At 34.8% G+C, this 72,089-nt stretch overlaps 2 protein-coding genes, 2 long non-coding RNA genes and 1 pseudogene across 4 annotated transcripts; 2 read left to right on the top strand and 3 right to left on the bottom strand.

Moving 5' to 3' along the window:
• Window positions 1-16,600: 16,600 nt before the first annotated feature.
• Window positions 16,601-19,602, bottom strand: LOC133180499 (uncharacterized). Its single transcript, XM_061315009.1, has 2 exons — window positions 19,544-19,602; window positions 16,601-17,234 (listed from the first exon to the last, which is right to left on the bottom strand). The coding sequence occupies exons 1-2, from the start codon at window positions 19,596-19,598 to the stop codon at window positions 16,900-16,902; spliced, it is 390 nt and encodes a 129-aa protein (XP_061170993.1). The 5' UTR covers window positions 19,599-19,602; the 3' UTR covers window positions 16,601-16,899.
• Window positions 19,603-23,272: 3,670 nt separating this feature from the next.
• On the top strand, window positions 23,273-28,758 carry LOC133180498 (uncharacterized). The gene is made up of 3 exons (XR_009720338.1): window positions 23,273-23,333; window positions 26,978-27,081; window positions 28,710-28,758. It is a non-coding gene; the product is annotated as an uncharacterized LOC133180498 (long non-coding RNA).
• Window positions 28,759-32,480: 3,722 nt separating this feature from the next.
• LOC133180497 (uncharacterized) lies at window positions 32,481-36,373 on the bottom strand. The gene is made up of 3 exons (XR_009720337.1): window positions 36,313-36,373; window positions 34,573-34,676; window positions 32,481-32,832 (listed from the first exon to the last, which is right to left on the bottom strand). It is a non-coding gene; the product is annotated as an uncharacterized LOC133180497 (long non-coding RNA).
• A 3,670-nt stretch (window positions 36,374-40,043) lies between these two features.
• On the bottom strand, window positions 40,044-40,862 carry LOC133180496 (uncharacterized; annotated as a pseudogene).
• Window positions 40,863-47,753: 6,891 nt separating this feature from the next.
• On the top strand, window positions 47,754-60,247 carry LOC133180331 (CD209 antigen-like protein C). Its single transcript, XM_061314878.1, has 6 exons — window positions 47,754-47,792; window positions 48,135-48,180; window positions 48,285-48,428; window positions 48,905-48,984; window positions 59,322-59,409; window positions 59,988-60,247. The coding sequence occupies exons 1-6, from the start codon at window positions 47,754-47,756 to the stop codon at window positions 60,245-60,247; spliced, it is 657 nt and encodes a 218-aa protein (XP_061170862.1).
• Window positions 60,248-72,089: the final 11,842 nt, after the last annotated feature.

Below are 72,089 nucleotides of genomic sequence, written 5' to 3'. Positions count from 1 at the left end.
CAGAGGCATAATTCCAGGGCTCTTCCTAAATAATTTTCAAAGCGTCTTAAAGGACACGGTGTCTTTGTAACACAACTTTAAGATGATTTTTTTAATCAGTTAATTTTCGTTCTCTTCAATTTCTATACGCTCATAGCTGTCTTTGTACACCTTCAAGGGAGGTTCTATTGATATACGTCGCATCATGAGTGAAGTGTATTAAGTAAATGTTTCCGAAGCTCTGAAAAAGAAATTTATCGCCCAATCAACATAAAGAGGAATTATTACAGGCTTTTGAAATGTTAATGTACCTTAAGGACTCAAACCAATATACATACTAAAGAAAATCTCTGCTTAAGAAATTAGACTTAGATGTTATATCCTATATACTGTTCACGGTAGCTCAGTCGGTAGAGCGCTCGCTCCGTGATCGGGAGGTCGTGAGTTCGAATCTCGGCCTCGACTGACCTAAGTCGATAAAAATGGGTAGCAACTGTTCCTTCGCCATGCGCTCGGCACTTCAAAGTGAAAGTTGCGGGTCCTTCGGATTAGACCTTTAAAATCGAGGCCCCATGTCATGGCAGGCGTTGGCACGATAAAGATCCCTCACTGCTCAATGGCCCTGAGTGCCGAGTAAAGGTACAAATTGGAAGCCCTTCACCGGTATATGGTGACGAGTATATATGAGTGTAAAATTCTCGAATGGGACGTAAAACAACATTCAATCAATCACATCCAATACTCTTATTACTCAATAGTGTTTTTTAACGTACTGAATAGGTTAATTTGAATAAATTAACGAATGTTAAAATCTTTGTTTATTTTTTTCCTCCCTCCCGGTAGGTTTTGAACTTTAGAGGTGACATTAAACGTAGAATTAACTTTGAAATGCCTTAGAGCCATTGAGCGTTGAGGGATCATTTTCGTGCCAGTACCTTCTGTGAAACGGGACCTCGGTTTATATGGTCTCATCCGAAGGACCGGCGTCCACGTCCCTTAGTGGGATTCCAACCTGGGACGTAAGAGATCAACTCCTTTCCCTGCGACTCTAGTGCCAATGCTCTAACCACTGCGCCGCGCAGGCGACTCAACAAATGTATACAAAAAAGATGACATGCTCTGCTTAACGAGTTTGTATCATTTAATCATATTATAAAAACAATAATTGCTGTTTTTTTAGGCAATGAGATTATTTAACAACCCTGCGAAGTACACTTTTCACCTCGCTCTTTGGGCTCGTGGAATACTGTACTCTTCAGGTAGCTTCATCATCTTTACCTCAAAATGGCAATAATGGTATAATATTAATATCTGTTTAAAAATACTAAGAGGCATGGTGAACAGGTAATATGTATAGGTTCCTGTAAGAAGTCGTCAAAAGTTTGTCGCATTAAAAGAAGTCATCAAACAAAGATCCATGTCATTAAAAACCATAAATCAGGTGTCATAACAGTATTTCACTTGATGTTCACGTCAAATCATGGCTGACGCAAAATAATTCCTGAATCTTCCCTTCCGATTCGGGCATTTTAACACGAGACTGGAGCTGAATTTTTTTTTTTATGAGATGGAAAAACAATATGTAAACTTCCTGTATTGACTAGATTCATTATAATTTAGGATGTGCTTATTTTTCTATATACTGTACTTGAGTGGGGAGTGATTAGGTCCTGGACTTGATTTTCAAGCACCTGCTCGACTTCGACCGAAACAAACTTGCGTGCCTTGCTGGATGGCTATGTATTTTTTGGTACTAAAATCTTTATAAAGAATTGTTTTACAAGATCTGAGAAGGAAACTTCTCAAAAGTTTGTTTTCAATTAATACCACCTACTCATAGTTGCCCAATTTTGGTAAGAGTATATAGCAAAATTTAATACTGCTGTGCAACTTGCACTAACAACTCCCTGAATATTTAACCGGACCATTATTTTTTTAATTTAAAAACCTGAACAGTAGTTTATTTTCTGCAAAACGACTCAGAATTAAGCAGTATGAGTATTTTGAGAAATTCACGCAGTCGCCATTTTGACCTAATTAACACCACTTTCATGATGGTCAGCATATGTTTTTTTCGGATTCAGCTCGAAATAGGTTTATGAACTATGCTGCACCAAATATAATTATTTGCCGTTAAACTTATTTTAAACACCAGAACCAGACTACAAGTACTCTACACATTTAAATGCCTAGGTAAATACATGCTATTTGAATATTTCGGATATACGTACTTGCAACACCGAAAATTTGGCTCGGGTACCCCCCCCCCCTCCCCCCCGATTCTTTATCACGGCATTTTCCCATAAAACAAGCCAATGCCCCTTTTCTCCTCGAGTTTATACTTTTACATTCATGTACATATTTTAATTCAATGCAATAAAATAAAATTCACCAAAATAAATATAGATTAACTCATTTACCGTATCAAATTAATTCGAATCTAAAGTGGCAAAAAGAAAGTAAGATAAAAACTCTACTTTCACTAGAGTTTGGATATCTTATGACCTTATTTTTTATTTTTGACCATCAGACGGAGTGTGAGTCAAGGTGTTCTCACTTGGTTGTGATTGACAGCGAAGAAGAATCAGAGTGGCTTGCAGTGACATTCCTTAACCCTTTAACTACCAGAGATTTTGCATTTTTTCTGCAAAACAGCTTAAAAAATTCAAATTGAAATTTTAACATTTTCTAGTCATTTTTGCATAAAGCAACCTATATATTCTCTGAAAGATAAAATCTTAAGGTTTTTAATTATGCAGAGTAAAATGACGTCGTGGTTGCCATTGCAACGCATGAGACCCATAATTGCCAAAATATGTGTTTTTCAAATTTTTCATCCCAAAAATGCAAGCAAATTTACATATAATGTTTCCATAAAAGAGGATTTAGTGATACTACTAAAACAAAGCATGCAGTCAATTAGTTTTTAGTTATACTGGTCAATTTTATTTCATAGGAAGAGTTTATACAATCACACAATGTCCTTAATCCTTAAGACTTTGGCTTTACAGCTGTCTGATTGTCGTAATTATAAGCAATTTTCAAATCGCTTTCCCTCCTACAGTTTTTGCCTGACTTCAATTAAATTTGGTACACATGTTGAGTATACATTGATACACAATTCTTTATTTTAGTATTTTTATTTCAATGAAGAGTGTTGCCATGGTTACAAAAATAGTAATTTTAGAATGGGATTTCTTAATAAAACACGGGTATACTATATTCAGCAATTTCCAAATCGCTTTCCCCCCTACAGTTTTTGTCTGACTTCAATAAAATTTGGTACACATGTAAAGTACACTAAGATACACAATTTTTTATTTTAGTATTTTTATTTCAATGAAGAGTGTTGCCATGGTTACAAAAAAAAAATTGAGAAGGAGACTTTCTAACAAAACATGGATACATGTATACATATTCAACGTCATGGTACACATTAAAATTACAAACATCAACGTTACAAAAATTGACATCTATAAAACGTTGGTCGAAGTGAGAGGAGGAGGGATTTTGCTGAACATTGTCTCTTATTCGTTTGTTAAATGTTGATTTGATGTTCTCGGAATCATGCCAGAAAATATTTCGTCTTAAATACACGTTTTTTTTCTTCTTTTTGGAAAACCAATGTGTTTTAGAAGAAACAATGCCCAGTCGTTTTTTACATCAAATGGGCCCCCATTTACTACAGTGTAAGTAGAGTTTTATCATTGAATAAAATTACTTGCCTAGTTCCAGCGACCTGCATCTGAGAAATCACAACACCCTGATATGTACTCGAACATACAATATCACTAGTTCATCATTAAGTTTTAAAAGATGACCATGGGGAGAGTATGACAAAGAACTACGCACACTAACTCTCGATTCCAGCCTACATTTTACACGCCTTAATTCAATAAAAATGACAATTTTGTCATTATTTTTTTTAATGCAAACAAGAGTTCACTAGTTATTGACTTATATTACAAATGTTTTGTCATATTGTAACTTTTGAATATACCGAGTGGAGGTAAATACCACAAATTACAATATGACAACTTGTCATATTGTAATTTTTAGCTAATCTAAACCGAAGGCTCAAGTGAGCTTTTACCGTTCAAGGTAGCTCAGTCGGTAGAGCGCTCGCTCCATGATCGGGAGGTCGTGAGTTCGAATCTTGGCCGCGACTGACCTAAGTCGATAAAAAAAAAATGGGTAGCAACTGTTCCTTCGCCGGGCTCTCGGCACTTTGAAGTGAAAGTTGCGGGTCCTTCAGATGATACCTTAAAAACCGAGGCCCTGTGTCACGGTAGGCGTTGGCACGATAAAGATCCCTCACTGCTGTGCCCTGAGTGCCGAGTAAATGTCAAAATTTGCAGCCCTTCACCGGTATATGGAGACGTCTCTATATGAGTGAAAAATTCTCAAATGGGACGTAAAACAACATACATACAATCAATCAATTAATCATCAAGTGAGCTTTTCTGATCAAAGAGTGTCCGGCGTCCGTCTGTCGTCTGTAATCCGTAAACTTGTCACATTTTAGACCTCTTCTCAAGAACCATCGGCCCAAGTTCAAGCAAACTTGCTACAAAGCATCCTTGAGTAAAGAGAATTTAAGTTTGTTCACAGGAAGTGTCACGTCGTCTTTCAAAGGGAAATAATTAAGAATTTATGAAAATCTGGTGGCATCTTTTAAAAATCTTCTTCTCAAGAACCACTGGACAAGAAAAAATGAAACTTACGTGAAAGCTTCATTACATACTGTAAATTCAAGTTTTTTTTATATCATGACCCCCGGGGGTAGGACAGGGCCGCAAGAGGGGGTGGAAATTTTACATAGAAATATATAGGTGTAATGGTTAAGGGACATATTCGAGTAAAACGCACCGAAGACCTCTAATAATGGTATGACCTAACAACCTTTGGAATGGACTAGCCAAACCAAAGGGTATATAAGGCAAAGCTTTGAGAAAGTCAGGCATTCAGAAGCTAGCAGAAGAAGTTGGATGCTGAATCAGCAAAGAAGTTTAGGTATTCCATCCCTAATACCAACAGATTCAATGAAATTGAATACACAACAGATGTGTTTTGTACTCACTATATTTTGACGTAATTACCATTTATTACTATTAGCATCTAAGGGTGGGATATGTCCTAATTTATGACCCTGAATTTTGGTAAGGGTTATCTCCCTCTGTTTATAATCAATGAATAAAATCAATTATTTAAAAAAATTATCTGGTTAAAAAAAAATCGTTTTCAATTGTCATTCTATTTCTAATGTTTTAATGCATCTTTCCACCACAGTATTTATTAATATTCGTATTATTTGAACATTTACTTTTAAAAGAAGTCGCTTGTCCCCATAGACTTCAATATAATTTTTGTTAATTAATTACTTCTTAGTTAATTACATTTTTAAAACTATCTTATGATAAATCCTTTTCTACTGTGAAATGCTTTTACATTGGAAATATCTTTAAGATCTTCCTCTCAAGAACAACTTAACAATTATTAGTCATATTTATACAGAAGCAACCTTAGGTATTGTGGAATCAAGTTTGTTCAAATCATGGGTACACAACAGGGGGTCAGTTAGGTTTTGCATAAGAAAAGAAAATATAGGAATCATCTTGAAAAAATCTTTTGCTCAAGAACAGCAAAGCTATGATTAGTCATATTATTATAAAATAAAAACATCCTCAGGATGTGTTGATTCAAATTTGTTCAAATTTATGGTGGGTAGTGTGGGGCCACAATGAGAAATCAGAGTTTTACATAGGAAAACATAGGATTGATTGATAGTACATGTATGTTGTTTTACGTCCCGTTCAAGAATTTTTCACTCATATAGAGACTTCACCATATACCGGTAAAGGCCTTCAAATTTAGACCTTAACTCGGCTGAGTGCCGAGAGCCATTGAGCAGTGAGGGATCTTCATCGTGCCTACGCCTGTCGTGACACAGGGCCTCGGTTATTAAGGTATCATCTGAAGGACCCGCAACTTTCACTTCAAAGTGCTGAGCACTTGGCGAAGGAACAGTTGCTACCTATTTTTTATCGACTTAGGTCAGTCGCAGCCGGGGCTCGAACCTCTTACCTTCCAATCACGGAGCGGAAGCTCTACAGTATAAGCTACCGTGACGGTGGAAAACATAGGAAAAAAATCTTTAAAATTCTCCTGTTTAAAGAAGCAAAGTCATGATTAGTAATATTGATATGGAAGCATCCTGAGGTAATTTAAATTAAAGTTTGCCCCCCCTTTCCCCGTTCAATACTGAACTGATTTCTGCTTCTTCCTAGCCAATAAGCTCAGGTGAGCGACATGGCCCATGGGCCTCTTGTTGTTTACTACCACCCGGTAAATTCAAAAATTACAATATTACATAATTATTAACAGTGTAAAATTGTTAATTAGTCTTAATTGCAATTCTTTTTATAAGGGGGCTAAAAGATGTATATCCATTGAAATCAGGCTTTAGAACATCACCAGATTTTAAAATAGTACTCAGATTTTAAAATACTCATGGACATGGATAAATGATCCTTCATTTTTTCCATATGTTTAACTCATGTTAATTTATCTTTAACCCCCCCCCCCCCCGGCCCGTGAAACAACAAGCGCTTTGGTATACATTTGTTGAATAACTCATAATCGCTGTAAAAGGGAAAAAGGGGGTGTTTTAAAAATATTTTCCGTTGATTTCTATAGTGAAAAACACAAGTTTTACCAAAATTATAGAGCTTAGGCATAGTTTCCGAATACTTCTGATTGTACTTTCATTAACATTTCTCCACGGCTTTTGAAAAATAGTAAAATGGTGGTTTTTATATCCAATAGCGCATTTTACTATTTTTGCGAGCTGTTCTGGCAAATATTTTACGTATTTGTCCCGTTCTATTTTTGTTGTAGCAGTAGATTCAACTTTTCAACTTCCTCAATACACATACTTGCAATCCCGGCTAATCTGTAAAGGATTAGGCAATGAGGGAGAATTTGTTTGTTTATCCCAAGTTTTCCATTTTATCCAGTTTGATATAGATTTGTTCTTAGCTCTGTGATGACTGAAAAAATGAATTTAACACGAACGAAGAAACCCCAGTTTCCTGTGTGTTTATTCAGAGGTTATTTCTGTAAATATAGCAATCTGATTAAAATCAGCTGTTTGTTTGGCTACGTTTACGACGTACTACATTGTACTTTTGATATATTTTTTTCACTGTGACAGTTTTTTTTTAATCTTTTAATCATAGAAAAAAAAAGACTAACTGCGTTATCTATCCTGTCGCTTTCATAAAAATGCACTTTTCCTTTCAAAGTACACCAAGTACTAGAATTTTTTTTTTTTTACATTTTTTTTCACTCTTAATAATAAATCTGAAGATTAGGAAAATGGTAAAGGTAAATATTTAATTATTTGATTGATTATTCCTACTACATGTAGGACTGACACAAAATTCAACAGGGATTTCTGATACAATGGGTGCACGCAATCGGGGCGTTGGGCCAAAGACTATTACTATACATGTATATAATATGTGTCTCCTAAAGCTATGGAAAAATCCTTTTATTACATGTTTATGGCTCAAAACGTGTCGTACATTAACTCTTCTTTACAAATAATTCATTTTTTAAAAAAATAAATCTTTTCCAAATATCAAAAGAACCAGTTTGTTTTACACTGAGCTCATGAACGATTTCATTGTGCATGTTAAAGGTCAAATGACGTCATAGTGCATTTTGTGTGTTTTACTGGTAAAAGTTCCAATATTCAACGACAAATATCTCTGTAACGGATGCAAGTACCTTATAATGTCCGGAATAAAAAATGTAGGGAAAATTCCCAGCTTTCAGGTTATGGCATTCATTTTTAATTTATTGTGTTTGTTATTAAGAAAAAGCTAACAGAAGATAGCACAAAATCAGTCATTTATGCGTATTTTTATCAACTTCCTGCAATGATATGCAATATTCAATTCAAGTTTATGATAATTTCTCAACATCGCACAGAAAAACTTTGAGTAGAAAAATTGTTTAGTTTCTTCTCTAGTTTCAGAAAATATCAATTGTTTTGATGTAACCCGAATATTTAGAAAACGCCAACAGTTAAATATCTGTGATGCTGAAAATGCGTCCAAATGCGTCTCTGGGGGTTAAAGGGTTAAGAAGGGTAAGCCTCTGAAAGAAGAGTATGTCTGTTAGTATAGAAAATAGTTTACAGTAATCCAATATAAATCATGCTAAGCAATGTCTCATAGCACAACAACAATTTGACGATAGGGGCATAGATGAGACAATCAACTTTAAAAGGGACATGATTTTTACAAATATAACAATGTCCCAATTTCTTCAAATTGAATTTGTAATGCCTGTACTATATTTTTTATACATTCAATGTATATATAATCAACACAGAATTTTAGAACTACCAATACACAACTATTTTTCATGCTTTATTTAAGAAATGAGCTTAAATTTTAAAAATACACGAGAACATGCACTACGACCCTTCGCGCCGGCATATTTCTTGAAACGCGCTTCATGATCAATATCTTGAATGAAGCGTTGAAGTTCATGTGTCTAATGATTTTTCAAAATAAGTGAGGATATTTGTATATGTAAAAGTCAAGGTTATGAAAAATTCATGCTATTTGATTCGGTCTTTTCTATGCCTCGGCGGAGAACCTATTTTGTGGCCTTGCGAAATAAAAGTGGTCTACAAAGTCTTAAATGATATGCAATGAATCATTTTAGGCACCTGTTCCTTGAACGTATTTTCCAACTGCAGCGCCTGGACGAGCGGAAATGATCTTAAACTTGAGGGCCAATACGGTTGGAACAAGTCAAACGTGACCATGAACTTTACTTATTGGCATCCAAACGAACCGAGCGTCGGTTATCCCGAAAAAGCTGAAAAGAGAGATTGCGTTGATCTACTGAGAACCGGCAAATGGAACGATAGATCATGTGCCTTTCTTAATTCATTTATATGTGAAAAATCCCATGTCTTCTAGGTGCAATGTTTATGGTTACATTCCACTTTTCTGATTTTGTCAGGGATAAATTTTACAAACATTTACCAAGGGTAAGGATTTTCTAAATTATCTTTTTTTCATATTACTTTTATCAGACTATTTAAAATGAGCTTTATTTCGTCAGAATATTGAGGCAATATTTTGAGTTGGTATAAATGTATCTTTTATTGAATAAATAATTTCATTGGATATATGTTCAACAATAATTTACTCAGTTTGTTAATAGAATATGCGATTTATGCGTATGTTTATGTTGTCTGTTAAAGCTGACCTTCAAGAGAAAAAAATTGAAGAAAAATATTTCTGAAAAATAGAAATAGTAGTAGTAACCTTGAGTAGGAAATTTCTGTAGTAAATTATAAAGAATTCTCTTTCTCTTTTAGTTTTTATTTTTAAGTAAACAGAGCTCGTGATAGAGAACTAAAAATGTAACTAGCTGAATTACTCCTGATAGAATATTTTAATAGAAAATTGAAAAGCAAACTACGTTTTATCAGTTATCCTTCCTTTTTTCATTAAACTGGTCGTCAAATTATGCACTAAGGGTCCGATAATGGTCCATCAACCTTTGATTTTTCCCCCTACAAGACTCCATGGTTTTGATTCAGAGACTTCTGACGACTATGCTACAAAATTTTTAAGAAGTGGTGCAAGTCTAATATTAATTCTCAGAAACTCCCGAAGAGTTTAGAAATATTTAAAATCACAATATAATATCAAAACGTGTGACTTTGTAGCACTAAATTACACCTTTTCCTCACAATGAATTAAGGTTGTCCGCGTGGCGCAGTGGGTACAATGTTTGCTCTCGAGTCGCGGAGTACGGAGTTCGAATCCCACTGTGGGACGTGGAGACCGGTCCTTCGGATGAGACCGTATAAACCGAGGTCCCGTCCCGCAGTAGATGCTGGCACAAAAAAGATCACTCAATGCTCAATGGCCACACGTGCCGAGTGTAAGTCAGTATTTGCATCTCTCCACCGGCAAGTGGTGGCTTCTCCATATGAGTGAGAATTTCTCGAGAGGGATGTTAAACAACAAACAAACAAACAAAAAATGACTGATCCATCACTCAAACAGACACCGCAACCATTCCAGTCTTTTGCAAAGCGACACTGACAGGACTTTGGGAAGTTACCAACTATGAATAACTTCGAAACGTCAAAACAACTTCTTATTTATTTGCTGCTGCACAAATACCTCAGGAGGGCTTTGAAAGAGCATCAAATATTTTAACGAAGAGAACCAACATTGTTTTTAAAGCGTGGACCAGATCATTTATTGATAAATCAACATCATCCTTCCCTCCTCTATCGCGGGAATGCAAACACTCCATATGAGTGGAAAATTCTGGAGATGGACGTTAAACAACACACAAACAAACAAACAAAACATATCTAAAATGTTTGCTCTATGCACTCAACTTTACCAAAAATGTAGGTAAGAAATATCAACATAAACATGTTCTGACTAATTCGTTGCATGTCATGAAGACTTCTTTCATTCTAAAAGGTAAATGGTGGTACATGTACGTAGTAAACATTTGACGTACAGGAAAATATTTCAAATCCCATTCATCTTGTTCTTTATCTATATAAAATCAGACTATTTTAAGTGTAAGCCTGTACTGGATCAATGAAATCGATTTAAAGGCATTATTTCAATGACAGCAGATAAATTATATATATATATATATTCTTTTTTTTTTTAAAATCTTTGACGCTTTATTACGAATTGAAAGTGATCTGATGCATATGACAATTGAAAGATGGTCAAATAAAAATTAATGATATTTATGTGAATGCTTCAAAACATCAAGGGGCAGAAAAAAAAATAGAATCAAAGATTTTTTGAAGTTAGGATTGTCACTATGATCGATTCCTTTGGTCAAAAGACAATGATAATAAAATTTCTAAAATAAAGATCCACTTGTAGCTTCGTTTTTCTGTTCCAAGCTATTCAGAACATCAATTAATTAATTATAATTGAAAGGCTCTAAAAGACATCTACCATGCATAAAATAAGTTTCTGCTATTTATCCATTCCTTTTGAAGTAATAATGGTCATTATATCTCTACGATATTATCCTGTATTTTCCTAAATTACGTTCATCTTGTTTGTCAAAATTGTTTATTCTTAATTTATCATATGTTTTGTTAAAAAAATCCGAAAATAAAACATTTTTACTTCTGTCCCCTTTTCTGTTAAATTGACTTTTGTGCACATTTTTTAAATATAAAAGATCATAACTTCCCAATTTTCTTCACATTTCTTCTCAATTTGTATAACACATGTACATTTTGCATTCAATACCACCATGTGAAATTGACTGATTTACTCTAAATTCATTTTGGACATGTTTTACATGTTATATTTCAATTTTCTGGTTTTAATTTGAAGTACAATATTATTAAATTATTTGATTTTTTAAAGTAGCATTTTACAAGTCTTTCACATTCCTCATTTATTTACTGCATGACATTTATTGGAGAAATAAGGGTCAGAGTGCTAATGCCCAAGGACTTTTTTGATCGCTTATACATTTATAATGTACTTATTAAATTATCGGTGTTCTTTATGTCCCTGCCATCAAAGCATTTTATTAATCTGTACCTGTAACACTTTTACTTATTGTCAACACCTGTCATTTTGAACTCATTGGTCGCTCACTGTGGCCCCACCCTACCACCCGTGGGTCATGATTTGAACAAACGTGAATCTACACTACCTCACAATGATTCCAGATAAGTTTCATATTTTTAAACACAGTGGTTCTTGAGAAGAAGATTTTTAAATGATGCCATTAATTTTTGCACGAAATCATAATTATCTCTCCTTGGAAGAAGGCGTGGCCCTTCATTTGAACATACTTAAATCCCCTTTACCCAATGATAAGTGGAAAGTTTAGTTGAAATTACTGAAGTAACCCAGTGGTTCTTAAGAAGAAGATGAAGATGAAGATGTGAAAACTTTACGACAACAGACAGCGGACAAAGGATGATATGCCATACGGCCCCCGGTAAGTTGGCAAAAAATAAAATATCTAAATTTTACTCTAATTTTCGCATCCACTTAATCACTAATATGTGTACCGTCATGGAATAGTACTTTTACCGAAAATGGAAACAATTCGGAAGATCTTTATTTTGAGTAGGGGTACCATGTTTACATCCAATTCCCATTGAATTTTGGCCCCGCCCCACTCTTTGAAGCCCTTAAAATATACGAGCGAAAGTAGGTACATTTTTCTCCTTTGGATGCTCGCTGTATTTTATTGAAATCTACCTATATGTGAAAGGAGAAAATTGTACCTAATTGCGCTCAAATGTTGTGTTTAAAACATTGTAAAATCTGGTTGATCTTCCCCATTAGGAACAGATCGACGAAACTTTTTTTTCCGACGTAAGAATAGATTCATATGCTAATCGAGGCACCGGCGTGACTTTCTAACCGATCAATCAGCTAAATGAGTTGCATTACGCGTGAGTACTACAAAAATTCAAGAAAATTTAATGCTTGGTGAAATGGCAAAATTGTTTTTCTTGTTTTCCGATAAACATTTTTTTTTATTCATTTGAGTCACAGATTAGACACGAATCTACAATTTCCCTGCTCATAATTACAAAAAAAATTTTTATTAATATACATTGTATAATTTCATAGTTTTGTAAAGCGTCGTTGGGCATTGGCTACAAATATTCCCAAAGAATCAGTGAATACACGTTTCATTGTGAATTTCTCGACCCAAAACTGTTAACACTGAGGTTCATACGTATTATCATGTATAAAAAGCCTTTGCTGACCATTAAAAGGTTGAAATGTAGTAGAGATAATGTGTGAATTGATCTAAGCCACGTGTCTTTGATAAAATGTAAACATGTAGTAAACCTAGCTGTTTTGTCGTTCAGTCATCGGGTTGGGTAAGCGACTATGTGCGAAATAATAACAATAGCCATATAAGGTAGATTCCTTGGACATACATACCTCTATTGTACTAAGAGCCGCCTATTCTCTTTTCATAAAAGATCCTATTGTCACAAACCAAGTCGAATTTTGCTCTCATGGGATCTAAAAAATCATAGATAATGCAGTAATCCCCATAATTAAAATGTGTTGGAACTGTTGAAACTATTCAAAAAGCGTCGTATTTATTCACTTTTGTTTGAAAACTATCAAAATCGTTGTAGAATAAGTATAATTCGTCGTAGAAAAAGGGGCCGCAGAAAGAAGTTTTGGCACATCATCCTTTCAACCAGCAAAAGCTCACTTGAGCCTTCGGCTTAGGGAGCTAAAAATGAAATATCTTTTCAGCATACTGACCTCTTAAAAATGTGAGAAAATAATTTAAATACTTGTCTGAAGATGGAATAATATTGTGAGTATCTAACAATGTATAAAAGTATTTTGATCTCTCTAACTATACAGTCATAACATATGAAAAATGTCATGTCCCTTGTAATTAAAAAATCATTTTAATCTTAAGGACATTACCTACCATGGAAATAATGTACATTTGTTTCTGGCACAACCAATCCACAAGAGACCTTTCAGTACTTAGCAGCATGCATTAGCTCTCCATTTGTAATATTGTTGACAAATTATTAAACGGCTTTAAAGTTTAGAATTTATTGTAAGTCCAAAAATATTAATTTCACAAAATGTAATTTAGAACAAACTGAATTTTAACAATGGATTTTCGTAGATTGACTCACATACAAGCTTATACTCAATTAATCTTTGACAACTCCGCCCAGTTTCGTACTGTCCAGCCAATTAACTTAAGGATAAGAAAGTTGCATGAACAGGGTGAATCCGTACGACATTAATTTACAAGTCTGAAATTAGGTAGAGCTAAGCATAACAAATTCAAAGAACACAATCCTAAGATCTAACCATAAAGTTGATAACACGTATGAGTAAATGACATTGATATCGTGAGACAGGAAAGAGATGTCAAGAATTAGATATTGCTACCATGTGCAAAAATGCCCTTTCTAAACATCAAATAGAAACAATTAACTTTCATTTACAGATGTCAAACAAGACCGAAAATTAATGGAACAAATATATAGAAATAGATTGATAATTAATGATTTGTCATTTATTAACCCTCATAATACATAATCAATACACATTCTTTGTTTCTACAAAAAATATATTATGAAAAGGTAATTTTTTGAGAGCTAAGTTCTAACTTGACTTTAGGGGACAGCAATTTTAAAAGAGGACAGGGAGCAAATTATTTGAAGTTAGATTAATTATTCCCCTGCCAGTGAAGGACAGATTATATAATTTCCATAATAATCAGGGACAGATTATTCATGTTTATCCTTAGTGAAGTTTGACACCCCCCATCACCACTACAAACGGAAAAAATGACTCCTCAACTCTTTTTTTATTGAGGTAAAGGTGGTAGTGGCATTAGAAAAGGAAAGATTATTAAACTTTTTTCCCAGCTGAGAACAGACTAAATCTTTTCAACATTTTTGAGGATAGATAATTTTTTTTCAACCCCCCCCCCCCCATCCCTGCAAGAAACGAAAAATGATCAACCCTTTATTTAACCGCCCTTATCCTATAACATTTTTTTGTGATGAAATTTTTAAATTTTAATTTATTATATACTGACACTGATGCACAGTGTTAGTAGATGAAACAAATTAAGAGATGCCCTCTCTCTCTCTATGCACTCCATCCCTCCCTCAGATGATTCGTCTGAAATGTTAAACGACTGTTGATCAACACCTTAAATGACAGAAAACAATTATACACAACAAATAAGACACATTTTCATTACCTTGTAGTCGGAGTCGAGTATACACCATCCCGCAATCTTGTTTTATTGTTTTCTTTAATATCTTGGCGGAATTCTTGTTGCCTTTTAAACTGGTTCCCATACGTTGCAAGTGCACTGAATAAGTCCCACGTTTATTGATTTGTTTATAAGAGCTAATATCAGGAATATGTTCCGTTCATTTGACAACCTTTATTCTAAAATATTGAATATACTTTAGCACATTAGAAAGATATTTTCCATGTCAGTATTCTATAATCCTCTCCATGCAAGTAATATGGAAAATCTTCTCTGACACCAAATGAACGATCTACTTTAAACAGTAACCCAAATATTCGGTTGAATAGGCAATCATTTCAAATCAAATTAAGCGGATCTACATCGTTTTTTTTACAGAAATAGGCAATCAGTGATCAGTTGATTCGATACCTTTTCATTTAGATTTAAGGTTTTGCCAAAGATCAACTTGTCCAAACATTTATTTTTACAATACAATTTTTTTTAAATATTTGTTTTCAAGTGATACTTTCTATCTGTTAATCAATGATATATTTATATAAACTGTGAACGTTTTAACTTAATACCTTACATAGTTATGGAGCTATTGTAAAAATAAATTTGGACATCTTGACCTTTGGCAAAATCTTAAGATGATTCTTGCTTTGACAACTGCTCGAGCTCCGGGGCGGACATGCACTGCAGGTTTGTTCTATGTTTACTGCTTTCGAGCTGTTTTCAGCATACATTATGAAACATTGAAACTGATGAAAATCAGGAAAAACTATGAATGTGCTAAAATTGTTATTCTGTGGTGTGTTTTTTAGGGGAAATTGCTGTTACCATGAAGATAAAAAAAAATAAAAAATATGCCCTAGTTTGCAAAGCAGAGTCAAAATTTTATTTCATTCTAAAATTTCTTTTGAGTTTTCAAGGATACCTTTTTATGTGATTTTTGACTTCAGCATATTACATTATTTTCCCTTTTTATCCATAAAAACATTCATTTTTGTTGCTAGGCAACGGATAGTAATTTTTAAAATTTATACGCTTCTGAATTCAATTCTAAAAGAAAAAAAATCTTCTGCTATTATATTATATTCACACACATGATGTCTGTATTAGGTTAATCATTTGAAAAATTAGACATTGAATAATTCCAAAATCCAAGAAAATGCTGAGTCATAAAAAAGAAAACATCTATAAATACCCATACCTATCATACATATATCTTTAAATCTAATTTCTATATTTTTGATGGTGAAAACACTTAAAATATTTCTCTTGAGAATAACAGCAATAAAAAAAAGAAATTCTTTTAGTATTCACATTTAATTTGAGCCTGACAGATAAGCGAATTTTCGCTCCATCGAAGCTGAAAATTGGCCGGTTGCTAGGGACATTTCTTTACCCATATTTCTATGGTAACCATGAACGAAAACATTTTTCATTTTGCATACATGGTTCATAGTGCAAGTGAAAACTATGTGTGGAAAATCATCAAATTCTGAGAACCCTAATATATCACCTACATGGCTATTTTGCATGATTTTAGCACAGACCTGTACTTAATACTTCAAATTACAAGGAAACATTACTTTAGAACTATTTTGAGATTTATAGACTTAATATTCCTTACATCAAATGGTGTAAATTGTGGGGGAATATATGTGAATAAACAGGTGAATATAAAAGTAATATAGAGAAATCGTATGCAAGATTGGGAGAAAATTAAACATGACAATTTTAAATTCAAAGTAATATACTTTTTTTTATTTTTATTTATTTTAGTAAAGCTATAATTAAATTTAACTACTATATGTATATCACACTATAGTTCATTACAGTATTTTTTGTGATTGAAAATTGACAGAAATATTTTATGTCAAAAAAGAAAATGTTAACATAGATACATGACATTGAACATGATCGCTAAATAGTGGCAATAGTACGGAAATGCTAACAAATGGATATTCAAAACTGACAGAGTACAAAAAAGCAGGAAGGAGGAAAGGGGAAAGAGTTTAAATTGTATATGTGCATTTAGATTAGTTTTGTTTTTCTAAAGCATTTTTTTTCTAATTATGCTTTTGAAATAACAATTATTATTCAGTCGCATATTGATGATGCAAACAAATCTAAATAAGGTTCAATAAAAGTGTATACCATTCCAGGGTTATGGAATTCAAGAAAATTGTGGAGGAAGTCGTCGACATATCCCTCTTTTGTCACAATTAATCCCTTCGTTTTAGCCAGTATATTGTAGAATTTCTCCACCAAGGAGCCTGCAGCTAACCCTCCACTTGTGATTCCAACTGTTGGTAGTACAACAGATTTGACAAATGTGGCAATTGTAGCCATAAGTCCTCCTCTAATCACCCAGCGACACATTCTTGAAAATATGGATGTCCTCTTCTCTTCTAGTTCTATCGTGTACGCATATGCTATTTAAATGAAATATTTAGGGAAAAGACATTAATTTAAGACCGTGTAAAATATTATTCATATAAAGTCTGGTTTTAACATATCGTTAGTTCGGATGTTGACTGACGTTCTTTAAATTCATATCGATTTATCTAACAATTACTCTGTTAACCTTAACCCCATTAAGATGAAGGGTCAAGGCGAATGAATTTAACTTTGATATAACTGTTCGTTATCTTAAATTATATACTAAAGAAAAATAATAGATTGTTTAAAGGAAAACATGATTTTACCGCATCATATATTTCATATTTGCTTCTGTCTCTCTTCCAACGGAACAAAATAAGTTAAGGTCACAATTTTGTCCTTATTAATGGTTTTGCAGCAAGACAAGAAGTGTCAGAGAAAAAAAACCATGCCCTCCGTGTGGCAAAATCAATAACGGCCATCTACTTTCTAGGGGGAAGCAATGTACCAAGTTTGATATTTATCAAGCAAATTGTTCTCCAGGTATTGAGCAGACAATATCTTCCTATGTCTAGAGCAGTTTGGTGTTTGACTTTGTGACCTCAATCTCTGCAGTGGCATCCACTCCTCGGGGGAAACCAGTGTACAAAGTTTCATATGTGTCAAGCAAAGTGTTCTCAAGATATTGGACTGTCAATATCTTCCTATGTCCACCTTGACCCTTGATCTTGTTACCACAAAATCAAAAGGAGTCATCAACTTCTTAGAGGGAAACAGTGTACCAAGTCTTGTTTCTTTAGTAAAGGTTCTCAAAATATTGAGGTCAAAATATTGTTATGTCCAGTTTGACCCTTGACCTTACTACCTCAAAATCTACAGTGCTCATCTACTCCCCAACGGAAACAAATGTAAGAATTTTGGTGTCTTACTAGCAAAGGGTTCTCAAGACATCTAATGGACAGTATCTTCCTGTGTCAAGTTCGACCTTTGACTTCAAAATCCATAGGGGTCATTTACTCCTGAAGGAGAACAAAGAACCAAGTTTATGAATCTCAAGCAAATTGTTCTCAAGATATTTAACGGACAAGCTCTTCACGATGTTTAAAGTAATTGACCCTTGACCTTTAATCTCACCTAAAATCAATATGGATCATCTACTCTTCAGGGGGCATCAGTGTGCAAAGTCTGATAAAATCTGCCAATCAATGGGTTTTGAAGATATTAAGCGATCAACACTTGGTCTACTGACCGAACAACCGACGGCTTCAAAGCAATATGCCCCCTTTTTCAAGGGGGGAGGGGGTTACCTTGACAATCTTCTACTGTTTACAGTTATGCAAAGTTTGTAATTTAACAAAAATAAACAAAATGTTCTGTGTTTCTATTGTTATACGGTTATAGGTCATTGTTTTAATACTAATGCGACAACTGATTTCCCGGTTCACCTGATCAAAACAGAGGGCTCATGGCGGGTGTGACCGGTCGACAGGGATGCTTACTCCTCCTTAGGACTTGATCCCAAACTTTGTTCTCATAGGGATTCACATTTTTTGCTCTGTTCACAATTTGAATTGTTTAAAATATTTATGAGATCGCTAAATGTTCGTTAACTTCACCTTTTTTTGACAAAGATGTAGAATACAAAGTTGTCATTAACTCTTATTAAAGTCTGTAAACTAGAAAAAACAAGATGTGTTTGTGAAACACTATGCACCCGGCGGCAACAAAGTTCGAAAAAGATATTTTTAGCTTATAGGTCACAGTCAAGGTCATTGACCTTGTCATTTGAAAGAACTTAATTAGTGGAGTATGCATATCAAATATGAAGTCTCTATCTCTCATGGTTCAAAAGTTATGGCGAAGGTTAAGGTTGACGACAGACAGCCAGACATACAGACAGACAGGACAAAAACAATATGCGCCCCCGATCTATCGATCCGGGCGCATAAAAATGATACATCCCTATTAAGGCACATGTTGCTAATTTAATTTTAGAAAACAGGGTTGAAACAAATGTCAATCTTACAGAGTCTACCTTACTCTTTTTTTACTGTATTGTGATAAGAACACCAAATCCTTAAATGTCTTGATCTAAAGGATATTTTATGAAAAAAGACCATTTAAACACAATTTAACATTCACAAAAACAGTAAATTGTTTTACGTGCGTTTTAGATCTAAATGTAATATGAACATGGGGTTCTTTTAAAGATAGAGAATATCTTCTGCTTCTGTCAGAATCACGAGGAGACATTTTGCACTTTCAAAAGAGTAATCTACAAATTTCCACCTTCACTGTTCCTCAGATATTTATTTCCAATCTTAATGTGATCAATACTCCTACAGATTCATGTTTTACATACCTTGTAAAGCTGGGATGGAAAAAATTAGTATCAATATTAATGCTTTGACACCCATTACGATGACTCTGAAAAAAAAAAATAAAGCGTCCAGCTTAAAGGTAATTTACATACCTGTAAACATGTATTTAACATTGATAAGATCTAATATTTTGCCTTAATTCCTCTTTCATTTTCTTATTGAAAGAATTTTGTCAGCTGGTTATACGTTTCATCCAGTGGGTACGATTTTTAAAAATGCTTTAGTCTTGACGCATTGATATTGATTTTTGTTAGGTAAAGATTTCCGACGATGTGTCAGCTGGTTATACGTTTTATGCAGTGGGAACGATTTTTAAAAATGCTTTCCGACGATGTGTTAAAATAAGAATTTTAGAACATTTCTGCATTGTATTAATGTTAACAAAATTAACTGATTATTATTTACTAACTTTGGTTTTAAAATCGGAGATGTTTAAAGTGAATAATTATTTGAAGGATTGTAGTTTTGGGTCCCTTGCGAGATTGACACGTCACTATATGCCGGTGAAGCGTTTCCAGTGCCGACCTTTACTCGAAACTCAGGGTCATTGAGCAGTGAGGGATCTTTATCGTGCCAACACCTGTCGTGGAACAGGGCCTGGGTTTTTAAGGTTTCATCCGAATGATTTGCAAGCTTTACGAAAGCCTGCCAAAGGAACAGTTGTTACCCATTTTTTCACTGCCCACGACATTCCGATCACGAACCCACTGAGCTACCTTGAGGTTTATTCTTCATTAAACATTCACCAATTATGGTTCAGTACAACAGTCGATAAAGATAAAAATTTAATGCCAAAGGAAAAAAAATTAGTAATTAATACACAGCAAGGCTGAAATTATCAGATTTGAAGGTATTCAAAATACATTAAAAGGGAAAAGAAAAATGAGCAAACAATATATTTTACCTTTTTATTTTGCCTTAAGATATCCAATGAAACTATCTCTCTGATCGACCTATATATTTGAACCAATCAATAGAATGATAAAAACAAAACGTGCCAAGTTTTTATTGGGCAATATATTTAACTTGTCTGTACGGATATTGCGGTAAAGTTATATTTAAAACCTGGAAAAAATAAATAAGAAAAATAATTTACCGCAACAGAATTTTCATCTGAATGTTAAATTTGATGCGACAAAACCCAAACTATTATGATCAAACAAATGAATTATACTCAGAAAAATGCCTTATTCTATTATGATTGTAATGCTGATGCTTCAGAGTCTTTGAATATGTTCTTCTAAAGAATCACATGGACTATGTTGCTCTTGTGTTGTAGTGATAGTGTATTCAGATACAGACCCTTCTTTTGATTTTTCAGGGGTGCATCCGCAAACGACTTAGACATGTCTTGTAAGGTTCTTTTGTTAGACTCGCCCATTTTTAAGCACCACACAATATGACAGATATCAACACACCTCTTTTAATTAAATCTAAACATGAAAAATAAATAGTAACTTGATTAGCAAGGTTTAAAACTTGGATTTCAGCCATAGGATTACACGCCACACGTCCAGGTCGACACAGTGAGCAATGTTCATAGCGATAATACCAGCACAAAAAAATGTAAACAAATAACTCATATATTTCAGCTTTGCTCCCGAATTTTCAAGCACAACACACCTTTGTATGTTTTTTATGTTTTCATAATCCATTCAACACTCTTTCTCTGCTGAATTAACTAAAGAATCACATTTAGTCGGAGTTAGTAATAAACCGTGTTTACACGAACAAGGACCACAACTCATCCCAAGACTAGTATATTAAAATTTAAAACTCTAATTCGATTTAGAAATTTTAATGGTTAAGTGTTACACAGACCCATATCTAAAAACACCAGTCTGTTGAATCATTAAATGGCAGAGGAAACAAATTGATCAATACACTAATTTTTAAAAGGAGTTTTATGATGCAAGATCACTATGATATTCTTTCTCTCTCAAACTTTTTTTTTTCAATGAGTGAGACATGAGCATTTTAATATCTTAACTGTATTTCATCCCAATAGAATGGATCTCACATTAAAACAAGATTGTCCTGTCATTTCTGGGAGGGGGGGGGGGTAACAAACAGTTGGAAGTGGCGAATGCTGTGGATTTGGCAAATAGCAGATATGTAGCACCTTTGGCATTTTTCTAAAATGTCATGACCTACTTCCTAACTGGAAGTAAGAGCAGGAATGATCTCACCTAAATATAGAGAAATTAAGAATATATTCAGTGATTGTTTAAGAGGAATCTATTATTTTATTATGAACTTGTAAGGTCTGCGTGTGGTTCATATTTCACCATAATTAATTATCTGAAGAAGGCAGAACCCCTCCAAGCGCCATCATATGTAGACATTGTAACTTTTATCGACAACAATAAGTTGAACCCATATTTTCAGTTTTAGTCAAATTTCTCTAAACTGGTTCCCATCAGGGAGATTATAAGAATAATTTAAAATGTTTTTACTAAAAGCGCAAAAATTGACGTAAAATTAATGGTTTTGCTGAATTATTAATATTAAACTTTTAAATATATTAAACAGGATATTGGAAGGAAACGACATGTAGAAAGCGACTACTCCAAGAGCAGTGTTACAACGAAAGTCGTACACATAGTTGGCAACAATACCATAAATTTGAAAAAAAAATTCCATGTTTATCCCCAGCTACATGGTGGAGTCCTACAATTTCAAAAGAGGACGTTCAAGCAATAACCAACGATGCTGAAAAGAAACAAACAATTTTTGATCGATATAGCTTTGGATTTTTGTTAAGTCATTTGATTTCGTACTGAAGTTTTAATATACAATTATATAAAACATAACATAATTGATATCAATTTTAAAGGAACGATTTTGTCAACAAATTAATCAAGAAATTATTGGATGAGGATCATTATGAACCAGACTCAGCGGCTGAAAGGTAATTTGTGCAGAAATGCAAAATGATTACTTTCTGTAACTACCCTTATAATTTGTTTCGTCTTTTAATAAATCAGGTACACTTTTGTAAAGAGAAAAACCTATCATGGAGGACCGTGCACATACGAATCCGTCGAAAAGGTAAGGATTTTGATAATGTCTAAGGAAGATAATGTTATGTATGGAAAGCCGTAGGGTACCCCCACATTATTATTATTTTTTCCTATATAAGTATACCAAAAATAATTATCTCATACAAAAATAAAAATCTTGGTTTTTCTTTACAACATTATTATTTTCCTGCAACAATTATAATCTTGTCTGCCAAACGTGTACACATTATTTTTATTCTGCCCCAACATTATAATAATTATTCTCACTTTACAATTATAATCTTTTCAGTTAGTACGGAGACATTATTTTTATACACCTCCAAATTATAATCTTGTCAGTCGATGTCTACACACATTATTTTTATTTCGCCTCAAAATTATAATAATTATTCTTTCTTAATAATTATAATCTTGTCTGTCCATGTGTACACATTATTTTTATTTCGCCTCAAAATTATAACAATTATATTCCACATCGATCATACAATAATTATAATGTTCAACAATAATAATCTCGACCAGAAAAGATGCAACATTATTATTATTTAGACGCTTGACAAAATCAAACGTTTGTATGATTCTGATGCACAGCACAATTATAATCTTGACATTCACCAATTTCGAGAAAGATTATTATTTGGACGCTTGACAAAGGAAACGTTTGTCTGCCGAAGACAATCACGTGACTCAAGGCCATGTGCTAATATCAACGGTGCGGCAGTGCCAGTGAAAGTCAGGCAGTATGCCGGTAAGTAAAGATGATTTTGTGATATTATTGTACAAGTAAGTGATTTACATTCATTCGATAAAGGAAATGTCTCAGAAATCAGCTGTCAGCATATTGTAATTGAACTACAGCTTCCGAAGAAACTAGTTCGAATTATCTCTGTACCTTTGTATAGGGGATGGAGATTACATGGTGATTTTATGTTCCATATATAGGTAAAGTGGCAATAAATTATATGATATATCTTTACTAACAGATATATCTTTACTATCAGTATATGCTCGTATTTTAAAGTTTTAGCTTGAATTTTCTCTGCAGTAAATCATTTACATTGAGTCTTACTGTCAGTTGAAAATCTGACTATTGATGACTTGTCTTGATTTGCTGATTTTATGTAGTTATCTATGATTGGACCAAAACATTTCTCTTAATATGGCACCAAACACCTATGTTTGTGTGTTTGTTGTTTAACGTCCCTCTCGAGAATTTTTCACTCATATGGACCTATACTCGGCACTCAGAGTCATTGAGCAGTGAGGGATCTTTTTCATGCCAGCACCTACTGCAACACAGGTTTTATACGGTCTCATCCGAAAGACCGGTCTCCACCTCCCGCAGTGGGATTCGAACCCGTGATGTAAGGATCAACTCCTTACTCGATTCTAAAGCAAATGCTTTAACCACTGTGCCAAGCAGGCGACCCTATGTTTGTTAACATGAGCCTATGTTTGTTAACATGAGCAAGAGCTATGTTATTGTTAATTTTTACATTTTACACGGTGTATTCAATTAGCTACCAGTTAACTGCACAAATCACTAAACACAATTAGGCAACACTCGTGTGTTGGATTTGGTTTTAGCTCACCTGAGCCAAATGAACATTTTGTCTGTCTGTAAACTTTTCACATTTTTGACTTCTTTTCAAGAACTACTGGGCCAATTTCAACCAAACTTGCCATAAAGTATCCATGGGTAAAGGGGAATCAAGTTTGTTCAAATGAAAGAAAAAGTGAGCAAGCTCACATACCCCACGCTTCCCCAAAACTCGACAATGCAACACGTAATGAATGGCACAGTGCATTTTAAATACACAGTATAATTCAAAAAAGGGGCATTACTTGCAAAAAATCATCACATCAAAACTTCTTGCATATAAGGACATTCAAATCTTTGTATGTTACAAATTTAACTGGGCTGAAGTTTCTAGATAAATAATGGAATCAAAATTTCTTGGTAATATACAAATCTATACATTATTCTGAAATACCTACAAAGTTTCAGGAAATTCAGTGCCGGAATTATGCCGACAAACTGTTATTTAAATTCCTCAGTGATTTCGATTTGTTAATGAGTGTAAGTCCATGTCCAACACATGACAGTTTACACATTTAAATAATTGATGGAAACAAAATTATGATGTAGTCATATGAATCTGTTTATATACTGTACTTATGAAATTATTTAAGGCAAAGCACACCAATTTGAAGGGGGGGGGGGGGGGGGGGGAGAGAACTATCGAAGATGGTGTGTGTGTGAGTGTGTGTTTGTGTTAAACCATTAATATTTTGATCTCAAAATCAATAGGGGTCTTTTAAGGTCATAAAATATTTCACATAGAATTTCATTATAAAAAGCTGATTCCAGTGGAGTTTCTTATTACCTAGCTGGAAAGTTTCTTCAATAAAAGGCAAAACTCTTAAGGCAAAAATAATGGAATCGGAATTTCCTGGTAATATGCACATCTACACACTGTGTACTAAATATCTGCAAAGTTTGTCCAAATTCTGTGCAGCGGTTTAAGAGGAGTTGTGCTGACAAACTGTTCATCTCTATATTCAAGATATGGCCAAAAACCTAAGGTGAAAAGTGCTGAAATTCCCAGAAAAATAATGGAATCGGAATTTCCTGGTAATATGCACATCTACACATTGTGTCCTAAATATCTGCAAAGTTTGACCAAATTCTGTGCAGCGGTTTAAGAGGAGTTGTGCTGACAAACTGTTCATCTTTATATTGAAGATATGGCCAAAAATCTAAGTTGAAAAGTGCCGAAATTCCAAGAAAATATAAAGGAATCGGAATTTCCTGGTAATATGCACATCTATACATTGTGTGCTAAATATCTGCAAAGTTTGACTAAATTCTATGCAGCGGTTTAATAGGAGTTGTGCTGACAAACTGTTCACCTCTATATTCAAGATATGGCCAAAAACCTAAGTTGAAAAGTGCCGAAATTCCCAGAAAAATAAGGAATCGGAATTTCCTGGTAATATGCACATCTACACACTGTGTACTAAATATCTGCAAAGTTTGACCAAATTCTGTGCAGCGGTTTAAGAGGAGTTGCGCTGACAAACTGTTCATCTCTATATTCAAGATATGGCCAAAAATCTAAGTTGAAAAGTGCTGAAATTCCCAGAAAAATAATGGAATCGGAATTTCCTGGTAATATGCACATCTACACATTGTGTCCTAAATATCTGCAAAGTTTGACCAAATTCTGTGCAGCGGTTTAAGAGGAGTTGTGCTGACAAACTGTTCATCTTTATATTGAAGATATGGCCAAAAATCTAAGTTGAAAAGTGCCGAAATTCCAAGAAAATATAAAGGAATCGGAATTTCCTGGTAATATGCACATCTATACATTGTGTGCTAAATATCTGCAAAGTCTGACCGAATTCTGTGCATTGGTTTATGAGGAGTTGCGCTGACAAACTGTTCATCTCCATATTCAAGATATGGCCAAAAATCTAAGTTGAAAAGTGCCGAAATTCCGAGAAAAAATAAAGGAATCGGAATTTCCTGGTAATATGCACATCTACACATTGTGTCCTAAATATCTGCAAAGTTTGATGAAATTCTGTGCAGCGGTTTATGAGGAGTTGCGCTGACAAAAAAACAGGACTGACGGACTGACTGACTGACTGACTGACTGACACACTGACTGACTGACTGACGGACGGGTCAAAAACATTATACCTCACGCAACTTGTTGCGTGGGGTATAATGAAGGGCCATGCCTTCTTCTAAAGGGAGGTAATTACAAATGAGTGAAAAATTAATGGCATCTTTTAAAAACTTCTCAAGAACCACTGGGCCAGGAAAGATGAAACCTGTGTGGAAAGATCTTCAGGTAGTGTTGATTCAAATTTGTTTAAATCATGACCCCAGGGGTTAGGGCGGGGCAACAATGGATGATCAAATATTTACAAAAGATTATACATAGGAAAAACCTTTTTAAAAAAATTCTTTTCAAAATCAGCAAAGCAATGATTGGTGATATTTATATGGAAGCATCCTTAGGTAGTATAGATTCAGATTTGTTCAAGTCATGACTCCTGGGGGTAGAGTGGGGCCTTAAGGAAAGTACCCACTTACAGGGGAAAAAATCTATGAAAATCTTCTAAAGCCATGATAAATGAAAGAAATATGGAAGCATCCTCAGGTAGTGTAGTTTCAGATATGTCCCAATCATGCCAAAAACACTGCTCAATGACCTTTTGAACAAAAAAAAAATCACTTCTGTTTTTCCAGCCACTGCCATTAAAAGAGTCAATTGACAAATTCTAAATATGAGAAATTCTACTTTTTTGTTCAATTATCAGTCACCATGAGAAAAAGAAATTATGCTGTAGTTTTTGAATTATTTGCACATTTAATTTTAGGAGCAACAGAGTCTTGATTTTTAGAGGCAGGTTTTAAAGAAAGAAATCAGTGTTGTAAAGAAAGAAAAAGATTTTCCACTCAAAGAATTATGGATGACACAGAGGTAAAAAGGACAATAATGGTTAGATAGAATTAAGAAATTATTTATTACATTGGCAGATTTACCGAGGGGGGTGGGGGGGGGGGTAAGAAAATGTAATGGGTACTTGCAAATTTTTACATGGAGATTTTTTTTAATTTATCCTGCAGAAAATATAAATTTTAGGTTGTACATAATCTAGTAGGTGTTATATTTAGATTAACACTTTTTTGATATGTTTAAAACAGACATCTACTTAATAATTAATTATTTACAATTTAGCTCACCTTAGTCTAAGGCTCAAGTGAATTTTTTCTGATCAAAGAGTGTCTGGCATCTGTCTATCATACATAAATGTTGTGTGTCATCCATAAATTTTCAACTTTTCAAATTTTTTGTCCAGAAATCAACCCAATTTATCACAAGGCAGTACTGTATTGGGTGGAGAGGATTTAAATTCATTCAAATGAAGGGCCAAGGGGAGATAATTAAGAAAAAGTTTGGTGAATGTCATTTGAAAATCTTCTTCTCAAGAACCACTGGGTCAGGAAATAAAATATGTGTGGAACAATCCTCAGGTAGTATCGATTCATATTTGTTTAAATCATGACCCCTGCGGTTAGGATGGGGCCACAATGGACAAAGTTTTACACAAGAATACAAAGGAAAGATAACCAAAAATCTTCTAAGGCCATGATTAGGACAAGATAAAATAAATAGTATGTTTCATATTCCAAACCGAGAAAAAATAGTAGGTAGGCAAAACATTTTATTTTATTTTAACATTTTATTAGTTAAAATTCAACTTTGACAATAAACAAAATGAGAAAAACAAAGAGACTAAGTTCATTTCTTTTTCCCAAAAGGGTGGCTTACTAATGGTATTTCTGTTTAATGTGTATAGGATATGCAATTTCCCAAACACCGAAGTGATCAAGATTTGGATTTCTAATAGTGAAAATGGAATTGTTTACTTCCAGAAAGATATCAGCGGATAAATTTTTCAGGGTCGGCTCATATATTTTAGGGTCGGTCAGGGAACGGGAAACACACAATTTATTTATCTAGGCCTTAGTCAAAGAAATAGAAAACATCATCAGTTAGTGTAGATTTAAGTTTGTTCAAATCATGCCTGCTTCTCCTCCCCTTAGGATTAGTTCGGACCCAGTATGAATTTTAACTTTTCAATACTGAATGCCAAAGATCTAGAGCTCAAGTGAGCAATGTGGCCCATGGGATTTTCATTTGACCTTAGTCATTTCTATGCAAAATAGCCTAGTGTATGTTCATTATGATTGTTTTTTTTTTGTTTTTTTTTTTTGCCATACTTTGCCAATAAAAATACGGTATAAAATTGTCAAAAGAAGTTTAAAGATTTTTTAAAAATTTACAGGCAAGTTACAAAGGATATAGTGAGAACAATGGGGAGGGTTTTTTTTTCCATAAAGTGAAATAACTCTTGCAAATGGACAATTTTTTTATTTATGTAAGAAATGCCAGTTCTGTTCACACTAGGAATAACCAGTTTGCTGTCACATTGAAAGCCTTCCACTTGTCATACTTATCATGAAAAAAATCCATCCTACCCAGTCCCCTTGATTATGCATAATAATTATAAACACTCTAATTGTGTTTTGAATGTTATTTTTCAGGGTTCAGGAACCATAAATTTGATGTTGGGAGTCTTAACTTCACCCTGATAGACTTTGAGCACGTCATAAGTTTAAGACCTAAGGACAAAAATCTTGCAATGGGAAGATAACACAGCCTTGATAAAAATCAGAGAAATTTCGATAGAAAAGTGTGCTGGTCTGGACAAAAAAATTGCAATGTGAATAACTTTGAAGAAAGAAGAGTCTTGGTGAATTTCAGAGAATTCTTGATGAAAGAATGCATGTGTTGTTCCTGATTAATTTGTACATGAAATTTGTCCTTTTGACATCATTTGACACATTTGAAGTGATGCATTTTTGATAAATTTCTAGTTGAAATATGTCCATTTGATACTCCATTTAAAATGTCACATCCATGTCTCAGATTACCGCTGATGAACTGGGATCTGCATGTTTTAAAAAAAAAAAATTGAATTTCTGCATTTATATTGATTGAATTTATTAGCTCACCTGAGCCGGAGGCTCAAGTGAGCTTTTCTGATCAAAATTTGTCCGTTGTCTCTCGTTGTCATTGTAAACTTTCATAAATATGAAATAGCGAAAATTTAATGGCACCATTGAAAAATCTTCTTCTCTAGAACCAATGGGCCAGGAAAGATGAAACTCATGTGGAATCATTGTCAGGTAGGGTAGATTCAAGTTTGTTCTAATCATGACCTCCTGGGTGTATGGTGGGGCCACAATGAAAGTTCAAACTATTAGGAAAAAAAGGTCACAGTCAAAAAAATATGTAAGCATCCTTAGTTAGTGTAGATTCAATTTTGTTCAAATCATACTCCCCCCTTTTAGGGGTAGGTCAGGACCACTTGTGCATTTAAGCTTTTCAATACTAAACTGATTTTTGCTTTTTTCCTAGCCACAGTACTCAGGTGAGCGAGGTGGCCCCTGGGCCTCTTGTTAAATATGTATACCAAAGTAATCGAGGCATTTGCTATTTGAATATTTTGCAAATAGTTTCTTTGCCATTTTCCTGAAAGTAATTTGCACATTTATTTAAAGTTATCTGGTAATGATTTGTTATTGACCTACCCATTTGATGACAAGAGGTACATTATTATATTGTAATATTTACTCATTGTCGAAAAATCAAGACCAAAAATTGCCACTCAGGGTGGGGTGGGAGATAGAATGTAATAAAATTATATGAAAATGGATAATAAATTGTGATGATTTTTTTTATGGTGTTGTCTTGGATTTGAATGACAAACATGCACGGGAAGGCATGTTGGAAAAGCTGGATTGACTTTTTGGAGCTCTGTCATATACATGTTATAATCGTTGACCCAAATACTGTTCACAACATTGAAAATACATGTTCAAAATATGGGAGCTCCTATATGGTCTATATAGGAGCTCCTATATTTTGAACATGATTCAGGTCTACATTAATGAAAATAGAGGAGAGATCTTAGAAAATCAAAATTCCCACTTAGCCATAAATGAATAAAAAAACAAGATTTGTTTATGAAACAATGATGCTCCCCAATAGCAGCTTATGGTGAAGGTCAAAGTTTCTCAAATGCAAGTGAAAGTCCAAGGTCAAGGTATGAAAAATGTTGTTACCCAAAGAGGGTCTTGTCTGAAGGAATATGCCTGAAAAATTTGAAAATCCTAGCACTAACTGTTGAAAAGTTATGGTGAAGGTTTTTTTTCAAAAGTAAGTCAATTATCAAGGTCAAAATAATGGTGTCTTGTCACAAGGGAAGGTCTTGTCACAAGAAATACACGTGAAATATGAAAGCCCTAACACCAACAGTGACTGTTCAGAAGTTATGGGCAAGCTAAGGTAAAAATTTGGTAAAATTTTGAAAAACTGGGTCAAACTCCAAGAGATCAAATAATAGTAGTGTTTATTTATTATAGTGACATGTGTTTAACAAAATAGATAATCGCTTTTTACAAACACCTGGCACAATGGACCTATTTGTCACCTTTAAGATATACTATAATATACTTGTATAATGTTTACCCAAAGAAAGGTCTTGTCACAAGGAATACACATGCGAACTACATGTATGAAAGCCATACCTCCAACCAATCAAACATTATCGACAAGGTTAAAGTTTTTTTTAGAACAAACAGACAGACAGACAAGGCATAAACTATATGCCCCTGAATCTTTGATTATGGGTGTAAAAAAATACTAATGCAAAAGGTCTACTATATTATACAGATTTGTTCACATTGTACCTTAACCAAATTTTGGCCATAATATTGGTTCAAAGTAAAAGAAGGTAAAAATTAGGAAAGTCTATGCAATTTTTTTTCCACATCAATATCAGAAAAAAGGAGTTAAAATTCTTTAGAGTTACATAAAATTAGATCTTATATGATTATATGCAAAATCCTGTATATGTGTCTGATAATACATAAATTATATGTACGCATTTTAATATAAAAATGACAGTTATGTAGTACCTCCATATGCTAGACCTATAGATGGAATTAACACTCAAATCAAGTATTGAAAAAACTTACATCTAGGTAGATTTCCAAACAAGAGGCCCAAGGGCCTTAACGATCATCTGAGTACAACAATTTAGAGGATCCATAAACTGATAAACGAAGCTTTGTTGCCCAAAAGCAAGAGAAATAGTATGATTAGTATCAACGAAATAATTGGTCTAGTATCTATCTAACCCCCCCCCCCCCCCCCCCCATTTATCACTATTATCATGCACACTATTAACAAAATGACTTTTTTTCAACCCCATATTGGCCTCTCTTGGCCTTTAAAGAACATTTAAAAAGATAAGTTATTTTTGTCCCATTTTTATTCATCTATAATTTCCAAGTCATTAAAACTATGAAAGTACTTTTTGTATTATACAATATATATTCTTGCATAATTCTCTTATTCTATTAAGCTTTCAAAAACATTATTTACATTGATTAATTATCAAAAGAGAATGGCAAAGGGGAATAACTTTGCTCAGCAGAATACAAGTTAATTGAGCCCTGGCCAGGACCAGAACACTTGACTAAATGGTCAACGTCTTCAAAATTCTGGTAAAAATACCCTTGCATATTAAAACTTTTACTCTGTTTGCCTTGAACATCCCCAGAAGCATAGAAGATTTTCAAAGAAATGCATTTTCACAATAATATTATTAAATAAATAGAGCCCCAACCTTACACCAGATCATCTAAGCCATTGGCCATAAACTCACAATTCTGGAAGAAGCACCCTTGCTCATCATAACTATACACTTGTTTCTTTACTTTATAACTAGTAGTAGCAAAAATATTTTGAAAGAAATTATGCATTTTACTACATAATCAATAGAGCTCCCCCCCCCCCCAATCACCAGAACCCCTGACCCAGGGGCCATGAATTTCACAATTTTGGTAGAGAGCTAAATGCTTATTACAATCGTGCCAACAGTTTGACTGCTTGATGTCCAGGAGTAAAGAAGAAGATTTTTAAAGATTGCATTAATTTTAGTGGTTTTAGCCCCATCCCTCAGGCCCCAGGGGGGCAGGGACCATGAAATTCACAATTTTTGTTTCCCTCACCCATAGATGCTATATGCCAAATTTGGTTGAAATTGGTTAAGCGGTTTCAGAGAAGAAGCTAAAAATGTTCAAATGTTAATACAATGCACGACACACACCGCACAACGACGGACGAAAACAGATAGCAATAGGTCACCTGAGTGACTCAGGTGACCTAAAAATATAAGCACAAAACAAGACTCAAGTACTTAATTTATTATATTTTTTTGGCATAAACTTTTTTTTCCTTAAATCAATCCACACAAGAGAGAAATGAAATATCTCTAAATTCCATTAACTTTATATCAGTGTCCTGTTTGTGTGGGATTTTTATCTGCTATTACATCTGTACATATTCTGTATTGCTAATCTTGAAATGCTTAAAGACTGATATCATGGACTCTGCTCTCTCAAATTAGATAAACCACCAAGTCAAAAGCTTATAGGCTCAGTGTTACGGAACTAATAGTACAGAATCAAGTGATGACAAAAGGTCTAACAGTCTATTAATCCATCTGAATCTAAACAGATCTTTCTCCTTCTTCAGATCCTTTTCTTTCAAACAAAACCTTTTCAAAGTTGGTTATGATGTCATCAATAGGAAGTACTGAAATATAACAAAATTAATATTTCACCTGATTGTTGATGAATTAAATAACACATTACAAGAGCCTCATGGGCCACAGTGCTCACCTAAGTCACCTTGGTCCTACACATGTAGTGTTCTGGTTCTGAAGATTTTTTTTTTAAAAAATGTCCCTTTTTTCCCAATGAAAAATGACCCAATATTGTGGCCTCACCTTAGCCTAACTGTTAATAATTAAATTAACTTTAACCCCAATAACATGTCCTGCTGTCCTTCTGTCACACTTCGAACTTCATATGCTGATACATATAAATTATTAATGAGAGCTACTCAACTGCATGAACATTTTTTGACCTTGACCTCACTGTTCTTAAAATTTTCTTTAGTTCAGTTTTAAGAGCTATTTAAGATATTTTTTTCAAACCTTATATATGTGCTGATACATATTGATGGGATCTATTCAATGTCATTATCATTATTTTACTTGACCTTTTCTTTGACCTTGCAGACCTCACTTTCCTTAAATAAGTGAGTAGCTCAGTTTCAAATAAACTATTCAAGAGATTTTAATTAATCTTCATATGCTTATACATATTGATAAGAGCTATTCAGTTGCATGAACATTTTAAATCTTGACTTTTTTCAAATTTGTGTTAAGCTCAGTTTTAAAGAAATAATCATATTTTTATCAAACTTTATACACTGAACATTTTGAAGAGTGTTTTTGAACTGCAACAACAATTGTTGACCATGACTTTCCCTTTGACCTTGATATCACTTTTTTCTTAAATAAGCACATAATTCACTTTCAACAAAACTATTCAAAATACTTTTATGTAAGCTCTGATACATAATTTGTTGAGAATTCATCAACTTTGTTCATTTTTTTTTTTACCTTGACTGTCCCAATGACCTTTTCTTAACTTTTATTGTATATGTTTATAAAACTCAGTTTTACAAAAAAAAAAAATAAATAAAATAAAAAAAAAAAATTAAAAAAACCAAACAAACAAACAAACAAAAAACTATTAAAGATATCATCATCAAACTTCTTAACAAATTTTCATGTTGCATTACTAATATACTCTGGGTGGGGATTCATGTCCTATGGACAAATTTCTAGTTAGTAGTATATTCCCATGCAGATTTTTAATCCCATATTGTGGCTCCATCCTCTCAAAGGGGGTGTTAATTGAACATGAAACTACACTATGTCAGGGAACTTTCACACAAGTTTCAACTTTTCTGCCCAGTGGTTCTTGAGTAGAAGATTTTCAAATGACACCACCAAACTTTAACTTTTTCTTAATTATCTCCCCTTGGCCCTTCATTTGAATAAATTTAAATCCTCTCCATCCAATACAGTACTGCACTGTGATAAATTCGGTTGATTTCTGGACAAAAAATTTGAAAAGTTAAAAATTTGGAGATGACATACAACATTTATACATGACAGACAGATGCCAGACACTCTTTGATCAGAAAAATTCACTTGAGCCTTAGACTAAGGTGAGCTAAATTGTAAATAATTAATTATTAAGTAGATGTCTGTTTTAAACATATCAAAAAGTGTTAATCTAAATATAACACCTACTAGATTATGTACAACCTAAAATTTATATTTTCTGCAGGATAAATTAAAAAAAATCTCAATGTAAAAATTTGCAAGTACCCATTACATTTTCTTACCCCCCCCCCCCCCTCGGTAAATCTGCCAATGTAATAAATAATTTAAATTCTAACCATTATTGTCCTTTTTACCTCTGTGTCATCCATAATTCTTTGAGTGGAAAATCTTTTTCTTTCTTTACAACACTGATTTCTTTCTTTAAAACCTGCCTCTAAAAATCAAGACTCTGTTGCTCCTAAAATTAAATGTGCAAATAATTCAAAAACTATAGCATAATTTCTTTTTCTCATGGTGACTGATAATTGAACAAAAAAGTAGAATTTCTCATATTTAGAATTTGTCAATTGACTCTTTTAATGGCAGTGGCTGGAAAAACAGAAGTGATTTTTTTTTTGTTCAAAAGGTCATTGAGCAGTGTTTTTGGCATGATTGGGACATATCTGAAACTACACTACCTGAGGATGCTTCCATATTTCTTTCATTTATCATGGCTTTAGAAGATTTTCATAGATTTTTTCCCCTATAAGTGGGTACTTTCCTTAAGGCCCCACTCTACCCCCAGGAGTCATGACTTGAACAAATCTGAATCTATACTACCTAAGGATGCTTCCATATAAATATCACCAATCATTGCTTTGCTGATCTTGAAAAGAATTTTTTTAAAAAGATTTTTCCTATGTATAATCTTTTGTAAATATTTGATCATCCATTGTTGCCCCGCCCTAACCCCTGGGGCCATGATTTAAACAAATTTGAATCAACACTACCTGAAGATCTTTCCACACAGGTTTCATCTTTCCTGGCCCAGTGGTTCTTGAGAAGTTTTTAAAAGATGCCATTAATTTTTCACTCATTTGTAATTACCTCCCTTTAGAAGAAGGCATGGCCCTTCATTTGAACAAACTTGATTCCCCTTTACCCATGGATACTTTATGGCAAGTTTGGTTGAAATTGGCCCAGTAGTTCTTGAAAAGAAGTCAAAAATGTGAAAAGTTTACAGACAGACAAAATGTTCATTTGGCTCAGGTGAGCTAAAACCAAATCCAACACACGAGTGTTGCCTAATTGTGTTTAGTGATTTGTGCAGTTAACTGGTAGCTAATTGAATACACCGTGTAAAATGTAAAAATTAACAATAACATAGCTCTTGCTCATGTTAACAAACATAGGCTCATGTTAACAAACATAGGGTCGCCTGCTTGGCACAGTGGTTAAAGCATTTGCTTTAGAATCGCGGAGTAAGGAGTTGATCCTTACATCACGGGTTCGAATCCCACTGCGGGAGGTGGAGACCGGTCTTTCGGATGAGACCGTATAAAACCTGTGTTGCAGTAGGTGCTGGCATGAAAAAGATCCCTCACTGCTCAATGACTCTGAGTGCCGAGTATAGGTCCATATGAGTGAAAAATTCTCGAGAGGGACGTTAAACAACAAACACACAAACATAGGTGTTTGGTGCCATATTAAGAGAAATGTTTTGGTCCAATCAGATAACTACATAAAATCAGCAAATCAAGACAAGTCATCAATAGTCAGATTTTCAACTGACAGTAAGACTCAATGTAAATGATTTACTGCAGAGAAAATTCAAGCTAAAACTTTAAAATACGAGCATATACTGATAGTAAAGATATATTTGTTAGTAAAGATATATCATATAATTTATTGCCACTTTACCTATATATGGAACATAAAATCACCATGTAATCTCCATCCCCTATACAAAGGTACAGAGATAATTCGAACTAGTTTCTTCGGAAGCTGTAGTTCAATTACAATATGCTGACAGCTGATTTCTGAGACATTTCCTTTATCGAATGAATGTAAATCACTTACTTGTACAATAATATCACAAAATCATCTTTACTTACCGGCATACTGCCTGACTTTCACTGGCACTGCCGCACCGTTGATATTAGCACATGGCCTTGAGTCACGTGATTGTCTTCGGCAGACAAACGTTTCCTTTGTCAAGCGTCCAAATAATAATCTTTCTCGAAATTGGTGAATGTCAAGATTATAATTGTGCTGTGCATCAGAATCATACAAACGTTTGATTTTGTCAAGCGTCTAAATAATAATAATGTTGCATCTTTTCTGGTCGAGATTATTATTGTTGAACATTATAATTATTGTATGATCGATGTGGAATATAATTGTTATAATTTTGAGGCGAAATAAAAATAATGTGTACACATGGACAGACAAGATTATAATTATTAAGAAAGAATAATTATTATAATTTTGAGGCGAAATAAAAATAATGTGTGTAGACATCGACTGACAAGATTATAATTTGGAGGTGTATAAAAATAATGTCTCCGTACTAACTGAAAAGATTATAACTGTAAAGTGAGAATAATTATTATAATGTTGGGGCAGAATAAAAATAATGTGTACACGTTTGGCAGACAAGATTATAATTGTTGCAGGAAAATAATAATGTTGTAAAGAAAAACCAAGATTTTTATTTTTGTATGAGATAATTATTTTTGGTATACTTATATAGGAAAAAATAATAATAATGTGGGGGTACCCTACGGCTTTCCATAGTTATGATATATAATTTTTTTCTTCCACAATATTTATTTTCAGGTCTTTGATGACATTCTAAGAGCCACTACACAGGAAGGTGATAGATGTTGGGCTTTTGTTTTTGTTTGTTTGTTTGTTGTTGTTTTTTTGCCTTTTTTTTTAATAAATATTTTTTTATTACCCCAGTACATATATGTGTGTCCTTATAGCCAAGGTTGGGGAGCCTTGGAATCTATAAGTTAATTTAACATAGTATTTTTTTTTTACAAATACCTTAATGTAACATGAGGTTATTTTTATTTTTTACATACATTCATCTTTCATACTCCATTCATTCAGTTGCATGCATATACATATATCATTGTCTGATAATACTTCAGATAAACAACAGTAAAGAATTCATTGTTTTGTAACAACTAATGTTGTAGGAGAAATAGACTTAAGTATCAGTATTATTATCTATGGAAAGCCATGCCCATCTACTATTAAATTTTTCTAATTCACAATTTTTTGTATAAATGAATTTTCCACATTTATAATAATATAATATTTCAGATTTAATTCCCATTAGGGATGGTAGTTCTTTTTTACTCCTTTTTCTATAAATATGTCTTTTTGCTATACATATTATTACATTAAAAATGTTGAAATATTTGTAAAAACTACCAAGTAAAACATCAGTTTTGTTCAATGTGATATCTAAATGAAATTCTTCTTTTATCCATATTAATATATTATCCCATATTTCACTTACATAAATGCATTCCCAAAATAATTGGCCTAAAGTTTCTACATTACATTTACAAAATGTACAAAGTTCGGAGTCTGCAATTCCAATTTTATATAGAAATGTGTTAGTTGCAAGAATTCTATGTACAATTCTATAATGAAACCACCTCAACTGGACATCTTCAGTTATTTTAAAAAACAAAATATTTTGCTTTTTCCACCAAATATCATTTACATTCAAGTCAAGTTCATTTTCCCATTTGAATTCCCATTTTGGCTTTTTCCATTTCTGGTCAGTAAAGATATCATAAAAATCTCTTGAACCTTGCATATGTTTCTTAATTTTTTGTAAAAATTCTGGATAATAAGGTCTATTTTGAACAATATATTCTTTGTTATAATCTAAATGTAACCTTTTTATGCATTCTATTATTCCTAAAAACTGTGTAAAAGGAGGTTTTAAATCGTATTGTTGATAAAAATGTTCATAGTTTATCATTGTACCGTCACTATTAAAAAAATCTAATAAACGCTGCACACCATTGACAAACCATTGTTTGTAGTAAACATGTTTGTTATTAATACATATAGCATCATGGAGTTTTATAATTCCATATATAATCATAAAAAATTGTTTCAATTTCCTTTATCTTTTCCCTGGGAGGATCTGGAAGACTAATCAGTATATGTGTAATCTTTGGAAGAATCAAAGTTTTAATTACAGTAATACGCCCTGCTGTAGATAACATTCTTCTAGACCATGACTTAATTAGTGATTGCATTTCATTAATTTTTGGATTAAAATTCAACTCGTACATATCTTTATTATCCAAATTCACACAGTATGTAATACCTAAAACTGTAAATGGGTCTTGGGACCATTGAAGATTTTCAATATCTGTAAGAAATTCATTTGATTCATTTGATAAGGATCCTATTTTCACACATTTAGTTTTTTCATAATTTGGCTTTAACCCTGATTATTTTGCTTACTCATCTACTAGTGACAATGCTGACTTTAGTGAATCCTTGGTACCTTTTAATAATAACACAGTGTCATCTGCATATTGCAATAATTTATATTCTTTATCATTTACAACTATTCCTTTGATTGATACACTATTTCTTATCATTATGCCCATTTCTCTGCACAAAGAAGAAAAAGATATGGAGAAATAGGGTCACCCTGTCCGCATCCCCTGCCAATGTTAAAGAATTCTGAGAAAAAGCCATTTTGAATAACACATAATTTTGCCTCTTTAAATAAGGTTCTTACAGCATTCTGAAATTTTTCACCAAAATTAAAGAAGGTTAAAACTTTGAAAATAAATTTCCATGAGAATGAGTCAAATGCCTTTTCGAAATCAAGTAAGCTTTTGTTGGTTTTGACGCTCTACCCAATACGCTGGTGTTTTAGAGAACGTACATCTCGAACATGCCCATCTACAGCATGAGTTGCCGACAGAGCGCGGCTAGGATAAGACTGTCCGTAAAGTGAACTTTAGTGACTTCTCCGATCTACCGATCTACCTAGAAATGACGTCATAATAGCATATGGCGTTAAATCACTGCATACGCTCACACTTTACACAAACTACACAAAAAGGTGCACTAAGGATCACCAATAGATGGCAATTCATCAAAATTTGCATTTTCTTTAAACATGTTTTCAATTTCTTTTCCTCTCTCATGGACTGGGCTAACCTAGTAGCAGTATGTGATGCATCTAACAACGTTTTATTTCTACTTGATTGATTTGTAGAGCTTTCTGTAGCCCATCCAACATGGTTCATAAGATCATGAAAATTATGTGCAGCATTGGAAAAACACATATGTACAGCACACCCTCCTCTTAAACTATGTTTCGTCTCACCTTTATAGATGTCTAGAGTAATCAAATAACCTTTTAGTCTTTCATATATAGAGGAGTAAGACACTGGATCATTAATAACCCTTCCTGATTCGGTCACCATTCTAAAAAGATATCCTGAAAACATATCTATCCCTAATTGTTTTGCCTCTTCAAATTATATTTCAAGCTCTAACTGGACAAATAATTTCATTTGGGCAGCGTTTTAATACAAATGTATTTGTCTTTCCATTACCCCTAAGAGTTTACCCAAATGTATGAATCGAGTCGCCCGCGTGGCGCAGTGGTTAGAACGTCTGCTCTAGAGTCGCATAGTAAGGAGTTGATCCTTACGTCGCGGGTTCGAATCCCACTATGGGACGTGGAGACCGGTCCCTCGGATGAAACCGTGAAAACCGAGGTCCCGTGTCGCAATATGCTGGTACGGAAAAGATCCCTTAATGATATCTGAACCCCCCCCCCCCCCAACTACACCAACGATGCTAAATTTACAGATCCCTGATGCTTGAGGGCTTGTCTAGACTATTCTTAAGAAACACTCGACTCTTCGTGCTGTTTTTTTTTCTAGCTACATTTGCTAACTCATCCAATAATAATAAAATCATCGCTTCATTTGGCGATTTCTGGAGGGCAAGTTCCCGTACCTTCTCTTTGAGGCTGTCTACACTTTCTATAGCTTTTTCAAGGTTAGCAATTCTAAAGAGAATCTCATCTGCTGGAGTCTTTGTTTTACTAGTTTTCTTTTCAGTCTCCTGCTGATTAGTTGCTGTAGAAGCCGTCTGGTTATCACCTTCATTTTCAACTCTTTCTGATTGCAAAAAATAGTCACCGGAAATAAGACTTTTAACATAATATCAGAAACCGTATCATTTCTGAAATAATAGAAATATAAAACCCAATGGGTAACCTTCATTTCTCCGGAATGCAAATTACCCATAATACAACACGTTATGAACAGTCGACCTCGTAGTATGAAAAAATGCCTACCGTCGTCTCATTTAGGCTCCCCTGGTAGCCCCATATCATTAGCATACACAATTGCATGGTGTAGGAGACAGCCGAGATTGTTTAGCACTTTTCCTGCCATCTCTAAACAATCAGCGGCTCTCCCCCTGTGATTTGCTGGAACTGTGTTATTAGTTCTCCAGTGTCCAGGTCTTCTGACCTTGCTTCTGTGGCCATCCTAGCCGCGGAACCTCATACCTCATTAAGTCTTGTTCTCTTTATCAATGGGAGAATAATCTTCCCCTTCAAAGAATGTTTCGTTTTCAGCGTCGTAACAGCGTGTGGTATCTGAAATAATATGAATACAACTTTTACAACTTCACGTCTGAACTTTATAATTCAGTTTTTTATACACAAGCAACAAACCCGCCTCACGGAACACACTTTTGTTTTCCAAACTTATTATTACATAATTATTCATTTATCGTCTATACAACCCCGCATCAAGGGAATACAAAATCATAATTCTGTTAAAATTGCATGTTTTCTCTAATCCTACCTCATGGGACACTTGAACAACTCATGTTCTGTCATAACATATTCTCCCCTAGTCCGAAATATATGACGTTTTCCTGGCTTTTTTATGATTTTGATATTTTACGTGCCCGGAAAACGTCAGAACCGGCGCCATTACGAAAACTGGAATTTTTGCCTTCTCCAACCAGAGTTTATTTTCGATACTTGCAAACCGAAATAAATGCCGAACTCACAATTTATCGATAGCACAATGCTTCTAGTACTCACCAATATCGATGAAAAGAAAACATCACTCCGCATTTCGATACAGTACTTGCAACATTTTAAAATGCACGAAATGAAAACAAGTCTCGATATATGTTTTCATCGGATTGTATATTTTATAAACGAACCATAAAAACGATGTTGGTGAGTACTAAAAGTATTGTACTATCGATGAGTTGTGAGTTTGACATTTAGTTCGGTTCGCAAGTATCGCAAATCAACCCGAGAATGCCGCCTCCCGTTGGAGGCGGCGAATTCCCGAGAATACAAACAATTTCAAATCTTTTCAACTCATGAAAAGTTGGATATCTCAAATCTATATTCAAAAACTCTAATTAATTGAACACATGTTCAAAATCTTCATAAACCATGATATTTATCTTCCTTGGCGTTCTTCTTTCTCTTCTTTATTTTCTTTGCAATCGAACGTATCTCTAAAGGCAATGATCAAATTACAGAATCTCTCCGCTAGGGGTCACTCAGGATGGAAACATGGCGGCAGTAAGCATGTGTTTGGGATGATAGTGGCAGTATGCATGGGAATTTTGCAAATATTTTACATTGTGCTTTATTAGCAACAACGTAATGTAAGTATGCGTTTGAAAATAAAAGATGGATTCGATGAAAAAAGTTTTCTCACCCATAATTAAAATGATGTTTGTAAGGATTAGTGCAACAATGTGTATTGATGTACATAGTATTGATGCTTCATACGGGTATAATAAATAAACTGTATAGCACAATGTATATGCATATTCATGTGTATTATATCGATATAATTCATTTGTAGGCTGAGGGAAGATCGATGTAGGATACCGATCCTACAATGTCGTTGGAAACTACTAAACGGACCTGAGGATTTTAGGAAAAATCTTAGAATGTCCCGGAGACTTTTGGGGGGTAATTCTAAGATACGTTGAAGACATGCCTAGCTTAAAGGTGGATTTACATCATGGGGGAAGAGAACCACTCACAGTAGAGAAACAACTACTTATAACACTTTGGTATCTCGGCTCACAGGACACAGTTGACAGAATTGCAGATAGATTTGGTGTTTCTGAGTCAACTGTTCTGAAGATGCGAATGTAAATGGAACACTTGAGCACTTGGTGCAAAAAGTTTTTAAGTGACCAGATCAAAATGAAATATCTAACTATTTTGAAAGGAAGAATGGTTTTCCTGGAATTATTGGATGTCTTGATGGGACCCACATTCCAATTTGTGCCCCTAAAGAAAGTACCGTTTCTTACGTAAATCGCAAAGGATTTCACAGTTTCCAATTACAAGGTGTTTGTATAGAAAACATGACCTTTACGCATTGCTTTGTTGGCTTTCCAGGAATCTGCCATGATGCCAGAATACTGCGAAACTCTGCTCTTTGGGACACTGGTTTAACTAAATGTGGTCAAGGCCATATTGTTGCAGATGGAGCCTATCCCTTTCAAAGATGGTTACTGACTCCCTATAGAGACAATGGTCACTTAATTCCGGATGAAAAACACTTCAATCGTTTACCTGCTAACAGGGTTACAATTGAAAGATCCTTTGGTCTGTTAAAAGGAAGATTTAAGAGGCTGCAGTATTTAGTCACTGCTGAAGTGGAAACTGCATTGAAAATTGTTATTGCATGCTGTGTATTTCACAACATTTGTATTCTGAATTCCGATTCAATTGAAGAATTCATGAAGTTATCTGTTATTGCAAAACTCGATTTTGTTTGTACAGAGAAATGCAAATCAAAACGAAGGGGTTGTAAAACGTGCTTTAATTACTCGCAATATACCACGGTAAAAGTATGACCTTCAATACTGCTTCTTGTTGAAGCATGCAAATCTTTATGACAATAAATTCAATGTATTCATTTTAAGTTGTTGGATTTCTTCAAATAATAAAAAGCACCAATAATTAATTCAACTTTAATTTTTCAAAACAAAAAATCAACAAGTTTGACATTTCGAACAAGCATCGTATGCCAAGAAGCAGCCGCAATTTACAGCTTTCTAATGACATAATATTAAACAACGTATTTGTGTCAAAACCAGTACACGTCTTATTAAGAAGATTTGATGTTTCGTTGGGCGGAAAACAATATCAAGGACCTGAGACATTGCAATTAAAATAATGATATATTATATGTGGTAGTCGCCACATCTTTTTAACCATCATTTTACCATCTATGAATGTGATTCTTCGTAAATGGTTTGCATTTCAGAATATGAAATAATTTGAAACAAAATGTAACCATGAAGGGAGGAAAAACTATTTTTTTTAAAAACGCTGTTAATTTATATAATTTTTGAAATCTGAAATTCACTTAGTGTTATCTCAAGATATGGTTTGCTTCTTAAGCTATATGATATAACATTTATCTATAATGTGTGTTGACGTTCAATGCTAAAGCCAAAAATTGATTTATCTCATTCAATACTTGGTTCAGGTGTATCATGAATTGACTCTAGATCAGCATTCTTTGCAGGAACTGCGTTAAACACAATGTAAATCCAGTGTGTTTTGGCTTATAGAGAGCTACAATTTAATTTATAGTATCAGTGTACTAGAAAGGATTTTCTATCTTTTCCTTCTTGATACATAATTCCCAACACATTTAAGATGTTCTGAATTTCAAATAAGAAGACGAAGGACATTTCTTTGAATGGCGTATCTATCAAATTTTAGTTTTATAGTTTTAATTTCAGTTTTTATGCAAGCAGCAAGCGATAAAAATTTTGCGCATTACTCTAAGGTCGACCTGTATAAAAACCCAAATTCCTATCAGTCATATTCCTACACTGGAGGAATTAGTCTCTCTAAATGTGGAGTTTTATGTGCAGCGGATCAGTGCTGTATGGAGTTACTCTACAATCATTACAACAGACAATGTGTACAATTATACTTCTCTCCCGAGGGAGGTAAAGGGCACCTGTCTCTTCTCCAGGTAAATTCAGGGTTTGGGCACTACCGTAAAAGTAAGTACATATTGCGTATATATATGTATGTATATAAAATATTCTATCATTATTCATTAATTCTACTGATTTTATGATTCATGTGTTATTGACAATTTCATATTTTTTTGTCTGTTAACTGATCATGTTAGGTCCTAATGAGTCATCTGACAAATTAATCATTAGCACTTACATTACGCCACGACCTTCACACGCTAGCACCCAAAATTGGACTTGAAAAGGTTTTGATGTATCTATTGTTTTAAGCGTACACAATAAGGTGGATTTCTTAAAGTTTTGAATAAAATAGAGATATATTTTGTTTAGTTCCAGAGGCGGGAGTGTAACTGTTGATCATGAAATTTTTGTGATACCTGTGCAATCCATTTCACTTTGAATTCAGAGCCTTATTTTTGTGTTTTCAATGTTCTTTTAACATTGGGGTCCTTCGGATGAGACCTTAAAAACCGAGGCCCCGTGTCACGGCAGGCGTTGGCACGATAAAGATCCCACACTGCTCAATGGCCCTGAGTGCCGAGTAAAGGTCAAAATTTGAAGCCCTTCACTGGTATATGGTGACGTCTCTATATGAGTGAAAAATTCTCGAATGGGACGTAAAACAATATACAATCAATCTTTTAACATTGCAATCACTCACATTGTCTTTTTGAACAAAAGTTTTGCCTACCAGTGCATGTGGGACTATATTTGGCATTTAAAAAAAATACAATTTTCCCCTGAATTTTTTGTTGTTTAAAATCTTTAATACGTTTGATTTCCATTAGTGAACTCTTCAAAATTAGAGGCGCGTTTGGTCGCCTGACTGGGACGGCATGGCGTTGCGGATAATACAAAACATGTCAATCTCAATCCAATTTTAAATGTTAAATGTATTTGTCATTCCAATTAAAGAATAAAAGAACTAAAAGACATATGTAAGAGAGCGAGAACCCTAAATTTATCATCCGAGGCATGTGTTTTGTATTAGATGTACCATACCATAAATAGATACATAAGATCAACAATAGATATAAATTGATATCGGTGTCATTCCTACTCTTGATGTATATAAAGTCCACAACAATAAAATATTTCATTTGCATTTTGTTAGGATTTGTTCATCGACATTCAACATATTGTTTACATGTTTATGTTACGTTTGTCCCAGAAATCCCTCGAGATTTGTACATTTTCCGACTTTTTTTTTTTTTTTTTTTACAAAAGAGCGCATTAAGAAGTATAACTCTTCCATAGTGGAAATAGAACGTATTATACATATATACGAGAAAATAAATTTTTCATTAGAAAAAAGGCTCGAGGAGAACGCGAAAATAAAGCCCTTGCATATAAAATCCTAGTTTTTATTGACTGCAGTTTTATAAAAACTAGGATACATCAAACTCCACAGCTAAATTATCTCATGTTATTCCCCAAAAACGTGTACTGTAAACCTCTTTAATTTCACGTGTTTAATATTTCAGGATTTTTTATGTTGGTACATTTCATGGGTTTTAATGTCACGGTCACCGAATTTCTTTTTACTATACATTTGCAATTTTGTTAATTCCTAAGTAAAGAAAGTTGTGATGAGTTATTTCAGTAAAGACTTCCAATACCTAACTTTAACCCGGCATGGTTATTTAATTCAGATTTCCTAATGATTTTCAATTATTTACTATTTTACTTTTACAAAAATAAAAAAAAAAAGTCTATTGGTAATTGAATACTACATATGTAAATTGAATGGTCAACAATTTTTCACGATGGCTTAATTCTTGCGGAAAATACTCTGATCGCGAACATAGTGAAATTAGAAACATCGCAATGTATTCCACTTGTACAATATATCATCGTAGATACAGATATATTTTTATGATATATCTATACTTATAAATTAATAAATTTTGCAAATAAACTCCGAAACGGGTGCACCAGAGTTCTTACTTACTCCTCTAACAATACACTATATACAAGATGATGTCCGTAAACTATATTTAGATTTCACTCGCATATTAAGTGTCGCACATTAAATAAAAAGTCTACTTTTATTTTCTATAAACAGCCATGAAATAGCAAAAACGTGAGTACGGTGGCGTTTCCGGTTGGCGGATCTAAGTTACTGGCAGTTTTTAATGAAACTGACAACAAGCAATCGTTTATTTATTTCATAAAACGTCATCACTTTATTATTCTATCAAAACTTGATTTCAATGATATAAAAAAAATAAGTTGTGATAACCGATTAAAAAGGGAAATGTGCAAATTATTTTCGTCATTCACCGATCTTAATATTGACGGAAGTTTCTAGAACATCATATAGCATCGAGCCCGATGTTAAAAAGAAAAACGAGGCGATTGTAGCTGCATGAACATAAAAAAAAAAGCTTTTGTGTGAATGGTCATTGAAATAATGGTAAATCATTGATAACACTATAAGTTGTGAATATATTTATACATCGAAAAACTATTACATATATGTAGTAGGTTTTTCTAATAAATTTATCGGTAAAATTCTTAAATTTATCGGTAAAATTTGTATTTTCCTTACTGAGAGCATCGTGGCAACGAACCCGAAGTACAATTTGTACTTCGTAATAAACTTGCTTACATGAAAAGAGAAAATTAATGAATAATGTAAGGTATTGTTCAAATATAAATAACGCTGTAAAATTTTGTGCTTTAATCAATACATTTCAGTTTTTTTTTTTCCTGAATAGTCTTTTGTATCAAATACTCGGCCTATTCATAGGGCGTTAAACAGCTAATTTTTACACAGGTACTCGGGTTTTGGTATATAAATATGTATGTACCGGGTAACTTATTGATAAGTACCTGTGAACACCCCCCCCCCCCCAAAAAAAAAAAATAATCAATTTTTCAATAAAATGTGCATATTCACTACTTTTATCCTTGGCGGAAATGAAATAAGAGCATCTGAAGTACAATATCCATAACATTGTATAACAGGTTTCACAATAAATGTCAATTAAATGATATTGTTATTTTTCAAGATTTTACAAAAAGGGAGTGGGATGGGGATGGGAGTGGAGACGTACATTTACTTCCTGTGGGATTTTGAACAAAGTATTCCTTCTATAAGCCTGTAGGTCGCCAGTAGAAACTACAATATATTTTCTGTCGGTAGTGGTTTAAATTCAATTCCCCGCGCTTGCGCGGGATTTCATCTAGTGAAATATTATGTGGATACAAATACAGTATTTCTTGATATGAAAAAAACCTGGTCAGAACTGAGCAAAATTCTCATAGTGCATTTCAAATAGTCTTTCATTATGGAAAGAAGAAGAAAAAAAAAAAAAAAAAATGAATTGTACTATGATGTGAGATAATGGGTATTAGATCTACGGAATCATCAGCTTAATGCACATTTCTTTACAAGTGTTATATTTTCTAAACCTTTTTCAGAATAAAAACGAACTTTCAAAATGCATTCTTACTCAAAGTGAATTCAAATTGAGAAATAACGAAGATGATCGAGAACAACAGAGTAGAAAATGAGAAAAAGGATGTAAAAATTTCAGTATATGGTTCGAGTAAATGCTAAATTAGATCATGGCGACCGCTACGTATTTAATCTTTTAAGAGACTAAAGAAAACTTTTTTTCAATTTACTTTCAAAGTCCAAACATGCTTACAATTTGTTCTCTTCTAATTGAGACTGAGTGGGATTACAAAAACCGAGCAGACATTGGAGCTTTCTTTAAATTTTCGTCTCATGAATGTTGGGTAACATTAAATCAAAATATCCCTTTTGGAGTTTTTAACAGCTTTGGTTAAAGTAAAGGTCTATCGTTAATGAATGGGTGAAGAGTAGGGAAGAAAAATGAATTTAAAATTTTGTTCCTAACAGATCACCAAAGTTTTGGACCCAAAGGAAAAGGATTGGGTCATCAAAAGTATGAATATTTCTAATAGTTTATATAAGAAGTAATACAATATTCTAAGAAACAACAAGAGTAAATATATTACATTAATGGAAGAATAACTACATTTTTTTTAGATATTAAGTTCCAATTCTTGTTACAAGTATCTCATGTCATACTTCTGTGGGGCTGGGGAGAGGGAATGTGGGCGTGTGGTGGATGGGTGAATGTGGGGAGCCAGAATTCAGAAAAATTATCCCATAATGAAAAACGGAAAAAAGGTATTCATCTTCTCCGATAAAATTGAATTACTGAATTAATTTAGATTTCGTATGAATGCATTCTCATGTAATCAAGATTTATACATCTTGCACATGTCTAAATCTGAGAAAAGGGTAAAAAAAAATTGTTAAACTTTGTCAAAAGCAAAGCGTCTATTTCATATTGATATTGAAGCATATTCTCAGACTTATTTTATTTTACTCCGAGATATATGGCTAATTAATAAAGTTAAGAAATCCCCATGTTGTGTAGATTCAAATATTGATGTCAGTGGCCATTAAGGTAGGGAAACTGGAACTGAACTTTAAAGAATTATGAGAGATTTTCCAAAAAGAAGAAAAACTTTTCTTTTCCTAAAATATGAATCCCTGCAATTCATTTTTTTTATGTGAAGTTGTACTTTTTATGATAAAAAAAATCAGCGTAAGTATTAAATGTTGATGTTAATTAATTATTAATGAGATATAATAAACAGGTTGCCCGCACCCTTGGACGGAATACAACAATCATTGCTATTTGGAAGGTCAAACAAAGGTCACGTGGATGGGAGCTAAGGTAAATCAAGTGCTGTAAAACGTGATAATGCTGATAGCTTGAAATTTATATAACTTTAGTTATTCATAAAAAATGAAGAGACCCATGGATTCATATCTCTGATACTGAACTGATACTGCACTTTGAGGCTTTTTAAATTACAATTTTAAGTCCCCTCATACCAGTATTGTTTCGTACACCACGAAAATTTGACTCCATGAAGAGACTTTAGAGTATTTCCAAAGGGAAAAACTATACGTTAATACATTAATTTAGGACATAGGATACTAAAAGTGTCATACAGATGTACAGGCTTTTTAATCTAATTTTAGTATGTCGATTCCGGAAAAAATATGTTGGCCTTCATGGAAATGGCGCTAAAAGGTCAAAATGGCGGACACCTATATTTATCTAATTATCTCTTAAGGAAGCTCTCAACACTAATCAAACGTGCTTTTTGGACTTTGAGAAAAATATATCATATAAAGGTGCACATATTCAGTGTATCTAGTTTATTTTCAACATAGGGTACCTGCCCTATTTCTGCAGGAAAAATGTTTAAAGACAATGAACTATCTGTGAACAGAAATCGGTGTTGTTTACTTACATCGGAAAGATTAATGTAAATGATGTATTTAATAACTTAATCTTAGTCTAACATAACATTAAGAATACTTTAATTCATAACAATTTTGTCATTAAATGTAGATTCCCATTTATTCTATTTTCCTTCTAAGGGCAAATCACTCTAACTAAATAAAATTACCCTACAAATAGTACTCTTTAGTATGCAGTGTTTAGAGCTTCCTTAATGTCGTTCAAATAGGAGATAGAATAAGTGGATGTCGTATTGAGTGTAATGCAACTATAACAAGAGGCCCATGGGCCTTGAATCGCTCTTCTGATAACCTGTGCAACCTATCACTTCTATTTGAACCCTCGAAGTATCCTGTATATTTAGATAAACCCTTGAAATTCCAATTCACACTCTGAGAACCCAAGATGATTCTAAGCCAATTAGTACCCGAGAGTTGGTCATGGTGACCTACTTATCACTTGTCATTCTCTAAAGACCCATCAACTAAGTTTGATGATTCTAAGCCAATTAATACCTAAAATATTTCTTAAAATTATAACCATAAAATTTTATAAGTAGGTCAAAGTGACCTACTTTTCAATTGTTGTACTCCAAGGACCCAAGATGCATCAATTGACAAAGTTTGATGATTTTAAGCCAATTAGTACCTGAAATATTTAAATAAAGCCATAAATTTTTAAAAGTAGGTCACCGTAACCTGCTTTTCAGTTGCTGTACTCCGAGGACCCAAGACGCATCAATTGACAAAGTTTAATGATTCTAAGCCAATTAGTACCTGAAATATTTAATTAAAGCCATAAATTTTCAAAAGTAGGTCACCATGACCTACTTTTCAGTCAATCTACTCCCAAAGATGCATCAACTGACAAATTTTGACGATTCTAAGCCAAATAATTCCTAAAAATATTAAAAACAGCCATAAAATTTCAAAAGTAGGTCACCGTGACCTACTTTTCAGTTGTCGTACTCCAAAGACCCAAGATGCATCAACTGACAAAGTTTGATGATTCTAAGCCAATAAGTGCCTAAAATATTTAATTAAAGCAATAAATTTTTAAAAGTAGGTCACCGTAATCTACTTTTTAGTTGCTGTACTCCGAGGACCCAAGACGCATCAATTGACAAAGTTTAATGATTCTAAGCCAATTAGTACCTAAAATATTTAATTAAAGCCATAAATTTTCAAAAGTAGGTCACCATGACCTACTTTTCAGTTGTTGCACTCCAAGGACCCAAGACACATGAACTGACAAAGTTTTATGATTCTAAGCCAATTAGTACCCGAAATATTTAATTAAAGCCATAAATTTTTGCAAGTAGGTCACGGTGACCTACTTTTTAGTCGACCTTCTCCGAAGACCCAAAAGTCATCAACTGACAAAGTTTGATGATTCTAAGCCAATTAGTACCCCATATATTTAATTAAAGCCAAAAATTTTCAAAAGTAGGTCATGGTGACCTACTTTTTTAGTCGACCTACTCCGAAGACCCAAGATGCATCAACTGACAAAGTTTGATGATTCTAAGCCAATTAATACCTGAAATATTAAATTATAGTCATATAAATTGAAAAGAAGGTCACGATGACCTACTTTTCAGTTGACCTTTTTTGAAGACCCAAGATGCATCATCTTACAAAGTTTTATGATCATAGAACTTAAAATGTCCAAATTATGCCTCTAAAATGCTTTGAAATCAAATGCCTGCCAAGTTCAAAAAGTAGGTCACTGTGACCTACTTTTTAATAAATATGTTTTATGGCCCCAAGATGCATCATCTTACAAGATTTAATGATTCTAAACCTCTCGGTATTCAAATTAATGACCTTAATTGTATTGAAAAAGATAAGCCATTAAATTCAAAAAGTAGGTCAAGGTGACCTACTTTTTAGTTGACGTACTTTGAGGACCCAAGATACATCAACTGACAAAGTTTGATGATCATAGGCCTTAAATTGTTCAAAATATGCCTTTAAATCATTTTGAAAAAGAATGGCCGCAAAATTTAAAAAGTAGGTCACCGTGACCTACTTTTGAGTCAACATGATATGAGGTCCTTAGATACATCAACTGACAAGATTTGATGATCCTAGTCCTTATAGTAAGCAAAATATCAACATTTTAATAAAATGTAATTTTTCGTCAACTTTGAAGTGACCTTGAGACCACGCCCTTTGCCCCAGGGTAAATCCCCGTGCAAATTTTAATCTACAACATATCCTCATCCTTTTGTGTAAGTTTGGTTATAATCTGCCCAGTGGTTCTTGAGAAGAAGATTTTTTAGCAACCAGTACTTTTGTTTCTATTTTCCTAATTATCTCCCCTTGTTAAAGGGTCACAACCCCAGTTTTAGTATAAAAGGGAGCCCTTGGGCCAAGGATACCTTGTGACAAATTTGACAATAATTGGCCAAGGGGTTCTTGAGTTATGGCCCATATTCTAAAAAGTTTACGCACACCGCACAAATGGCCATAGCATTAGCTCTTTGAGCCTTTGGCTCAGAAGAGCTAAAAATGATTAAAAAAAACAAACAAACAAACATATATTATCATTTTAATTCATAAAATTTAGCTGTTTCTACATTTAATTCAAATTTTCTGTTTTTATCCATCTATTGTCTCTACTTTTTTCTTTGTTCAGAATTTTATATTTGCAAATTTTTGTACACTTGGTACACTTTCATCCCACCTCACCATTCTACAACTGATTGTGCAGCTGCAAATGATAAAATCTCGGAAAATTCTCTGCAATGGCCTACTCATAAGTTTGCAGAAAAAAACCCACGAACATGCAATCCATTTCGTTGGACTGGAAATATGGGCCTTTCACTATGCCTGGCATTGTGCTTGCCTTGTATGCATATGAAAGAAATCAGAGGCATAATTCCAGGGCTCTTCCTAAATAATTTTCAAAGCGTCTTAAGGGACACGGTGTCTTCGTAACACAACTTTAAGATGATTTATTTAATCAGTTAATTTTCCTTCTCTTCAATTTCTTTAAGCTCATAGCTGTCTTTGTACACCTTGAGGGAAGGTTCTATTGATAGGCGTCGCATCATGAGTGAAGTGTATTAAGTAAATATTTCCGAAGCTCTGAAAAAGAAATTTATCGCCCAAACAACATAAGAGGAATTATTGCAGGCTTTTGAAATATTAATGTTCCTTAAGTACTCAAACCAATATACATACTAAAGAAAAACTCTGCGTAGGAAATGAGACTTAGATGTCATATCCTATATACTGTTCACGGTAGCTCAGTCGGTAGAGCGGTCGCTCCGTGATCGGGAGGTCGCGAGTTCGAATCTCGGCCGCGACTGACCTAAGTCGATAAAAAATGAGTAGCAACTGTTCCTTCGCCATGCGCTCAGCACTTTAAAGTGAAAGTTGCGGGTCCTTCGGATTAGACGTTAAAAACCGAGGCCCCATGTCACGGCAGGCGTTGGCACGATAAAGATCCCTCATTGCTCAATGGCCCTGAGTGTCGAGTAAAGGTACAAATTTGAAGCCCTTCACCGGTGTATGGTGACGTCTCTATATGAGTGAAAAATTCTCGAATGAGACGTAAAACAACATTCATTCAACCAATCATATCCAACACTCTTATTACTCAATAGTGTTTTAACGTACTGAATAGGTTAATTTGAATAAATTCACAAATGTTTAAAAGTTTTGTTTGCTTATTTTTTCCCTCCCTCCCTCGTAGGTTTTGAACTTTAGAGGTGACGTTAAACATAGAGTTAACCTTGAAATGCCTTAGAGCCATTGAGCGTTGAGGAATCATTTTTGTGCCAGTACTTGCTGTGAAACGGGACATCTGTTTATGCGGTCTCATCCGAAGGACCGGTGTCCACGTCCCTTAGTGTGATTCGAACCTGCGACGTAAGGATCAACTCCTTACTTTGCGACTCTAGTGCCAACGCTCTAACCACTGCGCCACGCGGGCGACTCAACAAATGTATACAATAAAGATGACATGCTCTGCTTAACGAGTTTGTATCATTTAATCATATTATAAAAACAATAATTGCTTTTTTTGTCAATAAGATTAGTTAACGACCCTGCGAAGTACACTTTTCATCTCGCCCTTTGTACTGCACTCTTCACGTAGCGTCATCATATTTTTGACCTCAAAACGGCAATAATGGTATAATATTAATATCTGTTTATACTAAGAAGCATGGTGATACGTATAGGTTCCTGTAAGAAGCCATCAAAAGTTTGTCGCATTAACAGAAGTCATCAAACAAAGATCCATGTCGGTAAAAACCATAAGTCGCTAACAACAATGCCCTGAATAGTTAATCATTATTTTAATAATTGATAAACGTGAGCAGCAGTTTTTTTTTCTCTGCAAAACGACTCAGACTTAAGCAGTATGAGTACTTAAAGAAATTCACACAGTAGCCATTTTGACCTAATTAACAACACTTTCAAGATGGTCAACATGTTTCATAATCAGATTGTGGGTATAAGAGTCATTAAAATGCAGAACCACGTGTTGAGTGCTTTCTTAATTTATTCCAGAACGAGACCAACATACATCAATAGATCGTACATAAAATTATTCTTATTTCATTAACTTGTACTTTAATACATATATATGTTACATCCCCCTTTCTTAGCTAAGATTTATACAATATTCCAAAAGAATCAAATCCATAAAGTCACTAAAGTCCTTTCAGTTCAATAAAGTCAATGGGGTGATTTCCAATAAACTCGCACTCATTTTATACATGAAATTAACAATAATTGACTAGATATTTAAAATGACTAGAAATTGAACATAGATCACAACCTAAAACTAAGTAAACATATATACATGAACCAGGCTTCACCTAGTAACACACAGACAAGGGATTATTATGCCCTTAGACACAATCTGTGTGACCTAACAGAATCAAACACTTCATTCTTGGAGGCGCTTTGGTGTTTTCACAACTCTACCACTCCTGGTAATAACAACAGATGGATCAGCTTGAATTAGCTTGGGTTTGTCAAAAGTTATATTTGGTCCATTAACAGGTCGAATTGGTTTCACAGGAGACTTCGGTAAAGGATCATGGTTAGTTGTTCTTGGTTTCTCAGATACCGTGTTTGACGAACCATTGTTTGGAGAAGGATCTGAGTTTATCTCTAATTTTGGCATAGGAGACAACTCTCTAGCAAAAGTTTCTTTGCTTGTCCTCAAATGTCGTCTGTTTCGGCGGTATTCTCGTCCATCTTCTGTCCTGATATTGTACGAACGTATGTCTACTTGTCCTTGAACAATAGCTTTCTTCCAAGACTTCTCATTTCCTTTAGGTCGTACGCGAACTACATCTCCTTCGTGTAATGGTGGCAGTTCTTTGGCTCCTTTGTTGTAATAATGTGTTTCTCTTCCTTTTCTATAGTAAAGTTGTTCTTTGACTTTGTCAGCATACCGGGGTTTGAGCATGTTTTCTGAGACAGGTAATAAAGTCTTTGTTCTCCTCCCGAAGATCCTCTGTACAGTAGAATATCCTATATCCTGGCTGGGTGTGTTTCTAAGGTCTAATAATGCTAGGTATGGATCTTTCTGATCAGCAACACTCTTGTTTATCAGGCGTTTTATAATCTTCACAGCATTCTCAGCTTTACCGTTGGATTGCGCATAATTTGGTGAAGAAGTTACATGGTTGAATTCATATTTTCTAGAGAATTCAGCAAATTCCTGACTATTGAATGGTGGTCCATTGTCCGAAACTAGAGTGTCGGGTATCCCATGTCTTGCAAGGTGAGCTTTCAATTTGCTGATTATGGTACTACCAGTTTTACTGTGAAGGCGGTCAACCTCGAAGTAGTCTGAGTAGTAGTCTACTGTAATCAAGTAGTCTTTGCTCTGGCACTCAAATAAGTCACATGCAATGACTTGCCAATGTCGATTTGGAATTCCGTGACTAATCATTGGTTCCTTCACTTGATCATTTGCATACATGTTGCAAGCTTCACATTTACTTATAAACAGTTCTATGTCTTTAGCCATATTTGGCCAGTACAGGCTCTCTTTAGCTCTTCGTAGGCATCCTTGAATCCCTATGTGAGAGTTGTGGATCCTTTCAAGAAGGTGACTGCGTATTTCTGTGGGAACTACAATCCGTTCTCCCTTATAAATGAGTCCATTTTGAACTACAAGTTCCTCTCGAAATGGAAAATATGTCTGAATGTCTGTGTGAACTTCTGCCCTCGTCTCAGGCCATCCAGTCTTAATCACTCCTTTTAGCCTATCCATTGTTTCATCTCTTTCTGTTGCCTTCCTGATTTCCACAATACGTTGCTCGGACACTGGTAGATACTCCTTATAATCTACATTGTGTACTTCCACAGGGTCCTTTTCTTCTAGGTCCTCTGGTTGAGCTTTAAGATATGCTCTGGATAAAGTGTCTGCAAAGTACATTTCAGTACCTCTTTTGTAGAGTACTTCATAGTCAAATTTTTGAAGTCTCAACAACATCCCTTGTAGTCTCTTTGGTGCATTGTGTAAATTCTTCTTGTGTATAATCTCAAGTGGCTTATGATCCGACTCTACAACAATGTGTCTACCATAAGTATAATTCTCAAATCTTTCCATTCCAAAGACAACTGCTAGTAGCTCCTTTTCAATCTGAGCATAATTGCATTCAGTCTCTGTTAGTGATCTTGATGCATACATTATTGGGTGTCCCTCTTGAAGTAGGCAAGCTACAAGGCCCGATTCAGATGCATCACACTGCAAAACTAGCTCCTTATGCTCATCAAAGAATCTCAACACTGGAGTATTAGACAAAACAGTTTTCACGTCCTTGAATGCTTTACCATGGACATCTTCATCCCATCTGAAATGTGTGTCAGATTTAAGAAGACTTCATAAAGGTGCCGTAATTTCAGAAAGCTGTGGCGCAAACCGTTGAACAAAGTTTGTCATCCCTAGAAGTCTCTGTACTCCCTGTCTGTCCTGAGGAGTAGGCATCTCTTGTATTGCTTTCACTTTCTGGGGATCTATACACAGGCCATTTTTAGAAATGACAAATCCTAAGTAAGTGACTGAGTCTACTTTCAGTTTCATCTTCTCCTTGTTCAGTTTAATGTTTCTCTCTAAACATCTCTGGAGCAAGGCTTTCAACTTGCGATCATGGTCTTCATGAGCTTCCTTGTCATTGTCTCCACATCCATAGATCAATATGTCATCATGAATAGGTTTGATGCCATCAAGTCCTTCTAACGCTTCTTCCATGCGTCTCTGGAACTCTTCGGGAGCAGGCGATATCCCGAATGGCATTCTCAACCATCTGTATCTTCCCCACGGCGTTGAGAATGTGGTAAGATAGCTGCTCTGCTCATCCATAACTACATGCCAGAATCCATCTCGTGCGTCAACTACAGAAAAGATACGTGCCTTGCCTAAATCTGGAAGCATGTCCTCAATTAGTGGAGTAGGGTAATGGTTTCTTTTCAGAGCTTGATTCAATGGTCTGGGATCAATGCATAGCCGAATCCTTCCATTCGATTTGGGTGCAACGACAAGACTTGAGATCCAGTCAGTAGGAGTATTAACTGACTTGATGATCTGTAACTGTTCTAGTCTATCTAGTTCTTGTTTCAGTTTGTCTTTGATAGCGAGTGGTACCTTTCTTGCCGGCATTTTTACCGGTTTGACATTTTGGTCTACTTCCAATGTTAATTTTCCATCCAGTTTGCCTTGTCCTTCAAACACCGATTTGAATTTGGTCTCCATCTCCTTTTGAATGTCTACAATTTCTGTTACTACTTCTTCCTGTACCTCATGTTTGGAAAGGAACTCCTTATGGTTTACTGTGATGAGGTCCATTGCTTGGATAGCTTTGATCCCTAGAATTGCATGAAGCTGTTTGCCCTCAACAATCTCAAACTCTAAGTTGTACTTTTTCTGATTTCTCGGATTTCTTATACTCAAACGCACTTTTCCAAGAGTCTTTGTTTCACTTTTGTTGAACATAATAAGTGTCACATTTGATTTTCTCAACTTGTCTCCTGTTGGGTCATCACAAAGTTTGGTGTAAATGTGATTTGGTAGGATATTAACAGTTGATCCATTGTCAAGTTGGAATTCAACAAGTTTTTTATTTATGTTCATCACCGCTGTTATTTTCATTCATGTGCCCTACTGTCAAAACAAATTCTTCATCTGATGAGTCATCTGAGTCAAAGCCTTGGCTTGTGTGTACTTCATGAACATGCCTTTGTCGACTCCTGACCTTTGTGGCTTTACACATTTTGGCAAAATGGTTAGATTTTCCACAGTTCTTGCACATAGCTCCATAAGCTGGACATTTCTCCTTCCTTGGTGCATGTTTATTTCCACAATACTTGCATAGCGGAAATTGATCAGTCTCGTATTTCACTTTACTCCCTGATGCTCCTTGAACTTTATGTCCCTTTTCCTTGTTACTTGGAAGTTTACCTTTATGTGGCTTACTTTTCACATACTGCACATCTTCAATGTTTCTTAACTGTGAAGCTGTTTTCTCATTTACTCTGCAAATATCTATGCATCTCTGCAAGTCCAACTTCTTTTCCTGTAAGAGTTTCTTGCGTGTGCTGTTATCTCGAACACCTAGGACAATCCGGTCTCTAATCATTTCATCCTCAAGCGCGTCATACTTGCATGTTTTGGCTAGAGTTCTCAACACGGCTATGTACGCATCAATGGTCTCATTTGGTTCTTGGTCTCGCTTATTAAAAGTGTAACGTTCAAATATTTCATTGGTCTGTCCTACACAAAACTCTTCCATTGCTTTTATTACTTCATCAATTTTCTCCTTATCCTCAGCATTTTGGAATTTTAACCCATCAAACACACGGAGTGCATCTGACCCCATACACGTTAGGAATGTCGCGCACCGCAACTTATCATCCTTCTCGTGTAGTCCAGTGGCTACTTCATAATTTTTCCACACTGTCTTAAAGTGTTTCCAATTATTAGCCAAATCTCCCTTCATATCCAGTGCTCTGGGGAAAGGAATGTTCAGTATAATGGGGTTAGAGTTCAAAATAACATTGTTTTGTCCCTCGTCTTCGCTAGGCATTGTGAACAGTTCGAATTTCCTCGAAGCGACTCACAAACAATGTATGTATGCACAATGGAAATTGTCTCAGATTGTCTTACCGTTCGCTTTCGTAGAATGGTCAGTCAATCAAGCATTTTACACACTTCTGACACCATGTTTCATAATCAGATTGTGGGTATAAGAGTCATTAAAATGCAGAACCACGTGTTGAGTGCTTTCTTAATTTATTCCAGAACGAGACCAACATACATCAATAGATCGTACATAAAATTATTCTTATTTCATTAACTTGTACTTTAATACATATATATGTTACAGTCAGCGTATTTTTTTCGGATTCAGCTCGAAATAGGTTTATAAACTATGCTGGATCAAATAATAATTATTTGCCGTTAAAACTTATTTCTAGCCTTCTTTTTAAACATCAGGACTAGACTACAAGTACTCTTCACATTTAAATGCCTAGGTAAATACATGCTATTTTGATATTTCGGATATACGTACTTGCATAGCCGAAAATTTGGCTCGGGACCCCCCCCCCCCCCGCCCTGATTCTTCCTATAAAACAAGGCAATGCTCTTCTTCTCCTCGAGTCTATACTCTTATCTTACTACGTATCAAATTAATTTGAACCTAAAATGGCAAAAGAAGGTATAACAAAACTCTACTTTCACTAGAGTTTGGATATCCTATGAAATTATTTTTTATTTTTGACCATTAGACGGAGTGTGTGTCAAGGTGTTCTCACTTGGTTGTGATTGACAGCGAAGAAGAATCAGAGTGGCTTGCTGTGACATTCCTTAGGAAGGGTAAGCCTCTGAAAGAAGCGTATGTCTTTATTAGTATAGAAAATAGTTTACAGTAATGCAGTATAAATCATACTAAGCAATGCCTCATGGCACAGCAACAACTTGACGATAAGGGCAAAGAAGAGACAATCAATTTTAAAAGGGGCATGATTTTTTTACAAATATAACAATGTCCCAATTTCTTCAAATTGAATTTGTAATGCCTATACTATATTTTTTAAACATGCAATGTATATATAATCCACACAGAATTTTAAAACTACCAATGCACACATATTTTTCGTGCTTTATTTACGACATGGGCTTAAATATTTTGAAGATACACGAGAACATGCACTACGACCCTTCACGCCGGCATATTACATGAAACGCGCTTCATCATAAATATCCCGCATGAAGCGTTGAAGTTCATGTGTTGAATGAATTTTCAAAATAAGTGAGGATACTTGTATATGTAAAAGTCAAAGTATTGAAATATTCATGCTATTTGATTCGTTCTTTTCTATGCCTCGCTGGAATACCTATTTTGTGGCCTGCCGAAATAAAATTGATCTACAAAGTCTGATTAATCATTTTAGGCACCTGTTCCTTGAACGTATTTTCCGACTGTAGCGCCTGGACGGGCGGAAATGATCTTAACATTGAGGGCCAATACGGTTGGAACCAGTCAAACGTGACCATGAACTTTACTTATTGGCATCTAAACGAACCGAGCGTCGGTTATCCCGAATTAGCTGTAAAGAGAGATTGTATTGATCTATTAAGAAGCGGCAAATGGAACGATAGGTCATGTTCCTTTCTTAATTCATTTATATGTGAAAAATCCCATGTTTTCTAGGTGCAATGCTTATGGTTACATTCCACTTTTCTAATTTTATCAGGGATAAATTTTACAAACATTTACCGGGGGTAAGGATTTTCTAATATTTTTTCATATTACTTTTATCGAACTATTTAAAATGAACGTATTTCTTCAGAATATTGAGGCAATACTTTGAGTTGGTATAAATTTATTTTTTATTAAATAAAATAAATCATTTCATTTCATATATGGTCAATATTTCACTCAGTCGGTTAATAAAAAGGTGCGATTTATGCGTATGTTTCTGTTATCTGTTAAAGCTGACTTTCGCAAGGGAAAAAATTGAAGAAAAATATTTCTGAAAAATAGAAATATAATTAGTAACCTTGAGTAGGGAATTTCTGTAGTGAACTATGGAGAACTCTCTTTCTCTTTTAGATTTTATTTTTGAGTAAACAGACCTCGTGATAGAAAACTAAAAAAAGTAACTAGCTGAATTATTCCTGATAGAATATTTTTATAGAAAATTGAAAAGCAAACTACGTTTATCATTTATCCTTCCTTTTTTCATTAAACTAGTCGTCAAATTATGCACTATGGGTCCGATAAAGGTCATCCAGCTTTGATTTTTCCCCCTACAAGACCCAATGGCTTTGATTCAGGGACTTATCACGACTATGCTACATTTTTAAGAAGTGGTGTAAGTCAAATATTAATTCTCACTCCCGAATAGTTTAGGAATATTTAAAATCACGAAATAATATCAAAACGTTTGACATTGTAGCACTAAATAATACCTTTTCCTCACAATGAATTAAGGTCGTCCGCGTGGCGCAGTGGGTAGAATGTTTGCTGTAGAGTCGCGGAGTAAGGAGCTCGAATCCCACTGTGGGACGTGGAGACCGGTCTTCCGGATGAAACCGTATAAACCGAGGTCCCGTCCCGCAGTAGATGCTGGCACAAAAAAGATCACTCAATGCTCAATGGCTCTAAGTGCTGAGTATGGGTAAAAATTTGCAGCTCTCCACCGGCAAGTGGTGGCGTCTCCGTATGAGTGAAAATTTCTCGAGAGGTACGTTAAACAACAAACAAACAAACAAAAAATGACTGATCCATCACTCAAACAGACACCGCAACCATTCCAGTCTTTTGCAAAGCAACACTGACAAGACTTTGGGAAGTTACAAACTATGAATAACTTCGAAACATCAAAACAACCTCTTATTTATTTGCTGCTGCACAAATATCTCAGGAGGGCTTTGAAAGAGCATCAAATATTTGAACAAAGAGAACCAACATTGTTTTAAAGCGTGGACCAGATCATTTATGGATAAATCAATATCATCCTTCCCTCCTCTATTGCGGGAATACGAACACTCCATATGGGTGAAAAAATTCTTGAGAGGGACGTTAAACAACACACAAACAAACAAACAAAACAAATCTAAAATGTTTGCTCTATGCACTCAACTTTACCAAAAATGTAGGTAAGAAATATCAACATAAACATGTTCTGCCTATTTTTTTTTCATTCTAAAAGGTAAATGGTGGTACATGTACGTAGTAAACATTTGACGTACAGGAAAATATTTCAAATCCTAATCATCTTGTTCTTTATCTATATAAAATCAGACTATTTTAAGTATAAGCCTGTACTGGATCAATGAAATCGATTTAAAGGCATTATTTCACTGACAGCAGATTAATTATATATATATTTTTTTAATCTTTGACGCTTTGTTACGAATTGAAAGTGATTTGATGCATATGAGGATTGAAAGATGGTCAAATAAAAATTAATGATATCTATATGTGAATGCTTCAAAACATCAAGGGGCAGAAAAAAAATAGAATCAAAGATTTTTGAAGGCAGGATTGTCACTATGATCGATTCCTTTGGTCAAAAGACAATGATAATAAACTTTCTAAAATAAAGATCTACTTGTAGCTTCGTTTTTCTGTTCCTAAGCTATTCAAAAAATTAATTAATTACAATTGAAAGGCTCTAAAAGACATCTACCATGCATAAAATAACAAGTTACTGATATTTATCCATTCCTTTTGAAGTAATAATGGCCATTATATCTCTACGGTATTATCCTGTATTTTCCTAAATTACGTTCATCTTGTTAGTCAAAATTGTTTATACTTGTTTTATCATATGTTGAGTTAAAAAAAAAATACATTTCTACTTCTGCCCCTTTTTTGTTAACTGGCTTTTGTGCACATCTTTTTAAACTTAAAACATCATAACTTTCCAACTTTCTTCATATTTCTTCTCCATTTGTATAACACACGTACATTTTGCCTATGACTGATTTACTCTGAATTCATTTTGGACTTTAAATGTTATATTTTATTTTTTGGTTTTAATTTGAAATTAAATATTCTTAAATTATTTGGTTTTTAAATTAGCATTTTACAGATCTTTCTCATTCCTCATTGATTTGCTGATTTACATTTGTCGGACAAATAAGGGGCAGAGTGTTAATTCCCAAGGGCCTTTTTGATCGCTTATACAATTATAATGTACTTATTTAATTACATGTATCGGTGTTCTTTATGTCCATGCCATTAAAGCATTTGATAATCTGTATCTCTAACACTTACTCATTGTCAACACCGTCGCCCACGTGGTGCACTGGTTAGAGCGTCTGCTCTATAGTCGCGGAGTAAGGAGTTGATCCTTACGTCGCGGGTTCAAGTCCCAGTGTGGGACGTGGAGACCGGTCCTTCGGATGAGACCGTATAAACCGAGGTACCGTGTCGCAGTAGGTGCTGGCATGATAAAGATCCCTCACTGCTCAATGGCCCTAAGTGCCGAGTATAGGTAAAAATTTGTAGCCCTCCACCGGCAAGTGGTGGTGTCTCCATGTGAGTGAAAAATTCTCGAGAGGGACGTTAAACAAACAAACATTGTCAACACCTGTCATTTTAAACTCATTGTTCAAGTCCCCTAAAATTCCGTTGTCACATTTTACTGGACAGTTCGGACACCGTGTGTACTACCGGCCGAGCCCCATTCGTTCCCTTTCATATTCTTACCATGTCTACTGGACAGTTTAGAGGCAATGGTCATATCCGATTGGTTACTGTTTTGAAAATTATTGTTCCATGTTATTAATGTTCTTCATTGAAACTTGTTAATAAATTCAGAAACCATATACGTCGTTTCTTTATACTCTGATATTTGTTTTTGGGAAGAGCCCTAGGAATATGGCTTTACTACTTCCGGACCACAGCGCCACTCATTTCCCTGCCAACATTCCGTCTTACCCGTTAAACGTCATATTATTGGACCCAAACTACGCGGTCATATAATTATCGCTATTGCAAAATCCAATGAGAAAAATATATCATGTATATACAGCGTAGTGCTTAAATGAGTTAACGTTTTTAATGGCGCGAAATTACAAGCCCCGCTTCAAAACTTCGAAGTAATGTTGTAGAAAGATTAATGATATCTTACCGATTTTATCATGATCAAAGGGAAATAACGCTTACTGGGTTTTAATTTTCAATAGCGAATTTGGTTTTGTTATTACTCTCCTTCCTTGTTTACAAAATGGCAAAACACGGCAATGAAATATCAGACGACACAAAAAATGTGATCGTACAATATATAGGAAGTGGACACAAGGCATCAGAAATTTCAGAATTTTTAAACATAAACACGTATACAATTTCGAAATGTTTAAAGCGATGGAGAGAATGTGGAGACAGGAAATTACCCACGAAAGGGAAGATCCCGATATGTTTATGCCAGAGAAGAACGAACACTTTCTCGACTTGTTAAAAAATTCTCGTAGGACAACTTTAAAGGATATAACGGCATAATTCTACAACAGTACAGCGGTTAAAGTTTCTTGTCGCACAGTACAAAGGGCCCTTCACTCCATGGGCTATACGAGGCGATCTTCTCGGAAGTCTATAGGAATTCAGAACGTAAACAAAACGAAACGCATAGCTTTGTGCAGAGGGAAGTTACATTGGAATGTCAGTAATCAGTGGAAAAAAGTGATGTTTACCTATGAAATGATGGTTATTATTAAACCTGACGGAAAATTTAAAGTATGGAGGAAGTCATCTGAAAAAAGGAGACCTGAATGTTTGGGCCACTTTGCACCAATGTTCGTCTGCTACTATTAAAATAATGGTATGGAGATGTATCACCTACTATTGGGTAGGAAGTTTAGCATTCATAAATAGAAATATGAACTCAAAGAAATATATCCAAACACTTGATGACAATATTTGGCAGGTTGTTGTTAAACATTTTAGTAAAAGCACATGGGACTTCCAAGATGATAATTCCCCATGTCATCGATCCAATGAATCTGAAAATTGGAAACATCAGAACAGAATTCAACAGATAAGTTGGCCTCCACAGTCTCCCGATTTGAGCCCTATCGAGAATGTTTGGCTATTAATGAAAAACAAAATCAAAAACAGACTTTACCTGATTCACAATGTAAATGACACTATGCTGTACAGAAAGTGGATATAGCATACTTAACATCATATCCCAACCATTTTGGACTGTATTTCTATTCTTTAACAATGTGCTAAAGAGTCTGGCACATTAATTGCATTCCATCTATATTCTTATATATTTTATATATATGTATGATGTATATTTTTTCTTCCTTTTGGTAAACCAAACATAAAATGGGTAACACCACATAGACGGTTCATTGTTGTTATTAAGATTATTCAAATGGCCAAAGATGAATAAAACCATCCACCCCTATCATATATATATATACGTGAACTAGACTTAAAAGGATAAACTATTTTTGTCACGGTAAGAGCACACAAATTTTTCAATAGGATAAAATTAAATTAAAGTAGATACTTTTTAGATCTCTTTTTCTTAAGCTGTTTAAAACGATTTATTATTTTAAACACTAAAGGTACAATTTGACGGTGTTTAATAATTGTTGTTGAAAGTGCGTAAAAGAGAATAAAATATAAACAAATAAAATATGAAAATATCTGCAATACTCCGTACCTAAATATGCTCAAGAAAAATAAGAGTCAGATATTACATACTTGCAATAAAACGTTTATTTAAAAATCATTCTCATGAAACTGACGTTAAATCAGTTTCATCACATTAAGGAACATGATATATTGTCTAAGTACCAATATGGCTTTCAACCTGGGGATTCTACTGTTTACCAGATAGATAAAACCTATGATAATATTATGTCAAACCTACGCAAAGACAGATATATACGCTTTATATTTTGTGACATTTCCAAAGCTTTTGATAAGGTATGGCATAAGGGAATGATTTTTAAACTTAACAAGATGTGTTTGTGAAACACTGATGCCCCCGTATGGCAACTTGTAGCAAAGGTTAAACTTTCTCAAAGGCAAATCAAATATGTTGGTACCCAAAGTAAGGTCTTGTCCCAAGGAATATGAGAGCCCTAGCAGCAACCATTGAAAAAGATATGGAAAAGTTTTTCAAAAGTAAGTCAGTCATCAAGGTCAAAATTAATGGTGCCGTAAAAAAGGCCTTCTCACAAGAAATACACATGTGAAATATGAAAGCCCTAACACCAATCGTTCAAAAGATATTACCAAGGTTAAAGTTTTCAAAAGTAGGTCAAACTCCAAGGTCAAGGTCAAAGGGCTATAATTATTGGTATCTAAAGAAAGGTCTTGTCACAAGGATTACACATGTGAAGAATGAAAGCCCTAGGACCAACTGTTCAAAAGTATAGGCCAAGGTTAAAGTTTTCCAATAGTATGTCAAACTCCAAGGTCAAGGTAATCAAGGTCAATGAACTATAATTGTTGGTATCTAAAGGAAGGTCTTGTCACAAGGATTACACATGTGAGGCATGAAAGCCCTAGCAAAAACTGTTCAAAAGTTATGACCAAGGTTAATGTTTTTCAAAAGTAGGTCAAACTTCTAGGTCAAGGTCAAAGTTGTTGGTTTCAAGAGAAAGGTCTTTCACATAGACTACATATGTGAAGTATGAAAGCCCTAGCACCGACTGTTCAAAAGTTAAGGCCAAGGTTAAAGTTGGTTACAATTCTGTTAAACTAAAATTAAAGGGAAGAGAAACAATGAGAGTTATGAACGCAACTTCTACTGCTACATGTGCAGTTCGTTTCTTACACTGGCGCAGTACCAGTTTCTCCAATTACAAAACACATTCAGAAGTATATATATATATATATATATATATATGAAATGTACAAAAGGAATAAATTTTAGTTTTTAATGAAATCCCCAGGGAAAAAAGACATTTTTAAATGATTAAAATTGCGGATTGAGTGTATTTAATTTGAAAATAAATAATTTTATTCAGCGATTTTAATTGTGTAATAAAACTTTCTACAAATTAAATAGAGCTCTATATCTTTAACTTATTTGTTCATTTTTACACATATGGTTACAAAGAACAATAACTCTTCACGCTAGGGTGTTTTACATTCAGACAAAGTATTATTTCTGTAATAGTTTATCTATTTCTAGAACGATTTTAACTTTTAAAAAGAATTTTAAGAACGTAAGAAACATAAGAAAACATTCTTAAATTTAATTCAATATAAAAACATTCTCTTTTTCATAATATTGTTATTAATAAGTTTTCTCAGAGAGTTTCGATGACGTCATGACTCGTCACAACTGCATCAAAACAAAAATGTGAAGACGGTGAGGTTTGTATCCAGGTAACTGTGGTTAATAAGCAAAAGTATCTACTGATGTACCATATATATTCTATGTGATTTATGGGAGATAAAGTTGTGGTGGTCTTGGAGGTACTGGGCACGAATTGCCCTGCTACCTCCAACCACGTGGTGCACGACACGCACCTGCCGTGACGTGTACCTATCCTCGCTCTCTTTTTAGCTCACCTGAGCCGAAGGCTCAAGTGAGCTTTTCTGATCACTTTTTGTCCGGCGTCCGTCTGTCTGTCTGTCTGTCCGTCCGTCCATCTGTCTGTCTGTCTGTCTGTCTGTCTGTCTGTCTGTCTGTAAACTTTTAACATTTTCGACTTCTTCTCAAGAACCACTGGGCCAATTTCAACCAAACTTGCCACAAAGTATCCTTGGGTGAAGGGGATTCAAGTTTGTTAAAATGAAGGGCCACGCCCTTTTTCAAGGGGAGATAATAAAGAATTAGTGAAAAATTAATAGCATCTTTTAAAAATCTTCTTCTCAAGAACCACAGGGCCTAGAAAGATGAAACTCATGTGGAAGCATCCTCAGGTAGTGTAGATTCAAGTTTGTTCAAATCATGACCCCTGGGGGTAGGGCGGGGCCACAATGGAGGATCAAAGTTTTACATAGAAATATATAGGAAAAATCTTTAAAAATCTTCTTCTCAAGAACAGCAAAGCCCTGATTGGCCATATTTATATGGAAGCATCATCAGGTAGTGTAGATTCAAGTTTGTTCAAATCATGACCCCTGGGGGTAGGGCGAGGCAACAATGGAGGATCAAAGTTTTACATAGGAATATATAGGAAAAATCTTTAAAAATCTTCTTCTCAAGAACAGCAAAGCCCTGATTGGTCATATTTATATGGAAGCATCCTCAGGTAGTGTAGATTCAAATTTATTCAAATCATGACCCCCAGGGGTAGGGCGGGGCCACAATGGAGGATCAAAGTTTTACATAGAAATATATAGGAAATATTTTAAAAATCTTCTTCTCAGGAACGGCAAAGCCCTGATTGATCATATTTATGTGGAAGTATCCTCAGGTAGTGTAAATTCAAGTTTGTTCAAATCATGACCCCCTGGGGTAGGGTGGGGCCACAATGGAGGATCAAAGTCTTAAATAGAAATATATAGGAAAATATATTCTGAAGAAGAACAGCAAAGCCATGATTAGTCATTCTGATATGGAAGCATCCTCAGGTAGTGTAGATTCAAGTTTTTTTAAATGATGACCCCTGGGGATAGGGATGGGCCACAATGGGGGATCGAAAATTTTACATAGGAACAAATAGGAAAATATCTTCTTCTCAAGAACTGAAAATCATGTTTAGTCATTTTGATATGGAAGCATCCTCAGATAGTGTAAATTCAATTTTGTTCTAATGATGACCCCCGGGGGTAGGGTGGGGCCCAATGGGTGATTGAAAATTTTACATAAGAACATATAGAAAAAAATATTTCTTCTGAAGAACTGCAAAGCTATGTTTAGTCATATTGATATGGAAGCATCCTCAGGTAGTGTAGATTCAAGTTTGTTAAAATGATGACCTCTGGGATAGGGAGGAGCCACAGTGGGGGATCAAATTTTTACAAAGGAATATATGGGAAAACTTTCAAGTTCTTCTCAAGTACAACAAAGCCATTACAAAGCCATTTGTTATACTGACATGGAAGCATCATCAGGTAGTTTAAAATTCAAGCCCAAGCCCCCCCCCTCCCCCCCCCCATAATCTTTTCAATACTGAACTGATTTGTGCTTTTGCCTAGCCAATGTGCTCAGGTGAGCAATGTGGCCCATGGGCCTCTTGTTCTGTTATCTGCTGCAGAGTACAGACGTGTCTCTGTCAGCTCCGTCATTATTGTATTTGTAGATATTATATAGTATATAGCGGGCACTAATAAATCGCGTATTTTATCATAGTGTTGTCTCTATTCTCGCCATCACCGTACTTAGGTAGTAAGTAGAGTATAGTAGTAGAGAAACGCTATATTGGCGCTGCGAGCAGGGTATTTTAGTTTAAACTGCGGGGTAATACCTACCCGCACGTGTAAGTGCCCGTCGCCATCTTGGATATTTTCCGAGATGTAGGACAGCAGTATTTGTTTTATTTTATTTTGTATATACGTTTATACTTGCGTTTGTTGCTTAACGGATTAACCGCTTCATGTAAATTTATATTTTGCCGTGTTAGTGGTTGCCGGGCATAATGGACCGTGATTTCAGTTCCTTTGGTTTGGGGAGGGGGACTGTGAGGCCTAGTGGGGACTGGGACGCTCGTGTTGGGGGAAATGACCAAGAAGGTCTGGGGAGTACCCCGGGAGTCCCGCCTTCCGGAAGCGTGAGGTTTGCTCCGGGTGTGTGTAGCACATCGATGCCCCAGGGGGAGGGTGCCCCGGATGTCACCCGGTATGGGGGCGGAGACATGTCGCTTACACGGGGGGCTGATTCTGATGGGTCTTTGGAGACGCCCGGTTTCCAGCAGTTTTATTCCCTGCTCCAGGAACGACAGACTATTTTGGAGGGGGTCGTTGACCGAATTCAAGGGGAAATGGGTCAAATTCAAGGAAATATTACACAAGTTCAGGGTGATCTTGGTGCGGTTAATAGCAGGGTAGACAGCCTTGGTCAGGATGTAGGGGCCCTGCGTGGAGACATTGGTCTATTGCGCACAGACATGACCTCTCAGATGGGATCCGTGGAAAGGAATATGGGTTCCATGGAAAAGAATATGGGTTCCATGGAAAGGAATATGGGAACTCGGTTAAGTGAAATAACTCAAATGCTTGCGGGAATGATGAAATCTGATAAACCGCAGTCGGTAACTAACCCGCAGGATCTCAAGGTCACTGCCAGTCCGTCTGTAATGACTAGTAGCCAGGGGAGTCCCTGGGTTCCTAGCTCATTGCCAGAGCAGTGCCTTCCCGTTGAGCAGCCTGTAGCTAGTTTGTCGAGTCCCGGACCCGTTTCTATCCATAATTCCGAGGTCACGTCTGTTTCCGCATCTCAAGGTCAGCCACTTTCTTCAATAGGCTACAGTAGTCTTGGCTCGGCATTGCCGAGTACTATTACATTTGGCTCGTTCTTATCAGGGGACACAATGAGTGGGGGGTATCCTATACATCCCAGCATGGGCCCACCCGTCCCGGGTCATGTTGCTGGTGGTATGGGCATGCCAGTTACAGCACCCACGGCATCTGTGTATTCTAGTGCAGCTAACTTGGGTAGTCAGGGCTCTGGCTACTATGGTGGGTTGGTTGGGCAGTCGGCGGCGCTAGGGGGAGGACAGTCATTTGTACCTGGAATAGGGGGTTGGTCTTGGGTACCTCAAGGTCACACTTTAATGACTACTGCGGATACATCCCAATTTCCGAGTTTAATTCCTCCTGGTACTCGGAGTAGCGTGAGCAGGAATATTCCAGCTGAAATAAAGTGGATGAAGTACAATGGGGATGTAGAGTGGGGACCATTCTATTCAAAGTTCTCTACTATCGCTGAATACCATCAGTGGGGTGACCCCGATCGTCTGTTTGCCCTAAGTTTGACATTGGAGGGGGCAGCGCTCAAGTACTTCGATATCCTGCGTCGCAGGGGGGCCCTGTTACAGTCCCTGAAACGTTCTACTTTCCCACTTGAACGGTGAACGAACGCTGAACAAACGCAGAGCGAACGGTGAGTGAACGATGTGTGAACGTTGAACGCAACTTGGTGAACGGTGAGCGAACGCAGAACGCGAACGGAGCGCAAACGCGAACGCAAAGTGAACGGTGAACGCAAGATGAACGATATATTCGGAATGCCTCTGAAGTTTTCCTTGCATTGAAACTATTTTATTGTTTTATAATGCCAGGTGCAAACAAACAAAACAAAAATAAATCAATAATAAATAAGTAAACCAATAAATGAATGAATAAATAAGTCAATAAAATAATTTCTCCAAAATTGTCCTGAGAAAGACGATGCATGCACATTAAGTTTTTAATCACACGATTTTTATCGCATTAAAACATTGCAATTGTTGCCGAACGCTGAAGTATAAGAGATGTTTTTTTTGTTGGAAAATAAAAATGTTTATTCTTATTTGATATCAAATCAGAGAAAACTTCTGACTTTTAGAATGAATTAAAGTGGTTGTAACATCCATTCATATATCTCCGTGTTAAGGCGATTTCGTGCAAAGTAATGAAAAAAAAAATAATTGCAAAGGTCAGTGGACGTTTTGCATTTATACGCTTGTATTTTAAATTTTTAATACAATAATATATTATGTGTCATTTCTATTTTACATGATGATTTATCAGGCCCGTAGGAAGCAAATTCGGTTTGGAGGGAGGGGGGGCACAGTCATACATTTTCAGTTGATAGTTGAGGGGGCACTACCAAAAATTTCCTGATAACAAGCAAAAAAAAAAAAAAAAAAAAGGTCATCAGACTTTTTATTGCGGGGGCACAAGCATATAGTATCTATGTTTACTATAGTAATCTATATATCGGCAAAATTATTGGGGAGGGAGGGGGCACCCCCCCCCCCGATTCCTACGGCCATGTTTACTGAGCAGACTTCTACATTTATCTGTAGATGGCCGTGATTATACTCGGACAAGATAATACAAAGATACATATTCATATTATTTGTTATAAATTCAATTTTCAGAACTTGATATTCAAGTAATATGCTGTTTTAGTTTTTATTAAACAGACAAATGAGAGAGAGAGAGAGAGAGATTCCGTTTTAGCCCCCCCCCCTTCCCATTTCAGTCTTCACTACATGTTTGTACCTATATCAAACAAAAACTCTGAAATTTTTTCCTAAGTATATCAGACAGTGAAAGTAACTTTTTTTTTAATCAACAAATCAAATCCAATTGTTTGACAGTCATACAGGTTTTTTATTTTCCTGCTTCAAGTTCACACGAAGTCCACGTGCTTGTCCTGTCAATCAAAATCATTCGACACTGTGCAGGTGTGAAAGTTTCGTCACATCGAAGACGAAGTGCGAGTATTTCCAACAAGTTATAACATTTATTTTTATAATTTCTAGGTTTGATTCCAACATTTGAATAATAATTGAATAAAATACATAGGGCATTAACACTTGAATTTGAAACGTACTCTCTGCCAATTCCAAATACCACCGCCGACACGTGTACATTTTGAACTACTATTGTTTTGTGACTTTTTTTAGATGCCTGTTTG

This window comes from Saccostrea echinata, unplaced genomic scaffold (assembly GCF_033153115.1).
Source record: "Saccostrea echinata isolate AGI-Se365-2 ecotype Australia unplaced genomic scaffold, CSIRO_AGI_Sech_v1 ptg000006l, whole genome shotgun sequence".
Classification (NCBI taxonomy): Eukaryota; Metazoa; Mollusca; class Bivalvia; order Ostreida; family Ostreidae; genus Saccostrea; species Saccostrea echinata.
Note: the sequence above shows the minus strand (reverse complement) of the source record. Positions and strands in the feature narration are given on the sequence as shown.

Coding starts and splice junctions, on each gene's coding strand:
- LOC133180499 (XM_061315009.1), bottom strand. CDS start 19,598: ATGGGTGTCAAAGCATTAATATTGATACTAATTTTTTCCATCCCAGCT. Junction 17,235..19,543: donor TTCCATCCCAGCTTTACAAG/GTATGTAAAACA, acceptor TCATTTAAATAG/CATATGCGTACACGATAGAA.
- LOC133180331 (XM_061314878.1), top strand. CDS start 47,754: ATGATCGAGAACAACAGAGTAGAAAATGAGAAAAAGGAT. Junction 48,985..59,321: donor TCACGTGGATGGGAGCTAAG/GTAAATCAAGTG, acceptor TTTGACCATTAG/ACGGAGTGTGTGTCAAGGTG. Junction 59,410..59,987: donor TGTGACATTCCTTAGGAAGG/GTAAGCCTCTGA, acceptor TAATCATTTTAG/GCACCTGTTCCTTGAACGTA.